The 68,670-nt window shown below is 51.5% G+C and overlaps 2 protein-coding genes across 11 annotated transcripts; one reads left to right on the plus strand and one right to left on the minus strand.

Moving 5' to 3' along the window:
- Positions 1-2,383: 2,383 nt before the first annotated feature.
- On the minus strand, positions 2,384-29,785 carry RHPN1 (rhophilin Rho GTPase binding protein 1). 8 transcript variants are annotated; one of them, XM_040081965.2, is made up of 16 exons: positions 29,748-29,781; positions 28,797-28,910; positions 21,154-21,269; positions 16,879-17,007; positions 14,718-14,793; positions 14,362-14,439; positions 13,298-13,422; positions 12,118-12,284; positions 11,479-11,666; positions 11,196-11,352; positions 8,749-8,868; positions 6,758-6,952; positions 6,465-6,541; positions 5,601-5,747; positions 4,521-4,679; positions 2,384-4,435 (listed from the first exon to the last, which is right to left on the minus strand). In XM_040081965.2, the coding sequence occupies exons 2-16, from the start codon at positions 28,884-28,886 to the stop codon at positions 4,238-4,240; spliced, it is 2,022 nt and encodes a 673-aa protein (XP_039937899.1). In that variant the 5' UTR covers positions 28,887-28,910; positions 29,748-29,781; the 3' UTR covers positions 2,384-4,237. The 8 variants fall into 8 exon arrangements, with proteins under 8 accessions (XP_039937899.1, XP_039937926.1, XP_039937934.1 ...); XM_040081992.2 differs by lacking the exon at positions 28,797-28,910 and having other exon boundaries at positions 29,748-29,785; XM_040082000.2 differs by lacking the exon at positions 28,797-28,910 and having other exon boundaries at positions 21,154-21,272; positions 29,748-29,783.
- Positions 29,786-31,901: 2,116 nt separating this feature from the next.
- On the plus strand, positions 31,902-52,721 carry TOP1MT (DNA topoisomerase I mitochondrial). 3 transcript variants are annotated; one of them, XM_058420899.1, is made up of 22 exons: positions 31,902-32,049; positions 32,327-32,413; positions 32,968-33,065; positions 33,281-33,365; positions 33,480-33,556; positions 33,997-34,087; positions 36,046-36,104; positions 37,826-37,898; positions 38,023-39,734; positions 42,325-42,440; positions 43,636-43,757; positions 44,267-44,389; positions 44,704-44,891; positions 45,666-45,810; positions 46,533-46,676; positions 47,162-47,347; positions 47,838-47,906; positions 49,100-49,214; positions 49,650-49,777; positions 50,457-50,551; positions 51,021-51,170; positions 51,373-52,721. In XM_058420899.1, exons 3-22 carry the CDS (start codon positions 33,025-33,027, stop codon positions 51,473-51,475), a joined length of 3,822 nt encoding a protein of 1,273 aa, XP_058276882.1. In that variant the 5' UTR covers positions 31,902-32,049; positions 32,327-32,413; positions 32,968-33,024; the 3' UTR covers positions 51,476-52,721. The 3 variants fall into 3 exon arrangements, with proteins under 3 accessions (XP_058276882.1, XP_058276885.1, XP_039921303.2); XM_058420902.1 differs by lacking the exon at positions 32,327-32,413; XM_040065369.2 differs by lacking the exon at positions 31,902-32,049 and having other exon boundaries at positions 32,276-32,413.
- Positions 52,722-68,670: the final 15,949 nt, after the last annotated feature.

Below are 68,670 nucleotides of genomic sequence, written 5' to 3' on the forward strand. Positions count from 1 at the left end.
GGGTGTCCCGATGAACTTCTCGGTGTTTGCTGTCACCTGAGGTGACACAGAAAGGATTTTGTACCTCCAAGGCGCTGGGGTTATGGGGCCAGGAGAGGACCTCGGGCCAGGAGGGGACCTCGGAACCAAGAGGGGACCTTGGGCCAAGAGCTGACCTTGGAAATCCCAGGGAGCACCTTGGAAAAGCTTTTAGGATCAGCCCAGGGGAGCAATTCCCTCTCTGCAGCCCCACAGGGGGATGAGGGACGAACGCTCCGGCTTTTAGGGGCAGGGGGTTGCTCTGCGGCTTCCAGGAAAATTCCAGCCCTGTGTGGGATGGGGTTTCCTACGAGCTCAGGGCGTAGAGCCGCACTGCAATGCTTGGCTTCACTCCAGCAGGATTTTTCAGGATATCGGGATTAAACCCGCTATTTTTGCCCTTTTTCTGGATTGCAAAGCTCCCCGGGGACGCCCGTGCCCACCCTTGGGTGCCAGCGCGGGCGGGGGGTGCCCGGCTGGGCGGATTTGGGGGGGCTGTGGGCAGCGGCTGCCTTGCACAGGGTGCTGCTGCCCTCCAGTGGGCTCGGGCTGGAGGGGAGGCTGGAATTCCATATGGATGCTTGGGAAGGCAGCGGTGGGGCTGAGGATGTCTGAGGATGGCTGAGGATCCCATGGGAAGCCATGGGATGGAGCAGGCGCCGGACAAGGGATCCCACAGAGAAATCCCAGGGCGGGAGAAATCCTGCTCTGCCCCATCCCACTGCTCCTGGACCAGGAGTGGTTGGAGGCAGCTCCAGCCCCTGATCCCTCTGAAAAAATTCCGGATTTATCAGATTTATTAGCAGTGAAAGCACCTGGCCCGGTGTCCCACCATCAATCCACATCAACCCCGCAGCTCTTTTCCCTCTGTTATCCCCAGGGAAAGGCAGGAGCATGGATTTGGAGCCAGTGACAGACAAGGACACCACAGGGACCTTCTCCTCTTGTCTTGTGTCACTAATGAAGGAGGGAACTAAATCCCCCTCATGCTGGAATGGCTGCTCCATGGGCTGGGAGATTTTTGTTATGAAGATCCAAGAGGAGGAAAATCAGGAAATTTGGCTGAATCCCCAGTGGTTTTTCCAGGCTCTTCAGAATGGAATTTCCAGGACGGAGTTTCCAGGCTGTTTTCTGCCTCAAAGGCCCTGGAAATCATCAGTGATTTTTAAAATCCCAAAAATCCTCTTTCCATCTCCTCTCTGGCCATAGGAGCTGCATGAACTGGTCCCAGTCCAGGATATCCAAAATTCCTTGTTTGCTGATTCCCCTGGAGCTCCTCTCTGCATGCACAGAGAGACCTCAGTTTCTCTGTAAATGTAAATTTATTTTTTGCCCTATTTTTTTGTGTTTTTGACCATGTTTTACCCTCCAGGACCTCTCTGCCTCCTGGTCAAGCTGGAGAAGCATGGAAAGACCCAGCTCCATGGATTTCAGGGAAGAGGGAAGGAGCACCGGGCTCTTGCTGATGGAGCACGGATCCCATCTGAGCACACGTCACCAGAGGGGGAGGCGATTCCTGGCTCCGGAGTCACGAGTTTTCCACATCCACTGAACGTGGGTGGGAGAAGGATCTTCTGCAGCAGAATGACTTTCGCTGTGGGTGGCTTCCAAAACCTGGCACAGGAGGGCTGATGGAAGGGGAAACTCCTTAAATTCCAAAATATTGTGCCCAAAAAGAAGCTGGGTGCCGTTTTAACCCCGGCTCGGTAGACGAGATGAAAACGCTCCCACCGCCTTCCATAAATAAATCCAGTTTTGAAAATCCGGGCCTTGCTTTTTTTTTCCCCATTTACGGGGGTTTAAACCTACATTTCTCCTGTGGGGAGCGTGTTCCCATAATCCAGCCCCAAATCCATGGGTTTGGTCATATTCCCAGGATGGGGAGGAGGTGGTGTCCAGGTCCCAAGGGAAAGCAGGGGATCGCGTGCCAAGGATTTGCTGCTTTCCAGCCTAAATTCCCATTGATTAACTCTTCCAAAAAAACCCAAAAGGGATCAGAAACCCTTTATGGAACAAAAAAAGCAGTTTAAAACCTGCTGTGTGCAGCAAAAATTACTTTCTTGACCAATTTCCCTTTTTTTTTTCCCAGGGGAAAAGCCCCCAAGGGATCCGGCCTGAGCCCCACCCTTCACTTCCCTCGTGATTTCCATGAATTCATCCCCCTGGAGATGAAGACCACCAAATTTAATTTGGATGCTTGGGACCTTGGTTCTCCTTGGAGCAGCCCATCCTGGATCCAAAGGATCTTTCCCAACCTCAGCAGCTCCAGATATGCGTAGAAATGACCCCAAATTGACCCTTTTGGAAGATCGGTCTGGGCTTGTTTGTGCACCCGTAATTCCCAACAAAAGCGCGACAAACTGGATTTGAATCAGTGCTTTTTAATCCATAAAAGGTGAGTATCCATGTACAAATTAAAAAAAAAAAAAAAAAAAAGAAAAACAAATGAACACAACAACGAAACAAGCCCAACACAAAACCCTGGAGTTAGGGAAATTATCCCGATCCCACAAAACACAACCCCTTCGCCGATGCCGGGGTTGGGTGACGCGGGATTATCGCATTTCTCCGAAATGAATCCCTCTCCAGCTCGCAGACGTCCGTGGTGGCGATCCCACATTTTTAGGATGGTGGGAAGAACGCTGCCGGGATGTTTTAAGGGCAAGGTGGCCTTTTCCGTGACCGCACCCCCTCCTTTCCTTCCCGCTCCCACGCCAAACAGCCGGGAAGATGACGTGGGAAGCCCGGCTGCTACAGATGGCCCCGCGCTGGAAGGCGGATCCGGGATCCGGCGTGGTGATGCCTCAGGATGTGGAGAGGCCTCTGGGCCAAGAGCAGAGCTAAAAACCTCTCCTCGAGCTCATGAAATCCCAGGAGGGGTTGGCCTGGATGGGATCTTGAAGCCCATCCTGTTTCGCTCCCTGCCGTGGGACAGCTTTCACTATCCCAGTTCGCTCCAACCCAGTCCGACCTGGCTTTTTTTTTTGCTGGAAGTTTTCCTTACGTAATATCAGGGTTAAGAGCTTGGAAAAGGGACGAGGAGCCACTGGAAGTAGTCACAATCCCAGGGGACACTGTGGCCACGAGATCCCATGGCTCCTTTAAACCACCCCTACAAATTCCCTAAAAAAAGTACAAAAATACGACCCCATCTCTCCCAAGGGAATTTTCTACCTCCCAAGATCATCCGAGCACTGAAGAACAGAGACAGCTCCTCAGCCCCCAGAAAAAAATAACGCACTGGGCAGAAACAGGATGGAGGAAATTTTGCCAATCTGTTTTGTGGATCCGGAGTCTCCCAGCATTTCCAGGACAATTACCAAGATGCCCGAATCCATCAGGCCAGCCCAGGAATGCTGACAGCAGCGTTAGGGAATTAGCAACATGTGCAAGATCCAACAGTAGCACAAATTTAGGAGTTTAATAATCTGGAGGAGATATCTTCCTGGAATTTTAATCTCCTCCCAGGAAAAATAAACCCTCCCCCCCAAAGGCTCTTAGCTATTAATCTTCTCACAGAATATTTAGGGCAATCCACGTCTCCTGATTAAAAAAGCCAGACAACAACTGCACGTTAAATCCTTCCCTTTTCTTCCAAAGAATCCGGCTGGGCTGGATTTTCTGAGCCAATCTGGGTGCTCACTCCCTCCAAAAAACCCACCCCAAAAAGCACTAAAAATGGTCAAACCATCCTATTTTTGTTGGGATAGCCCCGTCTGGGAGATGCTGCCTGGGCTGGACCCTGTGATGGGATCACCACAGGTCATCGATGCCCGCCGGCGCTGTCCCCTCTCCCAAAAAAGGGGAGCCTGGAAGGATTCAGCTGAAGGATTCAGCCCCTCCAGCAGCTCTTGGAGAGCAGCTCCCCCTCGTACCTCGCAGAGAAAGCCCAGGAGATGCTGCAGAAGGTGACACTTTTGCTTTAATGGCTGGGGCTGGCTTTGGCCAGGCAGAAGACACAAGCCAGGCCCTGCTTTAGCACCGCTCCCCCCGACCCCCTTGAGAGCCAAAAAAAATAAAACAATCCCAAAATTAACAAATAACCCCGAATCTTCCCCCGCGCTGAAGGGATCCTTGGACAAGGCAGCTGGGGAGGTGGGAGGCGCCCTCGCTCACCTCTCGGCGCGGATCCGACCAGTGGCGTGTTCCCGGGTGTGGGAATCCTCAGAGCCCAGCCGGGATTGGGAATCTTCCCGGGCAGCCAGTCCTGGAGCTGAGGTCAGTACATGGGCTCGTTGTCGCCCACGGCGGTGAAGGGGACACCGCTGTAGGTGCTCTTCTTGCTCCTCTTGCTCTTCTTGCCCCACACCAGCAGCGTGCTGGCGCTCTTGCTGTTCATCAGGCTCTTCCTGCTGTTCTCCTTGTTGCTCTTCAGCATCCCGGCTCCCGACGACATCGCCGCCGCCTTCCTGTCCACCTGGTTGGGGAAGGCGGAGGGGGCTTGGTGAAGCCAGGGCGCGCGGCACCCGGGGCTCCAGGGAATTCTGTGGTTTCCCACTTACGGCTTTGGGACACTCCGAGCCCTGCAGGGTGATGACTCCGATGTCCACGCCCTCCTTCCCGGTGCTCTTCAGCAGCTGGACAACCTCGGCGTGCTTGGACCACTTGCAGTCCTTGCCATTCACGGAGATGATGTAGTCCCCCTCCTTCAGCCCGGCTTCCTGCAGGGAATGAGGGAAAACATGCACGGATCGTCAAGAGAGTCGTGGAATGGTTTGGAAGGCACCTTCAAGATCATCCAGTCCCCACCAGGGACACTTTCCACTATCCCAGGTTGCTCCTTGGACACTTCCAGGGATCCAGGGGCAGTCTCAGCTTCTCTAGGTAACTCCTGCCAGGGCCTCACCACACTCACATCCAAGAATTTCTTCCCAATATCCCATCCAACTCTGTCCTCTGGCAGTGGGAAGTCATTCCCCCTCATCCTGGCACTCCAACCTTTGTCCCAGGTCCCTCTCCAGCTCTCCTGGACCCCTTCAGGCACTGGAAGGGGCTCCAAGCTCTCCCTGGAGCCTTTTCCTTTCCAGGCTGAGGAGAAGACACAGCTCTGCTCCAGATATGGATCCTATCTGGTCCACATCCCAACCTTTGGGGAGATTTAAGTCTTCCAAAGAGGGATGTGATCCTGCAGCTAAGGAGAGTGCTGGGATCTGGATGGATGGGTTGGTACTGAGGGAGAACCTCAGGGCAGCATCCCACTGGGACTCTCCAGCCATCTCCTGACGGAAAACAAAGCTGCCCCTGTTTCCGGGACGTGCCATCTTGTTCCAGCCACTGTCACGCCCCAACACCAGGGACGTGCGAGCTGGATGGGCTTCCAGCAGTTAAAAGCCGAGCAGAATTCCGTGTTTTCTCCTTAGCTATCTCCTAAAAATTAATCTTAATCATTTCACGACGCCCACCTGCAAACCCCAGCCTGTGGTGCTCCAGCAGGGATGAGTTTTCCTGAATCATTTTAAAGACCTAAAAAAACCATTCTCAGGTTTTCCTGAACCGTTTTAAGACCTCAAAACAGCTGGAATCCCTCCAGGCAGCTCCCTTCCGGCATTCCCATGGGAATAGCCAGGAACTGGGATACTCACAGCAGCGCAGCCCCCCGGGATGACCCCGGCAATGAGGACGGGGGAGTCTCCTCGCAGGGTGAAGCCAAAGCCGTTCTCTCCTCTCATCAGGTGGACTCTCCGAGCTGGATACCACTTGTTCTTGGCTGAGAACACCGAGAGGGGGCCCTGGGATGAGGCAGAAACAAGGGAAGTACCTTTTCAACTCCGTGGAATTGTGCAGCCTTGTGGAAAAAACCAATTCCAGGGATGGGGAGGGGGCAGAGGAAGAAATCCTGTCTTTGGCAGGGAGAACAGTCCCATCATCCATGAAGAGATGATGGGGTTGAGGCTGTCTGGATCTGGGGGATGCCACCAGGGTTGGTCCAGGAGCAGGGTGGTGGGACGGGTCACCGCTTTGGGGTTGTTTTCCCCAATTCTTTCCGATTTTTCCCTGCTTTTCTATTCCTGCAAGAGCAGGATATTCCTGCCTGCCCTGGGGCTGAAATGCACAAGCTCTCCCTGGGGTACTCACCCCACCACTGATCCCACCACTGTCCTGAATCCCAGTCCGGCTCCCCAGGACCCCCAAAAACCTAAAGAGGGCGGGAATAAAGCTCCAGTGGGATTCTCCTGGTGTCTCCTGCCACCAAACCCTTCTTCCCAAGGGTCCCTTGGGAAAAGCCCACCCAAAATTCCTGTGCCTGCTCCCCTGTCACCGGAGGAGCTTTGTGACCCATTTAGGTGCCACAGAGACAGATCCCAGCCCTCCTCCTTGGAAAACCACCGGAGAGAGGGAGAAGAGGCTGCGGGAGGGAGGAATCCAGGCAAGCAGAGCATGCAGGCAAGGAGGAGGAGGAGACGGCTGCTCCCTCGGGATATTCCCGTTCCCGGAGCTGTACGTACCAGCCTGTGGAAGAGGTCGGTCACCTTCACCTGGGAGAAGTTGGGGGATTTGATTTCGGGTTTCTGGTGCGTTTTGGCTGAGGGGAGGGAGAGAAAAGCGCAGACAGAGAGTGAGTGACCTCAGGCAGCTGGGGGCAGCTGCTGCCGTCCCAAAATGCGACCCCGTAAGAGCCAGGACATAAAATCCTGGAACAGTTTGGATTGGAACTCAGACATCATCCAACACCCCCTCCACTGCAGAACTCCCCGTGGAGTCTTCCCCACCCACAATCCCAAAAAAAAACCCCACTCACGATGGATGTCCGGAGCCTCTCCCGTCTCAAAGAAATCCTCCTCGTGGTCGATCTCGGAATATTTGCCCAGGGAGCGTTTGTGGGCGAAGGACAGGACCTCCTGCAGGATGTCCATCTTCCTTAGGATCTTGCACAGTCCATGGATCCTCATGGCTTCCTCGTGCTTCATGATGGCTTTTTTGAGGTGAGCTTTGCCTGCGGAGGGAGCAGAGGGAGCTGAGCCCGACGGAGCTGAGCGGCTCCGGCGCCGTTCCCGCTCGGCTGCCCACGGATTTCAGGAGCGGTGCCACCACCCCGCTGTGACTCAGGGACAGCCCAGTCACGTTCCCAGCCCTAAACGGGGTCGGTCCCAGCCGATGGAGGGCTGGGAAGGGACCTTGAAGGGTGACCTACTTCGCTCCCCTGACGGCGGAGCTGGCAGATGTTCCTGAAAAACCACCCCCGACGTCCCTCCTCAGGCTTTAACCTCAATCTCCCGAGCAAATTAACTTCTCTCCATCGCCTCGGATCCCTCGGGAACGGGAACACGGAGAACAAGCCAGCCCCGTCCTCCTCAGAAAGGTGCAACACATCCCCGTTTTCTAGGCTAAGCTTTTCCTTGTCCTGCAGGTCCCGCTCTCCATCCCCTGCTCCTGGCTCCTCTCCGCTTGCCTTCAGCGTGTTCCCACCCTCGGGAAAGAGGAGCTGAAAATTCCAGTGACCCACGGATATCAACAGCAGAGCGTCTCCTCCGTGGGAAACTGCAACCAAGGCAGCCGTTTCCAAGGCTAAACTCCCAGAAAAAGCTCTCTCGGCGTGTCTCTTGGAAACACGTGTGCCCGTGGCATTTCACGCTCAGGACACACGGTGGCAACAGATTCCAGGGAGATGAGGTCTGCTCCAGACTCCCGGAATCCACAGCCAGAGGAACTTCACAACCCAGGGAACAGGTTTTGGGGTTGGATGGAACAGAGAGAGGAGACTCACCATCCCCACTCCCGAGAATTTTTATCAAATCTATTAAATGTGAAATTGTGGGAAATAATAATAATTCTATTATTATTATGGAATGGTTTGGATTGGAAAAGACCTTAAAGCTCATCTCATTCCGGCCAGTTTCCATAGGGAAGGACACTTTCCACTATCTCAGGCTGCTCCAAGCCCTGTCTGACCAGATCTTGGAAACCTCCAGGGATGGAGATCCACAACCTCTCCTGAGTTTTTCCCTTCCTGTAAACCAAATCCAAGCTGAGCTTGGTGTCTGCACATCCATTTTTTCACCAGGAATGTTGAACAGAGCCCGTTTTCCCCAGGAATATCAGGCAGAGCTGGAAAAGCTGATGCACACCACATCTGATGGTGTTGGGGTGGTGTCACCAAAAACCACTTGGATTTTTGGGGTTTATTTGGAGGTTCCTGGCTGAGCATCCTGAAGGATTTTGCCAAACTCGTTCCTGGTGGAATCTGCCTCCTTCCACACGTGTGCAAGGAGGGAAAAGAGCTCCTGGGGGAGGCAACACCCCAAATTCCGAGTGCTGAGCTTGCTCCTGACGCAGCCCCGCGGAGGAGGGGCTGCCAAAACATGACTTCAGCTGAATAAGCAGCGTCTGTTCTTTCCCTGGAGCTGAAATTCCGCATGGGAAGAAGTTCTTGTCTCCCAAGAATTCGCTGCAGCTGAAAAAGCCACCCCCTGAGCATCTGCTGTGTCTTGCTTTCCAGCCAAGTCAGCCCAAACCAAGGAGCTTCCAGGATCCCCGTGTCCCTATGGATTTCTCCGCAGCGCTGGGTGATGTTACCTGGCTCAGAACGCCTGGAATTTTCCCTGTCAGAGCTGGACAGGTTGGGAAAAGCACCACGAGTTTGGTCCTCACACCCTCAAGGGGACCGTGATGCTTTCCTGCCTCCCAGGACGAGAAATTTCCTGAGAAATTCCTCATTCCATGGAGAGATCACCCCCCTAAAAACCTCATCATTGGTGGGAATCGTGACGGGATCCGGCAATCTGTGCTCACCCAGCTTCCTCCTCTCCTCGGGATCCTGCAGCAGGACACGAAGCGACGGCCCCTCTGGCATGGTGACATGGAATTGCAGGAAAGCCTTCTCCTGCTCCAGCAGCTCGGCATCTGAGGGAGCTGCGGGAAGGAAATGGATGGGGACGGGATTAGGGAGAGGTCAGGGCCACCCAGCCCCCCGTGGCAGTGGGGACAGGGGGACCGGGAAGCCACTTCCACATTCCACATTCCGGTGGTCCTGGCAGCACCTCCCTGTCATCCACACCCGGCAAGGAATCACGGATGGGCACAGGGATGATCCCAGGGATCTGATGTTAAGGGCAGGATTTGTCCTGAACACAGTTGTTTTGTTTTTTTTTTCTTTTTTTCCCCTCTTTCCTGCCTTCCTCTGCTCCAATCTGGAAACGGGATTGGGAATAGAGCCCTGGTATTTCCCCACCTGGAGGTCACTGACACGGAGACAAACTAGACAATAAAATCAGGGAATCTTGGAATGGTTTGGGTTGGACGGGACCTTCAAGATCATCCAATTCCAGACCCCTTTCCATGGGCAGGGCCATTCCCAGTCGGCTGCAAGCCCCATCCATCCTGGCCATGGACATTTCCAGGGATGGGAGAGCCACAGCTTCTCTGGGAATTCCATTCCAGGGCCTCCCCACTCTACCAGGGAAGAATTCCTTCCCAATATCCCATCTATCCCTGCCCTCTGGCAGCAGGAAGCCATTCCCTGTGTCCTGTCCCTCCATCCCTTGTCCAAAATCCCTCTCCTGGAGCTCCTTCAACCACTGCAAGGGTCTCTAAGCCTGGAGCCTCTTCTCCAGCCCACAGCGCAACCAAGGGGGTCATTCCATGGAAAAACAGAGATGGATGCAGCTCCCCCAGGATCTCCAAACCCCACTCTAGGCTCTTTAAACCCTTTTTCCTAGCCCAAATCATTCCTAATCCTCTTAGGCTCACTCAGGGTTGCATGGTAACCTCTCTCCCTGGACACAGAGTGGGATAAGAAACAACCTGGAATTTTCCAGGGAGTTCTGTTGCTCCAAACAGAGGATTCCAAAGCCTGGTGAGCATGGGGATCCAGAGGGCTGGGAACTGGCAGTTCCAGGGCTGGCTCTCCCCGTGCCAGCTCCTGCCATGTCAGCATCCCCAAGGGATTAAACTGCAGCGTAAGGAATTTATTCCCAGCTGGTTTTGGAAGAAAAGGAATTGTTATTCCGACAAGGGAGAGGTGGGAGCAGGGACATGAGATTCCCAACAGCAGGCAAAAAAATTCCCAATTTAGGCATCTCCTGCAGATTTCTGCTTCCCAGAGTGCCTGAGGACACCAAAATATTTTAGGGGGAAGGTTTGCCCTGCCCCTTGGAGCCCCATGGAATCCCATCTCCACCCTCATCCTCTCCTGTTCGGATCTTTAAACCCTTCCAGCTCCACGTTATCCCCCTCTCTCCCATCTCTGTGCTTAAGCCAACTTCTGCAGCGCCCACACGGCACAAGGAAGATTCTGGGCAGGCTGTGGAGCGGGGGAGGGTGTGAGGACAGTCTGGCAGCCACGGGTGTCACTGTCACAGCACCGGTTTTGGCAGCCAGCCCTCGAAAAGCTGCTGAGCCACCCACCAGGTGACACCAAAGGTCACCAGGTGGCACCAAACATCACCAGGTGACATCAGAATGTCACCAGGTGACACCAAAGATCACCAGGTGACACCAAAAAGTCACCAGGTGGCAACAAAACGTCACCAGGTTACACCAAAAAGTCACCAGGTGACACCAAAACGTCATCAGGTGACAACAAAAAGTCACCAGGTGGCAACAAAACATCACCAGGTTACACCAAAAAGTCACCAGCTGACATCAAAATGTCACCAGGTGGCACTAAAAAGTCACCAGGGGCATCTGCTGCCCACCCTTGGATCCTCTGTTCCGTCCCAAAATTGCTCCCAGGGTGTGGGTGGTGGCACAGATGGAGATCAAGGGTCACATCCTGAAGTCACTCTCCAGGGGACTCCCTGGAAGCGTGCGCACCTCGCTGCCGCCACCCTGAGATTCCCAGGACACCCATCCACGAGGCTGGAAGCTGAATCAAATTTTTGGATTTAGTTTCGATGTTGGAAGCCCTCAGCTGGCCCAACACGAGGTGACCCGAAGAATGCTGGGCTGAGGTCGGCAGACAGGTGACCCTCATTTCCCCGCCCAGCCCCGAAGGGGACAGCAGGTGACATTCCCTGAGCAGCTTCTCCCACTCCTTACTAGGATTTTTCCCTGTGGAAACCAGAAATGTGGGAAAATCTGCCTGGGGATGAATTGCTGAGTCCATAAAGAAGATCCACAGCTCAGAGCATTCCAAAAACTTCGGGTGTTGATTCCTCCATGACCTCTTTTTTTTGGGAATCCCTGCCCAAATCCCGGGGATAAGGTGGAATTAGTACTTGGATGAGCAGGACACTCACCGGGGCAGTCGCAGAGGGCAATGGCAGCGAAATAATGGGAGAGGGCTTTGAAATGCTCCGACTTGACGTGGACCATGGTGTTCCAGGAGAAGGGAACGTAATCCTTGACGTGGGGCTGGCTCATGGTCTGGTGCACCAGGGAATAAACATCTTCCACCTGGGAAGAGGGAAGCGATGGGATGTGGGATGTCCCTCAGGAGAGGGTGACGGCAGGTTGTGCCCTGCTGGAAGGTCCCACAAACGACAAAATCCCAGCGAATCCTCTCCTTCCCAAAATCCTCACCCTTGCTGCCTCCTGAGCCAGCTGCAGGCGGGCCAGGAAGTCATTCTGGGCACGCAGCAGGGTCATCTTCTCGAAGACGCACTCCTGGACCTGCGCCACCATCAGCCTCACCAGCATGGTCAGGGAGGCCGCACTCATGTCCAGGCTGGGAGCGTTGGAGAAGTTTTCCTTCAAGTAGTTAAAGGCACCTGGAGGAGAGGAAAAACCTCCCGGAAGTTACGGGGCTTGTGAGGAGGAGAATCGAACTTTTGGTTGAGGTAGGTTTCCCTCCAAGAACATCAGACATCTGAGTGGTGGTTAAGAAGATTTGAAGTCCAACCCTTGGCATTTGAACCATCCTTGTGCCCGATTTCTCCTCCAAAGCCCTGGGTGATCCCAGTTCCAGGCTCCGTTTATTCCATGGGGAGATGGATCAGCATTTTTCATCTCCATGGCTGGGACATCCTTTTGGGATGCTGAATCATCCAATTCCTCTTCCCAACCCACACAACCAACGCGGAGCCACCTCGTGCTCCGTTGGTCATCCCTTGGAGACGCCTCTTCCTACGGCTGCTCCCACCCCTTCCCGCACTTTTTTTGATTATTCCCACCTCTGGGAAAAGCTTCCTGGGAAGAGGAGGAAGAGCGGAAGCCACTCACCAGCCGCCTTCTGGAAGGCATCGATGGCCTGGTTGAGGCCGGGCAGGGAGGCGCGGTCCTGCCGCGCTCCGATCTGCGTGTGCAGCGCTCCGAGGTTGAAGAGGACGCTTCCCTTCTCGAAGGCCAGAGCCCTCTGGTGGGACGGGACCCCCGTCAGGGAGTCGTACCTGGAGAAGGGAAGAGCCAACAGCTGCCCATGCCCCTGGTCACGGTCCCCAGAGCGTCCCTGTCACGGTCCACAAAAGGTGGATCTTGAAGGTCCTTTCCAGCCTGTCCTGGGGTGACTTTATGGTGCTCGTAGCCCCAATCGTCTGCTCTGTTTGTGCTGTATATTGAGTTCTGTGCCTTTAGGACTGGTTCTAAGAGCAAGGAGAAGCTCAGAGTTTGTTTTGAGAAAACTGCCTGACTCCTCCACATTCCTCTCCAGACAGGGTGTTCGGCTGAGGCTTGGAGAGACTGCAGGACAGAGATTTTTTTTTTTTTTTTTGCTTTTAGTTAGTTTCAGCTAGCGAGGGCAGAGAAGTTCCCTGGACTGTTTTTCTTCTTTTTCTTGGAACTGTTAAAACTTTCTCTGGACTGAAAACCCAGGGGAGCACTGGGGGCTGCACCTGCGACCCACCGGGGCCTGGACCTCGGCATTTTCCAGCAGCGCCGGAGGGACTGGGACTGAGGAGAGTCCAAGAGAGAGCCGAGCTACACCCACGGCAAGGACTTTCTCAATTTGCCATCTCACTCCGGAACGAGAGGTTTTATTGTTTCATATTGTTCATTCTTTGTACTTGTGGGCACTTTGTTAGGTTAAATAGTTTTTTCCACTTTTCCCCAAAGAAGTTCTTTCCTGGACCATTTGGGGGAAGGAGCCGTTTGGGTTTGCTCCCCAGAGTGACCCCATTCAGGGGTTTTCTCCCAAATTTACCCTAAACCAAGACACAACCTAAACCACTCCGTGATCCCCATGGATGCAGGAGGAGCCCGAAGGGTTTTCAGTGCTCAGGTGGCCTTGCAGAGACCATTCCCATCACGGTACATCCCGTGGGATTTGCGTTTCCCTCTCCCGCCCCAAATTAACCCACCCAAATCCAGATCCCGGTGTCCCACCAGCCCCGGCAGAGATTCCGTCATGGAAATTTGGATCCTGACTCCCTCCCCGCACAGTTGGGAGAGGGAAAGCTGCACCCACCAGTGGAAGAAGACGCCCAAGGTTTTGGTGGGAGGGAAGAACCGGCTGTCCAGGAAGTAGAGCTGGTTGTAATATTCCATCAGGAGCTCCAGTCCCGCCTCGTTGCGGCTCGGGGTGCGCATGGCCTGCCGGAATGGGAGAGGAGACGTGGATGGGAAAAGAGGAGGAAGCTCCCTGGGACAGGCTGAGAGCCCTTGAAGGACTGAGAGCTGGGGGTGTCCAGCCTGAAGAAGAAAAAGCTCCAGGGAGAGCTCAGAGCCCCTTCCAGTGCCTAAAGAGGCTCCAGGAGAGCTGGAGAAGGACTTGGGAAAAGGGATGGAGTGACAGGACACAGGGAGTGGCTTCCCACTGCCAGAGGATATCCAACGGATTGGCTATCGGGAAGGAATTCTTCCCTCTGAAGGTGGTGAGGCCCTGGAATGGAATTCCCAGAGAAGCTGTGGCTGGCCCATCCCTGGAAGTGTCCAAGGCCTGGAAGGTTCTCCTGCTCATGGAAGAGGATGGAATTGGATGATCTTTAGGAGCTTTTCCAAACCCATTCCACGATTCTGAGGTTCATCCTCAGGGAAAGGTGGGGTGCTGCGACACCCAAATGCGGAAGCCTGGGAGTTGTGCTGGAAAAACTCATGGAAATTCTGATTTTATAAATCCTAGGGAATAAACGGGATTTTTTTTTTTTTTTCCCCCCTCCTGTCCCAGACTGCTTTAAATTTCCTCTTCTCCAAGGTCTGCCTGGAGACAGGGAAGTTGTTCAGCCTTGCTGGGGGTGAATTAATATTCATAATATTCATAAATAATAACTGTACTACAAATTTAATTGCTGCTCATTTGTAGGCCAGCAGGGCATTGAGGACAAGGAAAACGAACAATTTCTGAATAATCTGTGACATTTGGGAACCCTTAAACCAAGTCCAAGGTGCTCCAGCTTGGGAATGCTGCACCCTGAAATACAAGGATAAACATGGAATTTGGAGGAAGGAAGAGGGGATCCCCCCAAAGGAAATGTGGCATCTCCAGGGAGTGATCCCAGACAAGCCAGACTTTGGAAGCCGAGGGACACCAACCTGCCGCAGCTCCATGAATTCCTTGATTTCCTTTTCAAACAGGACGCCCTCCTCCCCATAGTGCTCACTGATGAAATCCTGGATTGGGAAATGGGAAAAAATCCTGATTTTCTGATTTGAAGGGAGATTAATGGCAATTCTGTGTAAGAATTTTCCACTCCTGCCCACAAGGAAATCCATACTAAGTAACCACCTCCTCCCTTTCCTGCTCTCCTGCATCTCCAGACTTTCATCTCCCCCTTTGCCATGTTTTAAGCCCAGGTCCTCTCCATGAATTTATTCTTTTGGCAGCTTTTCCAAACTGGAAAAAGAACTTCAGTTGCTTGAGCATGGATCAGCAAAACCCCAAAGCTCACCTTGAGCGGTGCCAGCAAATCCAGCTCCTTGGTCTCCTTGAGTCCCAGAGGGATCATGGGAACGCTGATGGATTCACTGGAAGAAGACAAGAACCTGTTTGGCGGTTGGATTAAAAATCCTGGATGGATCCTGCGGGTTGGAGACTAAAAGGAAGCAGCTCCTTGCCCTGGGCTTGTGCTGCTCCTATTAGGAGACTCCACGTGGAAAAACGCTCTTCCCAAGAAAGATTTGGGAATGGCAGCATAAGAGGAGAGGTGCAAAAAAAACCCCAAAACCCCAAATCTTTTTATTTTTTCAGCTCCTGCTTTTCAGAGGAATCCTGTGTGTTGGGCGGGCAAGGCAGGATCAAGTCATTATCCCCCCAAATTTCTGATAGCTCATTAATTAATCATTAACTGGGGAGGAAGAGAGGCAAAGGAAGTTATGAAAACCCGCAGAGCAAGGCAGGGAACTTGCACCCACGTTCTCCTCGGAACAAACAGCTCCAGGAGCTATAATTAGTGCAGAAAGCCATTATGGCTCATTCCCTAACGAGAATTCCACTGGAATCCAATGCCTGGAATAAACAAAGGGGGTTTTGTTTGGCCTGGGCAGGGTTTGGGGTTGCTGTTGCTGCTCCTGATCTCTTTTCAAACCAGGGCAAGCAAGTGGCAAATTGGGAAAACTGAGCATCCCTGACAGGGAACGTGCTGGAAAAGCACGTGGACGGAAAAAGAAATGTGGAATCGTGGAAGGCTTTGGGATGGAAGGGGCTTTAAAGGTCATCCATTTTCACCCACTGCCGTGGGCAGGGACACCTTCCACAGGACCAGGCTGCTCCAAACCCCATCCAACCTGGCCTTGGGATCCAGGGGTAGCCACAGCTTCTCTGGGAATTCCATTCCAGGGTCTCACCACCTTCACAGCCAAGATTTTCTTCCCAAAATCTCATCTATCCCTGCCCTCTGGCAGTGGGAAACCATTCCCTGTGCCTCCATCCCTTATCCCAAGTCCCTCTCCAGCTCTCCTGGAGCCCCTTTAGGCACTGGAAGGGGCTCTGAGCTCTCCCTGGAGCCTTCTCCAGGCTGGACATTCCCAGCTCTCCCAGCCTGGCTCCAGCCCTTGGAGCATCTCCAGGGTCTCCTCTGGATCTGCTCTGGCAGCTCCAAATCCTCCTGCTGTTGGACCCCAGAGCTGGATGCAGAATTCCAGATGGGATCTCACCTGAGCATGGCAGAGGGGCACAGTCCCTGTTTTCCTGCTGCCCACACCGTGCAATGAGCCTGGGACAGGAGGGATTTCTGGGATGTGAGCACACAGGGATGAGGCATTTCCAGCTTTTCACCCACCAACACTCCCAAATCCTTCTCCTCAGGGCCGCTCTCCATCCCTTCAGCCCCCCAAGCCTGGATTTGGGTTGGGAATTGCCCCATCCCAGGTGCAGGATGATGCGCTTGGCTTGGTTGAACCTAATGAGGTTCACCTGGAGCTTATCCAGGTCTCTCTGGATCGGATCCCATCCCATCCCATCCCTCAGCCACGTCACCTACACACCACCTCATGCTGCTATCCAACACCAGGAAGGGAAAAGGAGGAAAAAAAATCCCAGAATAATTTAGGCTGGAAAAGACCTCCAAGATCATTGAATCCAACCTGTGACTGATCCCACCCAGCCCAGAGCCACATCCGGTCACTCCGTGCATGCTTCCAGGCACGGTGATTCCCATCACCAAAATATCCTGCTGGGAAGAGCTCTGGTGGGATTGTCAGGAAAGGGGGACAGTGTAAGGGAGCATGGTTCTTTCTTCCCTATTCCTCATGCTTTGGGACATCAGTGTCCACAGGATGCTCCATCTATCTCAAAATGTCCCAGTATCCTCCAGGAAAAACTGGTTTTTCTCTCCTTGCAGCTCTAGAAGGGAACCACTGACGTTCCCAGGATGAAAATTTTCCAGGAATTCTGGCCTGTGCCTGAATCCTCCCCTATCCTCCAGCCACCACCTCGTGGTCCCTGGCCATGGAAAGGTTTGGCTTGGAAGGAAACGTCTAAAGATCATCCCAACCCTCAGCCACGGGACAGAGCAGGGTGCACAAGGAGAGAGCGGCCTTGCTCCCAGAAAAATTCCCTAACAGCGGGAAGAATGAAATCCCAAGGGAACAGGCCGCTCTTCCCAGACCCACCTGTCGTTCTGGTACACATCCACGCTGCTGTTGAGCTCCTCCAGCTCCTCCTTCAGGAGCTGCAGGTTGGAGTTGACGTAGCTCAGCTCCAGAGCCACCGTTTCCTTCACCTTGTGGTTGCTGGTGGCCCTGCAAGAAACCAAGGGATGGAATTTCCCTCTTTTTATCCATGAATTTGCTCTTTCCACCCCAGACTGCGTTATCCAGCGGCGCAACCCACGGGCATCGAGCCCAACCTTCCCACAGGATTGTGCCTCTGGCTCTCCAGGTGATGATGGAAAGGTTTGGGATGGGATCTCTGAGTGTCATCCCATTCCAACTCCCGCCATGGGACACCTCCCACTATCCCAAGGCGCTCCAAGCCTCATCCAACATGGACCCGGACACTTGCAGGGATGGGGCAGCCACAGCTTCTCTGGGAATACTATTCCAGGGCCTCACCACCCTCCCAGGGAAGAATTCCCTCCCAATACCTCATCTGTCCCTGCCCTCCGGCAGTGGGAAGCCATTCCCTGTCTCCTGGCACTCCATCCCTTGTCCAAAGTCCCTCTCCAGCTTTCCTGGAGCCCTTTCAGGCACTGGAAGGAGCTCTGAGGTGTCCCTGGATCCTTCTCTTCTCCAGGCTGGACATTCCCAGCTCTCCCAGCCTTTCAGGATTAGGGAAGTCCAAACATCCAGGCAGAGTCTGAGCCTAGGCAAAACTCACTGCAGTGCTGCATCCAGGAATTCCTGCTCCAGAGCCACCTTCCCCCTGCCCATTCCTGCTCCACCTCCAGTGCAGCTTCACCTTGGGCTGTGACCAGTCCAGGTGCTCCCTCATCCCAAATAAATGGTGGGATTTGAGGAGGAAAAACTCATTTTTGGGTGCAAAGAATCCTTGTGGAAAGGATTTGTGAGCTCCTGCCCTCCCTTCCCTGTTCCCGGCAGGAGCTGTAAACACCAGGGATTGATTCCAGCTGTTTCCGGCAGGACAAGCTCCCAGGCTGATTATTCCCTGCTTATCTCCTCCAAAAGGAAAGCAGGGAGAGATAACTCAGAGCTGAAAGGGGCTCTGGCTGCTGAACCATGCTGGGATCCAGGGAAAACAACACATGGACGAGCTCTGCTCCACCAGGAAACCGCTTCCCTCCAGCTTTTCCAGAGTATTGCCTTTGACATGGATTTTTTATGGATTGAATCCTCCTGGGTCCTGCCCTGGTTCAGGGCAGCAGAAGGAGCTCCAGGGTTTTTCTTTGGAAGTCTGGTGGTTCAGAGTCTCCTCCTGCCTCCCCTTTGCCAGGATTTTCCAAGAGCGAGGAATTTTTTGATTCGAAACAAACCACAAGCCAAACCACAGCACATCCAAAGATCCCCATGGCTGCTTCCATGGAAAAACCCTTCAGCATTCCTGCAACTCCCCAGGCAGCATCACCCTGTGTTTCCATATAAACCAGTGTTTAACCCCTATAAACCAGGATTTAATTCCTATTTATCCCCCACACATCCCAACAACCTCCAGGACACCGTCAGTCCAGTTTTTATCCCAAATGGATTAAGGAGAGTTTTCCCTCCTTGTTCCCAGTTGCCAAGAATTCCTTTGGGTCTCAGCAGGCCTCTGATTATTTTCCAGGAGGATCTGCTCCATGACTTTGCCAGGAATCTGTTACCAGGTAAACATTTTCCTGGGGCACTTGCCAGTGCCACATGCAGCAGATAATCCTGGAATGGTTGGAAAGGACCTTCAAAATCATGGAATTCCACCCCTCTACCACGGGTAGGGACAGCTTCCATTATCCCAGGTGGCTCCAAGCCCTGTCCAACCTGGCCTTGGAGACTTCCAGGGATGAGGCAGCCACAGCTTCTTGGGGAATTCCATTCCAGGGCCTCATAGCCAAGAATTCCTTTCCAATATCCCACCTAACCTTACCCTATTCCACTTTAAAGCCATTCCCTCTTGTCCTGCTTCTTCACCCCTCATCCCAAGTCCTTCTCCAGCTCTCCTGGAGTCCCCTCAGGCACTAGAAGGGGCTCTGAGAACTCCCTGGAGCCTTCCCTTCTCCAGGCTGGACATTCCCAGCTCTCCCAGCCTGGCTCCATCCCTCAAAGCATCTCCGTGGCCTCCTCTGGATCTGCTCCAGCAGCTCTGGATCCTCCTGATGTTGGATCCCAGAGCTGGATGCAGAATTCCAGGTGGGGTCTCACCTGAGCAGGGCAGAGGGGCAGAATTCCCCTCTTCCTGCTGCCCATGCTGTGGGATGAGCCCAGGGCACGGGGAATTTCTGGGATTTATTTTGTGATTTGTTTTCCGTTTTTTCCAAAAGCCTGGGTATTTTAATCTCCCCCATTCCTCCACTCAACCCCAGTGTCTGAACAAGGAAGGAAAAGTTTTCCTATAGCTCTTCCCATTTATTTACCCATGAAACAAATCCATTGAGCAAACACCACATGGATTTTTTTTTTTTTTTTTTCTGGACACCCCATTCCTGCCAACTTTTTCAGAAAAAGACATGGAAAGGCTGAACAGGATATTTTTTCCCAAGCATTGGGGTAGTTTGTTTTTAAATGTAAAGGCGAAATCCCAGGAAATTCAGCTCCAAACTGCCCCAGGCTGGACAATCCACAGCTTTTTTCCATCAGCACCAGGCTAAAGATCCAAAGGAATTTTATCCACGCACCACAAATCTTTAATTTTGAAGCAATAACCTTGAGACTTTCAACATAATCCCTTCCTCCTCCTCATACTTTCATTTCAAGCTTGATTATTCCTTTTTCTAACCCCCCCACCCCCAGATTTCCCAAGTTTCATAAGCTTGGAGCACCGGAATGCCGAGAAATCACCTTTATTACTCAGCTGGATTTGTGGGAGGGAGGGAAGGAGGGAAGGAGGGAAAGTGGCCGCTCCAAAGGACACCCAGAGTGCTGAGCCAGCAAAAAATAAAAAAAGAACCCCCTCGGTGCATTTCCCTGATAATTAAGACGTGTTTTGCATCCCTGTTTTTCCTCACTCCCCCTTCCCACAGCTCCAATTCCAACCAAAACCGGGCTGGTTTCTGCTGAGCCAGCACATTTCCCTCTGTTTTTTTTTTTTTTTTTTTTTAATATAACGCAGGAGAGGCAGAAGTTGGGATTCTGTGGGGTTTTTTTTCCTTAATTAAATGAGGCCCAGCAGCGTGGATGGAGCAGCAGGATCTCGTTCCCCAGGAAAACGCCGTTTTTTTAATGGATCGAACATTATCCCCTTCTTCCAGGTGCAGCAGGAACACTCCACTGGTGCTAAATCATTCCAGCTCCAAAGTGGAAAGTTCATTTATTTTGTTTGCGATTAAAAATGTTCAGCAAGTAGGTCAAATATTCCCCCCCCAAAAAATTGTATTTAAATACTTTATGGAATTCATGGATTTTTTAAATATTAAAAAAAAAAAAAAAAAATTACGGAATTTTGCCTGCCCAGCCTGGAATGTACTCCAAAATATTAACGAAAAATGAAATAAACACAAAAGATGCTAAAAAAAAGTTGTCCTTGGGATAAAATCCCTGTGGATGTGACACCTGGGGACAAGTGGCGGCCTTGGCAGCACTGAAGGAATGGTTGGACTCAGTCCTGAAGGGATTTTCTGACCTATTTATGATTCCAAAGCTGGATTTCATGGAATGGTTTGGGGTGGATCTTCACAAACCTCCAGTTCCACCCCCTGCCTTGGGCAGGGACTTTTCCCTATCCCAGGTTGCTCCAAGCCCCATCCCAGCCGGGCCTTGGAAACTTCCAGGGATCCAGGGGCAGCCACAGCTTTTCTGAGAATTCCATTCCAGAGCCTCACCACCCTGACAGCCAAGAATTCCTTCCCAATATCCCATCTAACCTCACCCTATTCCACTTTAAAGCCATTCCCTCTGTCCTGTCACTCCGTTTCTTATCCCAAGTCCCTCTCCAGCTCTCCGGGATCCCCTTTAGGCTCTGGAAGGGGCTCCAAGGTCTCCCTGGATCCTTCCCGTCTCCAGGCTGGGCATTCCCAGCTCCCATCCTGGCTCCAGAGCAGAGGGAGCTTGGATGCTCCAACCCTTGGAACATCTGGACTCCAACAACTCCACATCCACCGGCTCCACTTGCTGGGTTTTCAGGCCGGAGCTCTGCATTCCAAGCCCAACCTCAGCCACAAATTCATTCCCATTATCCCACCTGCTCCCGTCCTGCTTTTTCTAACCATCTTCCACCAGCTGAATCTCGGATATCAGGACTCTGTTCCTGCCTCCAGCCAAATTCCAGAGGCAGGGGATGCTCAGGGGATCGGGACTCACCGGAAGAGGTTTTCGGCTCCCGCTCTCATCCTCATTTCCTTGTTGATCTGCTGGTTGATCCGGGCCCGGCGGTGCTGGAGTTTGCTGCGCTGGGTCTGGGCAAAGGGGTCACAGCCCTGCTGAGAGACAAGGGCGGGGTCTCATCCCAGATCCACGTTTTGGGATTCAAAAGATCCATCAATCCCATAAACTGTGTGCTTTCAGAGCCCAGGGTCGCAGAATGCTTTGGGTTGGAAGGGAGTTTAAAGATCATGGAATTCCATCCCTTGCCATGGGCAGGGACACCTTCCTCTGTTCCCAGGTCACTCCAGCCTAGCCTTGGACACTTCCAGAGATCCAGGGGCAGCCACAGCTTCTCTGGGAATTCCATTCCAGGGCCTCACCACCCTCACAGCCAAGAATTCCTTCCCAATATCCCATCTAACCTTACCCTATTCCAGTTTAAAGCCATTCCCTGTGTCCTGGCACTCCATCCCTTATCCAGAGACCCTCTCCAGCTCTCCTGGAGCCCCTTTGGGCTCTGGAAGGGGCTCTGAGATCTCCCTGGAGTCTTCTCCAATCTGCACATTCCCCGCTCTTCCAGCCTGGCTCCAGAGCAGAGGGAGGCTCCAGCCCTTGGAGCAGCTCTGTGCTCCCCTCTGGAATTGCTCCAGCAGCTCCACATCCTTCTAGAGCTGGAACCCAGAGCTGGATGCAGAATTCCAGGTGGGATCTCACCTGAGCAGGGAAGAGAGGCAGTACTCCCCTTTTCCTGCTTCCCACGCTGTGGGATGAGCCCAGGATGATTCCAGGACCAGGAATTTCTGGGATGTGAGCACATGTGGCTCATGTTTCTAACCCCCCGAGACCTTCCCCTGCCTTTGGAAAAACCATTTCATTCCCCAATCCCATGTGTTGCCAACAGGGATTTCTTTCCCTAGCTCTTCCCACACTCAGCCCTGAACAAGAATTCCACAACCCCTTCCCAGGCTCTGGGCATGAGCCAAGATCCAGGGGGGCTGGACACAAGCTCAGTATGAGCCCAAAGCTCGGGAAGAGATGTGATCCCAAGGGATAGGGAGCATAGGGAGTCAGGAGTTCACGGGAATTCAAGAATGAAGGGCACACGGCACTAAATTGATTCCATCCTTTCTTGCGGCTCCGGCTCGGAATTTCCGCAGACAGGGAAAACATGGTGAATTCCCAGCTTCAGGAAATCAGCAGCCACCCCATTTCCCTCTGGCTTGCAGGGTTATTATGGGATGCCTCAGGGAATGGGGCTGCCGTGAGGAGCATCCCTGAATCCAGGGCCATGAAAGCTCTGCCCGAGTGGGGATGATTCCCGTTGTGCGACGGATGATTTTGAGGCATTGAATGAGCCTCTGGAAGATCCCTGGACAAAAAAACATCCCTGGTTGGGAAGGAACAAAGCTGTTTAAGAGCATGGGAAGATCCCAAAATCATGGAATGGTTCGGGTCGGAAGAGACCTTAAGGATCATCTCATTCCAACCCCTGCCCTGGCACAGAGAAGTTGTGGATGACCCTGGAATTGCTCCAGGCCAGGCTGGATGGGGCTTGGAGCAACCTGGGATAGTGGGAGGTGTCCCTGCCCATGGAATGAGAAGATCTTTAACGCCCCCTCCAACACGAACCATTCCATAATTCCACGGAATGCTCCACACATCTCCAGTGGGACCTGGCAAGGAGGAAATGGAAAATTTTGCATTTCCATGGACTTCAGCCACCTTACAATTAATTCCTCATATCTGAAGTCCACCAAGCGCTGCTTCCTTTGGAAAAGGGTCCAGGATAAGCATTGGGATTTTAATTTAAGGGAAAGACTGGAGCTCCTGATTGGTCCCTTGGAGACTGAGGAATCAGAACGACACCAGCTGGTCCATAAATCTGTGGGATTAATGCTTTACAGGGATCCATGAATTTGATGAGAGGAACAAGCTGGAAGGATAAGATCCCAGTTATTCTGGAAAAGCAGTGGGATTTGAGGAAAACATCCCAATATCTGCACAAATCTTAGGTCTGAAGCACTCAGGAGCAAGTAGAGGAAAGTTTGATCCAGAATTGTCACTTCTGGATTTGTCCTGGGGGGAATCCACCCACCTTGTTGGCTGCCTAGGGGAAAAAAATAATAAAAAATTCTAGGAATTAGAGGAAAAAGGGGGAATCATGAGGAAACCAAGCCAAGATGTAAAGATAAAGCACTCATTAAAATTTCAAGGTTTAATTTCAAATTTCAGGGTGAGATCTCTGAGAGCTTGACAGACCCAGAGACAAGTGTATGCAAATATATCCAAATATATGCAAATGAGACAGTTCCAGGCTCCCTCTCCGTGCCTCCAGAGCCACAGAAATCCATGCAAAACTCAACAGGTGGGAAGTTTCTCTTATCCGACTCCAGCTCTTCGTGCAAATTCCAACACTCAGGAGCCCTTTCCACCTCTGGCAAAGGTTTGTTTGGAAGCAGCCAGAGGATTTTAAGGGAATTTTTGTGGGGAAAAGGAGTGAGAACCACCTGGAGACACAGGGGAGGGGCCTGGGAAGTGCAGGTGGGATGATGGAGAAGGAACAAGTAGAAGGATTATCCAAACCCAAAATAAAGATCGTGATCTGGAGGGAAAGCACCAGTAAGGAAGGAAGGAAAAGAGTGGGATGCCGAAGACACTGGGATGGCTCCGCAAGATATTCCAAGAGGGTTAAACCCTCTTCCCTGCAGGAGCCGTGAAAGGATTTAGCAAACCGATTTGGCTTCTCCTGCTGGGAAGCACTAAAGCTGCTCGTGGAGCTGTGAGGGCTTTTTTCCCCTGGCTTCTCCATCAGATTTAATGGGATAAGTTCTCAATCCCTACCCAGGCTCCTAAGGCGGCAGCAAAAAGGTGCTGGAAAAGCAGGAGCCCCTGACATAAACCCAAAGCCTTGTGAGGTGAAGTCAGGAATTCAACATCAAGGATTTCCTGTGATCTCCACACATTTTGTTTTCCTCAGCATTTATGAGGCTGGCAAAGCGCAGGAATATGAGACTGCTGTGCATCTTCCCTCAGGAGGCTCTGCCTTGATCCCAAAAAAAATCATCCCTGGCTTGCATGGATCAATAGAAACATCATTCCAGGAGGAACCACCCAGCCCCACCTGCAGGAGCTCCTGGAGCATCATGGAAATGTTGTAATTCCACAAATCCTGGAGCAAGAAGGAAAACTGGCTTCACAAAGGCCATCTTTAAATCCAAACATAAATGAGGAAAATAAGGAGCCAAGGAAAGAGCATTCCACCTTCCAGTAGTTCAAAGGATCCCAAAGCTTTTCCTGTCAGAGTTCCAACTGAAAAGCAAAAGCCACGGAATGAGTTTCCAGGGATTTAAACATGACTTACATAAAAAAAAATCCCACCAAAATCCCACTGTTAGGTTCCAAAAGGGATTTTCCTCACTGAATTCTTCTTTGCCCAAGCCCTCGAGGTCAACCCTGTAAGGTCAGCAGAAATCCAGGCTTTGGGGTGCACCTGGGGACACCTGGAAAAGGGAATTTGGGGGCTTAAGAAGTGGCTCTGGAGATAATCAGACTTTTCCTTCCAGGTTTAAAGGTTTTAAAGGAAGAACGAGCACAGAGCTCTGGAGGAGCTGTGGGACAGCAGCTTCCGTTTGCACATGGGGAATGATGGATCAGAAATCCATGAAAGTGAGCGAGGTGCGGCCAGCCCTGCCATTTATCACCTGTGACAAAGCAGGATTAGGGTCAGGAATTGGACTCTCTGACCCCGATGAGTCCATTCCAACCCCTATCCCATTATTTTATTGGAAAAAGGCTCTTTAGGCCCAGAAAAATCGGGGGAAATCCCTCTGAGTTCCACCCTCACACGGAAGTGATGATGGAACCAAAAATCCCCATCCAGGCTCTGCACATCAGGGAAGAAAAAGATTCTGTAAGACATTTTTCCAGAAGGAATCAAGACCAGCAGCTCCCCTCTGAGGGACACCGAGGATTCTCCAGCCTTATCTTTGGAATGACTCAAGGGGATTTTTCCCTCCCAGCCACCTCTCCCAGTTCCAGAGGCAGCAATTAAGAGTCCTCAGGGAATGTTTGCTCAGGGTGGATTTTGAACTTCCCACCCCCAGGAGATGAAGCCTTGGGTGACTCCTGGGTGACGGCCACACCCCGAGCGGGATTTGTGACAAGAAACCAGGCGGCCTCCCTGTTTTCCAGGAATCACCTGGAGGGAGAGCTGGAAGCCAGTAAGTCCAAAGGGTAATTCCATGACAAAAGGGATTGTTCCTGCTCCTTTGTGGCTGGAAGCAACTGAGGAAAGGTGAAGCTGAAGGATATTAAGTGAAATGTGGGAAGGGAGAAATGGGATCCTTGGAAACGCTGTTGGGAGTTTCAGGGAACAGAGAAATGGAGAAGCAGATCCGGTTTGTGAGGAGCTGGCACAGATCAGGAATGTGCTGGTAGAATCCAGGCATGGATCTCTCCACAGAAATGAGGAAGGGGTTGGTAACTGGGAGTTACAGCCACAGCAGGAATTGCAGGAAAAGCTCCTGGAGATTCTGAGAGAACCTGGCTGGATCCCAGAAGCTGCTCCACAGCCCAACTTCCAAGCCTGGGCCATATCCAAGACCAGTTTTGGCCACAAAGGAGTCACCAGCAGGATTCCTTCCAATTAGGGAAGCTGAGGAATGCCCAGAGAGAAACTGAGGAAGTTTAATTTTCATGGAGACTCGAGACATCCATGATGTGGGAAGAGGAGTCACCATCTGGTGCTGAGCTCAGCTCCGCCTGCAGGGAGACACCTTCCCATTCCCGAGGACAGGGAGTGAAGGGAAGCACAACTCCAGCCAGTCCGGATCGCTGCCATGGGCAAACACATGGAGACCCTTTAGTGCCAGGAAAAGGGATAGTGAAGGGATGATGGAATCACGGAATGGTTCGGGTCGGAAGAGACCTTCAAAAATCACGGAATTCCACCTCCCTGCCACAGGCAGGGACACCTCCCACTATCCCAGGTTGCGCCAAGCCCCGTCCAACCTGGCCTTGGACACTTCCAGGGATGGGGCAGTCACAGCTTCTCTGGGAACTTCATTCCAGGGCCTCACTGCCCTCACAGGAAGGAATTTCTTCCCAATATCCCAACAAACCTTACCCTATTCCAATTTAAAGCCATTCCCTGTGTCCTGTCCCTCCATCCCTTGTCCAAAGTCCCTCTCCAGCTCTCCTGGAGCCCCTTTAGGCACTGGAACGGGCTCTGAGGTCTCCCTGGATCCTTGGCTTCTCCAGGCTGGACATTCCCAGCTCTTTCAGCCTGGCTCCAGCTTCTGGAACATCTCTGGAATTGCTCCAGCAGCTCTACATCCTTCTGATCTTGCACACCAGGACTGGACCACAATCCATGATCCCAACCCCATCCATCGGGCCCACGGTCTGTGGCTCCAACCTCAATCCCATAAATTTCTCCCACTAAACCCCAACAACATCTCCCACTCCAAAAAAAAAAAAAAAAAAAAAAAACCAGGGATTTATTTCCACAGCCTCTCAGCAGCACCAGCATTTCCTAACACAGAGTTTTCCCTCCAAACAGGAAGCTTCCACGTGCTGCACAGATGATCCAGCAGCTGGAAAGGCTGGAATAGGATAACTCTGAGCACCTGTTTTAATTCCAGAACCACGCCGGTCTCTAAAGCATTTTCACAGAGCCAGAGCTGTCAGATGGAATTTTTATTCCTCTTTGGAATCCACAAGTTTTTGAGTCAGGCCAGCACAGAAGTGGCCAAGTGATCCTGCTTTAGCCACATTATCCCATGGGACAGTGAGGAAAACAAAAGCCAGGGAACCGCTCCACACACAAAAACAAGCTTGGAAATTCTCCCTTTTTTTTTCCCAGGGTTATCCAGAATTTCCTTCCTCTTTTTTCCCAGCCAGAATCGTTTAGGAAATCAATATGAGCTGCTGTAAGACAAGCAGGAAGTGACAACACGCGGCTCACTGCTCCCTGAAAATCTATTTAGATGGGAAATTCCCTATCATGGAATTAATCTCATGGAGCACCCTGGCTCCGAGCTGGGTTTCTGTGGGAGACAGGAGCAGCTAAAACCCCTAAAACCTTTTATTGAGAATATGGTTACGTCACAGAGCCTTTGAACAAATGAGGGGAGGATTAAGGTTTTAAATTTCCCAAGTGGCCTTGCTGGTGGTTCACGCAGTCAGCAAGAGGAAGGAAAAAAAATAAACCCAGGGGGGTGGGAATAAAGAAAAAATCTGGGGGATTGAGGGGTTTTAAACAGCACAAACTGCGGCGAAAAAGTTGAATTTTAAGAGAGTGAAAGTGCTCTGAGGAGGTGGGGGAGGCACAGAGTCAGGGCAAGGTGCCAGCAGGAAACAGGTGGATTAAGTCCTCGCTCGTAGGACAGAAAACTTGGCAAAAAAAAGTATTGAAAATCACTTTTTAATCAGCATTCAGGATCCCCTGCACGGGAGAAAATATGGGTCCACGCTCCTGATGTTGTCAGGGTGATAAAAACAGCAGGAAAAAGATTGTATTGATAATTTCTTTTAAATAATAATAACAAAAAATAAAGTAATAAAGCTGATCACGTGTCCTGCTGCTTTAATTAAAAAAAAAAAAAATCATATTATGACAGAGGCTGCTGATGCCCTGCCCAGTTCTCCCTCCAAAGCTCAGCAATGTTTTCCATGTTTTTCTCTGTGCTCCAAAGACCCAAAGAGAATAATAAACTGGGGGGGAGGGGGGGAAAAAAGTCCCAAATCCCTCCTGTTAATCTTCCCTCACGAGCAGCACCTGCTCTTGAGACAGGGCCCCGAGTTAAACCCCGACCTGGTTTAAGGTTGCAACCTCTTGAGCTGCAGCCCAGGCTCGAGGGACTCCAGATCAGATTGATCCAGGAAAAGAAAAAGAAAAATCCCTTCCAGAGCTTGGCTAAATTTGGATATCTTGGTTATTTGGGATTTTTTTTTTTTTTTTTTAAGGGTGTTTTAGGACTTTTTTGCAAGAAGAGCTCGAGTTGTGGAGTGAACTCACTGCTGGTTTATCCCATTGGAACTTGGGGGTCAAAGCTAATGGGAAAAACGCTTATGTAGTCCGAAATAGGAACGTTTTCCACGTTTTCTTGCTCCCCAAAACCTTTCCAACCCCAAGGAATCAGGGGCTGGTGGCAGCCTGAGGATTCCCACTGATTTTATCCCAGTTGTTCCTAATTAAACAATGATGCTGGCAGAGCAATCAGCACCATCTGTCCCACACATCCCGGCTTTCCTTGGGAGCAGCTCCCGAGGGAAAAGAAATAACCTCCTCAGGAAGCACCACCTTGCCCAGCACCTGTGGGGAGCGAGGGGATGGACAGGGAGCACCTGGCTGGATCAGCATCCCGCGGGCAAGAAGGAGGGGAAAAAAAAGCCAAAATATCGGGGAATTGGGTGAAAAGCAGGCACTGGGAAGCTCGGGGATGGAGCCAGCAGAAAAGATGGGATTCAGGAGCGGAGCTTTAAGGGACGAGGAGCTGGGGGAGGGAGTCATTTAGGGCTGTTTATGGGGCGGCAGCAACATTCCCACCCCCAGCGGGGTTGGCTGTCCCTGTGGCCCCATCCATGGGGACAGCCATCCCTATGGATGGGACAGGGATATGGGGCCAGCCCATCCTCACCTTGCGTGCGCTGCCGCTCTTCGGGCCGTGCAGCAGGACAAGGCCACCGTCCCTGTCCCCATCCGGGCTCTCCTCCTCGGGGGGCATCATCTCCAGGGATGCAACATCCACAGGCTGGGAATGGGGGGCTGGAGCTGGGGGGGGCTCCCGCTTGAGCTTGCAGTGGGGTTTGGGGGGGGCTCGGCGACCTCTCCTTTAATCCCAAAGGGGTCCAAATCCCAAACCTAACCTAAGCGGGGTTTAAACCCCTCCTAGACCCTGCTCCGTTCTGTGGCAAAGCCCCCCCTGCGCTCAACATCTGGGCAGATGTGAGCTGAAATGTTTTAGGGAAAAGAGGGGCGCAAACCCCACAGACCCCCTTGGTAAAGCCACCCCAGGTAGGGGGATGTTAAATCGCACCAGACCCTAAACGGGGGTTGTTTAAATCCCCCCAAAAAACCCGCTCGGAAGAGCTACTCTAGGTGAGGGGAAGAGGGAGTGTAAACCCCACAAAACTGCCCTGGCAGAGCTACTCTAAATAGCGGGGTGCTTAAACCCCTACAAACTCCCCTCACAGAAGTTACTCAAAGTGGGATTGGGGGGTTTAAACAGAGAGACGCGGGGTGGGGAGGGAATCAAACCCTCTGAAAAACCCTTTATAAATGGGGGGAACTCCCCCCAAACTTCCTTTGTAGAGCTATCCTAAATGGAGGGAGGAGTTTAAACCCTTCCAAAACCCCTTTTCACAACTAAACACAGGGAGTTAAAACCCACCTTGCACAGCGAGCCCACATGGGGTGGGGAGCTAAACCCTCCCCCCCCTTCCCCTCACAGCCTAAACGCCCACAAAATCCCCCTCCGAGAGATGCTCCAGCCAAGGGGACCCCCCCAAAACTTCCTTCCGGAGCCAAAGCCCGCCGATCTACAACTGCTCACCCCACCCCGGGACCCTCCGGCCGTGCCCCCGCTCACCCCCGGTGTCCCCTCAGGCCCCGCCAGCCCCGGAGCGACCGCGGCGGCTCCGCCGAGCGCGGGGCATAAGCAGGGCGGAGGGGCGGGGCTTCACCGCCATGCAACCAATGAAAGAGCGGTGCGACGTTGACGGACAGCAGCTCTACCCAATAGAAGATCGGAATTGGAGGAAGGGGGTGAGGGGAGGAGCGGAGGGGCCGTTGCCCGTGGCAACGGTGGGCATTAGCACGCGGGTGACGTCACGGGGGCGGGGCCTTAAGCCACGCCCACATGCACGGCCGGACTCGAGGCCCCCCGTCCCGGCTCCACATCTGGGTGGGCTCCGATCCCAGCCCGGGCACATCTGGATGATCCCAGGTAAAACAAGGGGCACCTCGCCCACTGCGGCCGCATATGGACGGCCCCCGACTCCAGCCAGGTGGCCTCCCCCATTCCGGCCACATCTGGGCCTGTCCCCACTCCCTGCCGCACATCTGGGTGCTCGTCCGTTCCCACGCCGGCCACATCTGGATGACCCCCGCCTACCACAAGGAGCCCCCGTCCCCATCTCCCAGCCACAGCTGGGCTACAAGGAGACACAAGGAGATCCCCGAGTCTTTACGTGGGCCACAGTGAAATGAATGAGTGGTAAATCCCATTCGTATCAATGGGACACAGGGAATTCCATGTGGATTCAGCTGTTAATTGGCTGGAAAATGCTAGCCCAGGACACACTAAATATTTTACAGGATGTGGATTTAATTTATAACTGCATTTTATTAAACCCATTCCACCTTTCCCAGTTATTTTTTTCCTCATCAGGGCTTCAGGGACTGTGTGATCCCAGGGAAGGGCTTCTCTCCCCCCAGGATTTTCCAACCCAAAAGGAACGGCTGTACTAGAAAAGTGGAATTGCTGAATAATCTGAGATATTTCATGGATGCATCCCCCAACAGCCGCTGTGGTGTCACCAAACAGTGCAGGGATCCCATTCCAGTCTGGTTTTCCCTCGGGATGAGCCAAACCCTCTTTGTGCTCCATTTTTCCCGTCCCATTCCAATTCCCCCCATTGCAAAGAGCGTCTGCGAAGTGAAAATCCACAAAAATACAGAAAACTCAGCTTAGCTTTTAAGGGGTTTATCCCAGATTGTGCTTGGCCGGGATTGAGGAGCAAACCGGAGCTGCTCCAGGCTAGGACAGGTTTCTCCCAACTCACATCCCTGAAAAACCCATCTTTTCCCACCGTGGACATGGAAACCTCCGCCAAGTTGAGTAAATCTTAGGGAATCCGGGGAAAATGGGAGAAATTCAAATCCAAGCTGTCCTTGGAAGGAGGCGGACAAGGGCGAACAAGCCCCGGCTTGAAGTTGTCCTTCCCTGCTCCCTTCCCCAGGGCTTGCTCCCATCCCTGGACACCCTCTACTCATCCAGCCAGAAAGGTGGCTTGGATGTGTTTTTCCCGGGATGTTGCAACAGGGATCAAAGAGGCTTTCCCAGATTCCAGCCCTTCCTCCGGGGGTTTCCGCTCCCACCCCCGGCCGCCAACCGGGCGGGACCTTCCCAGGGGAAGATCTGCTCATCCCGGCTGGGGATTCCACATGGAGCAGTGCCCTTTCTTCACCCAAATCCCAGAGTTTTCCTGGAGTTGTGGGGTGGGTCGGGTTGGAATGGGCTTGAAAGGTAATCCGGTGCGGAGGGCAGGGAGACCTTCCACTAGAGCAGGTTGATCTGAAGCCTTGGACATTTCCAGGGATGGGGCAGCCACAGTTTCTCTGGGAATTCCAGAAAAGGAATTCCCCTCCCAGCCAAGAATTCCTTCCAGTATCCCATTTAATCTGACCCTCTTCCAGTTTAAAGCTATTCCCCTTGTCCTGACACTCCATCCCTTACCCCAAGTCCCTCTCCAGCTCTCCTGGAGCTCCTTCAGGAGCTGGAAGAGGCTCTGAAGTCTCCCTGGATCCTTCTTCTCTCCCCTGATTTGGGGAGAGCTTTTTCCCATTATCCCCTTTCCCCATCCCCAGGTGTGCTGCTTACACCTGTTTTGGGATGGACGAGGACGTTGGGAGGCTCAGCTGGGATGAGGATCTTGACGACACCGGGGCAGGTGGAAGCAGTGGACTCATCCCATGAAAAGGGCTGGAGAGGAGTGGGATGGGTTTCAGGATGAGGGTTATGGGCAGTAGGATTCTGTGGGATCTGGCTTTTGTGCCCAGCCCCTTCCACATCCAACTGTGGAGCTCTGATGGATGAGAGGCAGCTGAGAAAAGATGGATTTGGAGGATTGATTTAATGATGTAATTGACTAGGAAGCATCTCCTGCCAAGTAGGTTTTCCCAGATTCTTTTTAAATCCATATTTTTTGGCCACGTTATCCACCTGAGTGGTCCAAAGTGTTTCCCTGCTTCCCAGGTCTCCTTGCTGAGGAGTTGCAGGTTGAGGGATGTTCCCCAAATCCAGCTTTTGGGCTAAAACTTCATTTCCTGGGGTGTATCCTGGGCTGGGAGCCTCCAATCAGGCTGAGGGAGACTTTAAAGGAGTTTCCTGGGAGAGGGGGCTTTCCCTTAGGGAAGCAGCAGGGTGAGGAGGGAGTTCTTCTCCAGGCTGGCTGGGACTGGGAATGTTCTCCTGAACCAACTGAGCTTCATCCCAACTGCAGCTTGCAAATGCTCCTGGCACAGCAAAGCCTGGTAAATATGGTGTTTTTCCAGGTGTTTTCTACTCCCGGAAAAAAATGTCAGGATGTCTTGTACTGGTTTTTACTCACCTTTCACTCCTTGAGAATTCCTGGTTTTATTTTCCTCAGTGTGGAGGTTTTTCATGGATGGGGAATGGGAATGTGACCTTTATTCCTTATATCTTCTTGAGTTTCTAGGGAAAACAGGGATTTGGGAGAGCTTGGCTGCTTTTGAGAAGAGGAGGGGAGAGGTGATGGTGAGGGACTCAGTTTACCCTGTTTCCCTGCTGTGCTTAATTATTATTAATTGTGGTGGTGGTAGCTGTGGATTCCTGAAGTTTTAGGGAATTTCCTCCTTTTTCCTTTTATTGTCTTTTATTTTGCTGCCTCCAGCAGAAGTCCAGGGGCTGAGCTAGAGGATTTTCCTTCTTTTTTTCCCAACATGGGTCCTCATTTGAGCTGAGTTTGACCCTGTGGGCTCCAAACTTTGGGACTGAGCTGTTGGGGTTTCCCTGGAGAGCAAAACTGGGGTGGGACAAAACCTGTGCTGTTTCCATCTCATTCCAGTGACCGTCCTTGGATTCTCCGCCTTAGTGCTCCCGAGAAATTGTGGATGACGGAGTCATGGGGATGTCAAAAGCCATTGGGATGAAGAGCAGCAGCAGGTGGGTACCATGGGGCATGGCAGGGAATTCTGGTGGGCTCCAGTTTTGTTATCCCACTGGTTCTCCTGGGGATTTTAGCGCTCAAGCAGAGAAATTCCTCCAGAATTCCTTTTTTTGGGAAGCATTTTTTGGTGCTGCCGGGCATAAGCGTTAGGAAGCGTTATTGTCACCACCGAGGGGTTGGTTTCAGTGGGATCAATTCTCCCTCATCCCAGGAAGCGAAAGAATGAGTTGGAAAAGGGGCAGGACAAGCCAAAGGCTCTCCCAGCGAAGAAGAAGAAGCTGGAACGCGCAGTGAAGGTACCAACCCCCGCTCTGTGCCTTGGGGTGACCCTCATAATTATCCTAAAAATTCCGTGGGAATCAAACCCACGATCTTCCTTTTCCTTTATCCTGCTCTGTCCTGGTGCAAAGCCTTCCATGGTAAAAGGGAAGAAGAAGAAGCCACCAAAAGTCAAGGAAAAGCCCCTGCAGGAGAACATCATCAGCAGGTCAGTCCTTGGATTGGGATAGGGGTGGGATCTGCAGGTTGGGCTTTTCCATCTGGGTTATCCCCACTTATTCCCATGGGAATGCACATCCAGCTCTGCTTTTCTTGCATTGCTTTGATTATCAAAAGGAGTTTCTAATAGGGAAAAAAAATAAAGGGCATGGAGCAATGGGAAAAGAGGAATCACCTTAAGCTGAGGGATAGGAGGTTTAGATTGGGAATCGGGAAGGAATTCTTCCCTGGGAGGGATTTCCCATAAAAGCTGTGGCATCCCTGGAAGTCTCCAAGGCCAGGCTGGATGGAGCATGGAAAAACCTGGAATAGTGGAAAGCGTCCTTGCCCATGGAAACAACTTGGAACAACAGGATCCCTTCCAACCCAAACCGTTCCGTGATCCTAAAACACGCGTGTCCCTTCTCTGTCCCCTCTCTGGCCGAGAAGCTCCCTGAAGCAGGAGGCAGCAGATGGGAAAGGCCTTGGCTCGAGCCTCTGGAATGGGATCCAAGCGGAGGAGGGAGCTGCAGCCGGGTTGGTACGTGGTGGTCCCTGTGCTGCAGGACTGGGGAGCGTTCCCGTGGTTTGTCCCAGAGGGATCTTGGGAGGGTGCTGACCCATGGAAGGAGATTTTGAGCACCTGGAATTAAATTAAGGAATAAATTTCCTGGTTTTTGGGGGTTGAATGCGTCACATTTTGGTCTTGGCCCGTACTGGGGAGCACTAGGGTATGGGTGACTCTCACTTCCCTAAGCAGGAGATTGGGATTGGGAATTCCTTCCTCAGGAATTTGGTTTTTGCTGCTCTCCTTGTTCATTCTCCCCTCTGGAAGTGTCCAAGGCCAGGTTGGATGGGGCTTGGAGCAACATGGGATATTGGAAGGTGGTGGGGAAATGAGATGATCCTTAAGATCCTTTCCAACCCAAGCCATTCCATGACCCTTGGCTGGCGCTGGAGAGCACAAATCCCACCAGATTCCCGCTATATTTTCCTTTTCCTGTGCTAATTTGTCCTCCTGGCGTGTAAACCCAGCATAGATGCTTTTCCTTTTCCCGTACTTCCGTCCCTCTCACAAAACAGGATCCCAAATGTCCCCAAGCTCTCCTGGATGGATAAAAATTCAAGGAGCAGCCTTGAAACCCCCTGAGGGTGCCTGTGGTCCTGGCATTCCTGGTACAACCATCAGGCATTGGCAGGCAGGAGTGACTTTGGAAGGTCATGGCTCTCCCTGAGTTTCCCAACAGGGTTTCTGAAGGATTGTGAATCCAAGAGCAGGCGTGTTCCCAGGGAATGAAAGTTTATGTGGACAAAACCAACCCGTAATTAACTTGGGGTTTTATTTTCCCCTTAATGAGTTCGCCCAGCAGCTTTCAGGGGGAAAAAAAAAAAGTAAAAAAAAAATTCCCTGTGTGGTTTTGGCTTCCCTTGAAAGCCTTGGGAAGAGAAACTTGGGCAAGTCAGGATTTAGAGTGAGAACCTCGGTGCTTGGCAAGCCCTGGAGGAGGCTGGGATGAGCTTTGGGATGCCTTGTGCGGTCAGGAGCAGGAGAAGATGGTTCCAGCTTGGAAAACAAGTGTGAAAACAGTGGGATGGGATTTTGGTGGCCTCCAAGGGACAGAATTTAAGGCTCTGTGTCCCCTCTGAGCTCAGTTTCTTTTAGGTTCCCATTTTCCCTATATTTTGATGTTATTTTCCCTGTATTTTGATTTTTTTTTTTTTTTTTCCCCTTTCTCCAGGATTTCTGGTGGCCTCTCTGGGTCACATTTTGGGGCTCTATGTCCCCTCTGAGCTCAGTTTCTTTTAGGTTCCCATTTTCCCTATGTTTTGATGGTTTTTTTCCCTGAAGGGAAAAATCCCTCCAGGATTTCTGGTGGCCTCTCTGGGTCACATTTTAGGGATCCCTTTGCATCTCCTTTGAGCTCATTTTCTTTTAGCTCCTATCCCCCTTTTCCATATATTTTGATGGGTTTTTTTTTTCCCTTTTTCCAGGATTTTTAGTGGCCTCCAAGAGTCAGATTTTAAGGATCTGTTTGTGCCCCTCTGAGCTCATTTTCCTTTAGTTCCTATCCCCATTTTCTGTATTTTCCCCCCTTTTCCTTGCTTTCTGCTCATCCTCATTTTATTTCCCACCTCTCTTTCCCTCTTGCCATCTGCTGCAAGGGTGATTTCGTCTTCCCAGCACCTGTAATTTTATCCATCTTTGTTTTGGAGCCCTCCCATCCCTTCTGTTCCCTGGATTGCTCTCCCAGCAGTGCTTCCAATGAGCAGGTGGTTGAGGAGGGCCAGGAGATTTCCTATATTTATCCATAAAATTCCTTTGTTGTGCAGGGATTTCCTAACCCCGTAAAACCTCCAAACTTGGAAAAACCTGGGATTTTGGGGTTCCTGGATTCCAGCCAAGGGGGCTGAGGGAGGGAAAAGTGCTGTTTTTGGGGGTGATGCTGCTTTGGGGTACCTGTGCCAGGAAACCTTTCCCAAATCCTTGGTATTTTCCAGGAGGAGACCAAAGCAAACTCCCCTCAAGTGCCACTAGTGGGGCTGGAAGGCTCTTCCAGGTGAGTTGGGTCATTTTTTGGGATTGTTTTTCTTCCAGGGAACTGGAATTTCGTCCTTTCCCTTCTCCCTGCGGAGCTGTATAATCCTGGTTTTCCCTCCTGGATCTCTGGTGCCTTCCCAGAGCAGCTTCTCCACATCCTGGTGTTTTCAACCGCTTTGAAGCTCTCCAAAGACATTCCAAGTGGCATCTGAGGCTCAGTCCTGGGATTTTGAGGGTGGAGAGGGAAGTTCCAGCCCCATCCACCCTCCCCAGTCAGCAGGGTGTGATTGCTCAGGTGCACATTCCTACATAAATTTGGCGGAAGTCCTGGTGGGAACAACTACCCTCCCAAATCCTGGGAAAAGGCTGTTCTTTCCCTCCAGATCCTGGCAGAGATAGGAAGCGGAATTCCTACAGCTGGTTAATCCTCTTGGCCTCTTAAAAATTCCCAGCGAGAAGCCTCTAATAAAACCTTGGGAGGAAGGAGCCGATCCCAAAAAGGTGCTGGGATTTTGCCTTCTGAGTCATGGGAATCCCTGCCAATGGGATCAGAGGGGCTGAGCGTGTTTTGCAGGATGATTTTTCCCTAAGGAGTTTAGTGGGGATTGTGTAACGTGTTCTGGTGTGGAAAAAGCATCCGGCTCCTGGTGGTTTTGGGGTTGGTTTTTTTTTTGGGAATTTGTTTCCATCCCAAGCCAGCTCGGAGGCTTTCCTTGCTTTGATGTCCCACAGCCCGGTAATCAATTATCTGCCGAGATTTGTTTATAGAAAGGGGCCAAAATTCACATTTCTGTTGCAGAAATTTCAGTGTGTTTTGGCTAAAAGCGGGAATTCCAGGAAAAGCAATCACCATCCTGCTTGGGGGGAGGAAATTGGATTTCTGACTCTTTTTTTTTTTTTTTTTGGGAAGGAGCAGGGCAGCTGGCTGTGCTTCCAAAGGGATCCTGCTGGAGGATCCAGGAGCTGGGAAAAGCAGGGAATGGATCTGATCCATGGCTTGAGCTTGGCTCCAGGCTTAGCTAGGATGGACCAGAGGATTTGGGTGGGAGGTGACAGTGACCCAGAAGGAAAATCTCCAAGTTTCCCTGTGGGAAAGGGACGCCATCACCTCAACATGAAACTCATGGAATTCTTAAGGCTGGAAAAGATATCCAAGGTCACCACCAAACCACGTCCCAAAGCACCACATCCGCTGGTCCTCGGAGCACTTCCAGGGATGGTGATCCCACCGGGACAGCCTCTTCCAGCGCTTGGCCACCCTTTCAGTGGGGAGTTTTTTCCTAAGACCCCACCTAAATCCATTAAGTTACCCTAGGACAATGGATGGTGGAGATCATGGATCTGGACACTCCTTGTCCTGTTGTATCCGTGAGGCTCCTTCCCTCCCCATTCCCCACTGGAATCATCCCCGCAGTCCCAGGAGCTGTGTCCCATCTGTCTCCTTTTCCAGGGTGTCCATGATTGACCCCATCCCTTCCTTTGTGCCATTGGTGCTGCCGAACCTTTTCTCCTGAGGTTCCTCTGGGAACATTTCCTTAGGACCTCCCCTGTTTTGTCTGGAGGTTCTGCTCCTTTGAGCTCCCTCATCCCATAAAATCCAGCTTGGGGTCATTCCCTGCTCCTCGGGATGTCTCCACCTGTGGTGCTGCCACGGTTGGAGGGAAAAGAGGGAGCAATTCCCTAATTTGGGATGGAAGAGGGGAATGCTGGTGGTGAGAATTGGCTGTGATGTCGCCGTAGGTCCCAGGACGAATCCCGGAATACGGGACCTGCAGTGGGAGAGCAGCTCCTGGAGACCCAGAACGGAATTGGGGTAGGAAAACTGAGGGGGGGAAGTCACCCCCTGGACCTAATCCTGCATCTCCTCCAGTCACTCGGGATTTGGGATAACCTCTCTCCTTTCCCAACATCTCTTCCCTTATTCCTGCTTCCCTCAGGTCCCAAGTGAAGGTGTGGCTGGTGGGGTTGCATCCCCCTCTGGAGATCCTTTGGAGAGGGATGTGGGGCTCACAGCTGTGGGGGAGAGTGAGGAGAAGGAGCTGGATCCCCCTATCCCACAGCAGGAAGAGCATTCCCAAGCCCTGAAAAGAAAAAGAGGGAAGAAACAAGAGGAATGTAATCAGGGAAAGGGAAGGAAGAAACAAGAGGAGAGTAAGCAGGGAAAGGGAAGGAAGGAAAAGGAGGAAAATGAGCAGGGACAGGGATTGAGGAGAAATAGAGGGAAGGAAAAGGAGGAAAATGATCAGGGACAGGGATTGAGGGGAAATAGAGGGAAGGAAAAGGAGGAAAATGAGCAGGGACAGGGATTGAGGGGAAATAGAGGGAAGGAAAAGGAGGAAAATGAGCAGGGACAGGGATTGAGGGGAAATAGAGGGAAGGAAAAGGAGGAAAATGAGCAGGGACAGGGATTAAAGAGAAAAAGAGGGAAGAAAAAGGAGGAAAATGATCAGGGACAGGGATTGAGGAGAAATAGAGGGAAGGAGAAGGAGGAAAATGATCAGGGACAGGGATTGAGGAGAAACAGAGGGAAGGAAAAGGAGGAAAATGAGCAGGGACAGGGATTGAGGGGAAATAGAGGGAAGGAAAAGGAGGAAAATGAGCAGGGACAGGGATTAAAGAGAAAAAGAGGGAAGAAAAAGGAGGAAAATGAGCAGGGACAGGGATTGAGGAGAAAAAGAGGGAAGGAAAAGGAGGAAAATGAGCAGGGACAGGGATTAAAGAGTAAAAGAGGGAAGGAAAAGGAGGAAAATGAGCAGGGACAGGGATTGAGGAGAAACAGAGGGAAGGAAAAGGAGGAAAATGAGCAGGGACAGGGATTGAGGAGAAACAGAGGGCAGGAAAAGGAGGAAAATGAGCAGGGACAGGGATTAAAGAGAAAAAGAGGGAAGAAAAAGGAGGAAAATGATCAGGGACAGGGATTGAGGGGAAATAGAGGGAAGGAAAAGGAGGAAAATGAGCAGGGACAGGGATTGAGGAGAAAAAGAGGGAGGAAAGATAAATTCGAGGATTTGATGGATGGCATTGAGAAAGAGGGGGATGAGGGCAGGAATTGGGAAGGGGAACAGGGAAGAGCCAAAAGACCGAGAAGCAACAGCAGGCAGGGATGGGATGATGGGGGAAAAAAGCAGGAGAAGGGGAAAGCAAAGAAGCCCAGGAAGAGGAAAGTGAAGGGTTTGGAAAAGGTGGGGAAGAGGAAAATAAAGAAGGAAAAATTGCTGGGAGAGGAGCTGGAGATGGGGAAAGATGAGGAGGGAGAGAAAGGAGTGGGAAGTGAAGAGGAGAGGGTGGGAAAGGGAAGTGGATATGGAAAAGGGATAAAGGAGGAGGAAGGATTGGGAGAGACTGGGAGTGCAGGGGAGGGGCAGGAGGTGAAGAAGGAGGGGGATGAAAGGAAGGAAGATGTTCCAGGGAAAGAGAAGCGGAAAAACAAGGAAAAGCCAGAGGTGGAAAAAAAAGAGACAGAGAAGAATAATGAAGAAGAAGAAACCCCAGGGAAAAGTGGGGAAGCAAAATCTAAAGAAGGAGAGGAGAAGAAAAAGGAAGAAAAGTGTAATAAAAAGACTAAAAAACCGAAGAAGGAAGAAAAGCACAATAAAAAGACTGAGAAACAGAAGGAGGAAGAAAAAGAGGCAGAAAACAAATGGAAATGGTGAATTTCTGCATGCCTTTGGCAGGTCTAATCCTGGGGCTGTGATTTTTAATTGTATTTGGTGGGGCAAAATGGTGAAAATTCCTATTTTTTTTTGTCTATTTCCCTGAACCTTGAACTTGCCCCTCTTGGAAATGGGTGAGAGGTAAGGGAGGGTCCTGAACACACAGCAGGATTTGTGTCACAGTTACTTTTATTTTTAAGTTTGTTTGTAAAGTTTTTTTCTCCTTCAGTGATTTTTTTGTTTTTTTTTTTTTTCCCTGGTGCTCGTCCTGGGAAGGGAGAAGCTCATTATTACTGGAAGGAAACAATAGTAATAGTAATAATAAGTAATAATAATAATAAATAGTAATAAGTCCAAGACAACAGCGCCTCTATCAGGGAGCCGTAGAGGGGCTGAATTCCTTCCCCACTTCCTTCCCCAGCGGATTTGGGATGATCCAGGCAGGTGTTTTGCAGGAAAGGATGTGGAATGTGGCTGCTGGATGCCGAGTTATTTTTTTTGGAAGTGCGACTTAAACCACTTGGTGTCACTCTCTCCCAGATCTCCCCGAGATCTGGGACAGAGCGGGAGGATTTTTCGGGATGCTTTTTTGGGAGCCTGAGGCAAAACCCCTGATCTGGGAGGAGCCCTTTTCCCAGACAGGGATATCCAAGGATACCTGGAGCTTTGAGGTGGCCCTTGGAGGATCCAGGGTAACGTGAAAAGTGGGATTTTATATTTTTTTTTCCCGATCAATGCCTTGTTTGGAATGGCTGGATCCCGCTACGGAGGGATGAGGCCGGTATGTTGGAATTCAATCCCAGTAAAACCATCCACAACTACACTTCCCATGAGGAAATTCCCATGTGTCACCCTCCTTGGCCTCTGGATGGGCTCGGGGGGCTGTGGAAGGTGAGCGTGGGGGATGCTTCGCAGGGATTTGGGATCCCAGAAAATTGGGAAGTGAGATGATCACAAAAAGATCCTGACGCTGCCTTTCTCCCATGCTTTCAGCCCAAATTCCTGGAGCCTGTTGGTTTTCCTTGACTGCTTCATTTCCTCTGTTGGTGTTTTTTTTTTTTTTTTTTTTTTTTTTTTTTTTTATGGCAAAAAACACATTTGGATACCGTGGATTTATTCCACTGTATTTTCCATGGGGAGAGGGAAAAAACCCCCACAAATAATTTCCGGGGCAGTGCTGAGTGAGAAACAGGAGTTTTGCTTTCTCTGTGTGGAATCTTGCTGTGTTTTCCCAGGAATCCTTGGAAATTTTTCCTTTTTTTTATTTTCCCCTCCTTTTTTTTTTCCTTTTTTTTCATTTTTTTTTTTTCCTCCTCTCCCCCCCTTTTTTTTCCTCCTCTCCCCCCCTTTTTTTTCCTCCTCTCCCCCCCTTTTTTTTCCTCCTCTCCCCCCCTTTTTTTCCTCCTCTCCCCCCCTTTTTTTTCCTCCTCTCCCCCCCCTTTTTTTTCCTCCTCTCCCCCCCTTTTTTTCCTCCTCTCCCCCCCTTTTTTTCCTCCTCTCCCCCCCTTTTTTTTCCTCCTCTCCCCCCCTTTTTTTTCCTCCTCTCCCCCCCTTTTTTTTCCTCCTCTCCCCCCCTTTTTTTTTCCTCCTCTCCCCCCCTTTTTTTTCCTCCTCTCCCCCCCTTTTTTTCTCCTCTCCCCCCTTTTTTCCTCCTCTCCCCCCTTTTTTTTCCTCCTCTCCCCCCCTTTTTTTTCCTCCTCTCCCCCCCTTTATTTTCCTCCTCTCCCCCCCTTTATTTTCCTCCTCTCCCCCCTTTATTTTCCTCCTCTCCCCCCCTTTATTTTCCTCCTCTCCCCCCCTTTATTTCCTCCTCTCCCCCCCTTTTTTCCTCCTCTCCCCCCGTTTTTTTCCTCCTTCTCCCCCCCTTTTTTTCCTCCTCTCCCCCCCTTTTTTTTCCTCCTCTCCCCCCCTTTTTTTTCCTCCTCTCCCCCCCTTTTTTTTCCTCCTCTCCCCCCCTTTTTTTTCCTCCTCTCCCCCCCTTTTTTTTCCTCCTCTCCCCCCCTTTTTTTTCCTCCTCTCCCCCCTTTTTTTTTAAAAAAAATATTTTTACTGGATTTTTTTTTTTTAATTTTTTTTTAATCCTCACAGTTAAAACTCGTAGTGGCTTAAAATTCCCATTTGCACCGGAGGGGGTGGGGGCGAGGAGGAAGATTCCTTAAGATCTTATTTGCATTAAAATCAGGGTTATCAATATTTACGAGGCACGGGTTTCCCAGAGAAGCCCTGGCTGTTCCCCATCCCTGGAAGCGTTCCTTGGATTTGGTGGGGTTTGGAGCAACCTGGATTAGTGGAAAATGTCCCTGCCTCTGGAAAGGGGTTGGAACAAGGTGGCTTTTAGGATCTCTTCACTCTCCCCCCTGAGCTCCTCCACGTCACCACACCTCAATTTCACGGATTCCATTCCAGTTTTCCTGGTTTTAAAGAACAGGGAAACTGAGGCAGCAGCAGAGGGGGGGGGGGGGAAATAAAAAATAAAACAGATTTCACCTGGAGTTTGTGCCAGCTGTCGCTGCTCTGGTCCTTGGGAGGAGGTGCCAGGTGCCAGATTTTGGGATCCTCTCATGGATTCCCGTGTGTCTGTTCCAGGTGGGAGGAGGAGAAGAAGGAGGATGGAGTCAAATGGATGCAGCTGGAGCACCGGGGGCCCTACTTTGCGCCCCTCTACGAGCCCCTGCCCGAGGACGTGCGGTTTTATTACGATGGTACCGCTGTGGTGGGGCCTGGGGTGGCGTCCTCTCCTTAGGGAAGATGAATATCCCATTGGAAAAGCCACGGGTTACGGCTGCAGGATCTCACACGTGGCTGGAATTACGGGGTCTTTTTTGGGGAGCTGATCCTAATGGCTGGTCCTTTATCTCCCCATTAAGATGGGTGTTGGATCTGAGCTTTGTCAGCTCATCCATGTTTTCCCACCAGCTGGAAAAACGGGATTTTACTGATCCATGGCGCATCCGAGGATTTTGGCTGGGCGGCTCCGAGCTCCGGATGTCCCCAGGGTCACCTCACGTGACCTTAGAGCAGCTCAGGGTGTCACTGGCAGGGCAAATCCAACAGCCAAACCTGACTCCGTGTTTTCCTCCCATTCCCTGCTCCCAGCTCATCCCTGAACTCGTTTCTGATGGATCAAAGGGAGGTGGAAATAAGGACATTGGGGGTCAGCCAAGGGATGCTGGGGAGATGGAAAGGGATCACATTCCCTTGGTGCTCCTCAGATCCCTGGGGCTTCCTGAACTTTTTTCTGCAGTAGGAAAAAGGCCACTTTGGGAAAACGGGTGCCTGGCAGCACCGGAGGGCACTGCTGGGGCATCCATGGAGTTGTCAGGGATTTTGGCTCCGTGAGGAGGAGCCTTGACAGGGTTTGGATCTTCTCTGTGATCTTTGGGGTGCTGTGGATCTGGGCTGGTGGCTTTGGATTTTTTTCCTAAAAAAAATGTCACCATTCTTGGATGGAAAAGGGTTTGTGGACAGGCGACAACCCCGAGCAGGAGGGGCCCATGGATGAGCTGGTGTGTGGGGTTGGCACGGGGCTGCTCCCAGGCTCCACTTCCAGTCCAGAAATCCCAAAAAACGGTGGTTCAGGTAGGAATCAACCATTCCCTGGACATCTGCAGAGGACTTTTTCCTTAAAAAAAAATAAAAAAAAATTCCAAGTAATTTCTAGGATTTCAGAACCAAGGTATTCCTTTGGTTTTGTTGTATTTCTCCAGCCAAAGAACTCAGGAGGGGATGGTGGCTTTGCCTCTAAGAAATTATTCAAGATCCTCAGAAAATCTAAGAAATAATCCAAGATTCTGTCCAGAGAAGCTGTGGCTGCCCCATCCCTGGAAGTGTTCCAGGCTGGACAGGCCTTGGAGCAGCCTGGTCTAGTGGGAGATGTCCCTGCCTCTCTTTTCCCAGGAAAACCCTTGAAGCTGAGCCTGGCCACGGAGGAAATTGCCACGTTTTATGCCAAAATGTTGGATCATGAGTACACCACCAAGGAGCTCTTCCAGAACAATTTTTTCCACGACTGGAGGAAGGTACCTTCCCTGGGAGGGCTCCTTGAAATCCATCAAACCCTTCAGCCCCCGGCTGTGCTGTGGGATTGAGGGAATGGGAGGATTTGTTCCTTATTTATAATTATGAGCTTCTAAATTCTGAATTATTTCCCCGTTTTTTGTGGGTTTGGGCTGGGATTTGCTTCCTGCGCTCCCTCTGAGTTTTAGTGACGGGTGCAGGATCTTGCAAACAGCGCCAAAACCAGTTTGGGTTTGAATGAATGAATGAAGGAATGACATCTGATCCCAAAACAACCCAAAACTCTTTCTAGGGAACGTTTACAGCTCCCAGATATTTTTGGTGCTGTCCCTGCTGTGTTTGAGGACTTTTTTCCATATTGGGTTCTTCCACCCCAGAACCGGCTCTCTTTTCTCAAAGAACTGGAATGTGGGTCTCTATTCCCTTTTCCAAGGACAGGCACAAGCAGCAGCTCCATGTGGAATTACTTTTGCCTCCTGGCTTTTCCCAGCCCTTCTCGTCTCTTTCCCAGGAAATGAGCTCAGAGGAGCAAGAGATAATCAAGGACCTGGACAAATGTGACTTCAGGGAGATCCACAAATATTTTGTGGACAAAAACGAGGCCCGGAAAGCGCTTTCCAAGGAGGAGAAGCAGGTGAGGAATGGTTCCCATGACACGTTTTGGGAATTTTGGCTCTTTGTTGTGGTCTTTCCTGAGCTTGGACTTCTTTAATGCAGCTCTGTCTCCATGGCCATCGCCTCCTTCTTCCTGAATTTTATCATCGGATCCTGCACATTCCGTGGCTTTGCAGGGTGCCAGTCATCCTTGGATCGTGGTTTGGAGTCCAGAGGATTGTGGACTTTGCCAAGGGAATGACGGCACTTAGGCTTCTTGGTTGGAACATTAAAGATCCTTTCCAACCCAAACCGTTCTGATTTCTGTTTTCTTTTGTGGTGTCCTGGTTTCAGAAGCTGAAGGAGGAGGCGGATAAGATCCAGGAGGAATATGGATACTGCATCCTGGACGGGCACCGGGAGAAGATTGGCAACTTCAAAACTGAACCTCCGGGGCTCTTCCGTGGCCGTGGGGAGCACCCCAAAATGGGGATGCTGAAGAGGAGGATCATGCCAGAAGATGTCACCATCAACTGCAGCAGGTGGGTTTTCCTGGGAAGTGCTGAGCTCCCGGGGCTTCCCTTGGGATTGGGGGAAACAGGGCACTCCCTCTGCCCAGAGCTGAGGTTTTCCCATCTTCTGGAATTCCTGTTTTCCATATCCTGGGAGTATTTTTTCCCTCTGAGTTATGTGAGGTGGGCTGGTCTTAAGCCACCCGTTTGAGGACCTTGATTCAAAACATTCCCCACCCAGTCCAGCAAGTTTTCCTGCTGTTCCCAGCATCCAAATTGATAAACACCTGATGGTGGGAAGGGTCTGGAGCAGCTGAGGGAGCTGGAGGGGCTCAGCCTGGAGAAAAGGAGGCTCGGGGGGGACCTTCTACACCCCCCTGACAGGAGGGTGGAGCCACAGAGGGCTTGGTTTATTCTCCCAGGAGAAAAAGAAAAAAAAAAAAAAAAAAAAGATAGGAGAAGAGGAAATGGCCTCGAGTTGTGCCAGAGGAGGTTTAGGTTGGATGTTAGGGAAAACTCCACGGGAAAGGTTGTCAAGCACTGGAAGAGGCTGCCCGGGGCAGTGGTGGAGTCACCAGCCCTGCGGGGATGTGAAAGCTGTGTGGGTGTGGCACCTGGGGACACATTTTGGTGGCCCTGGCAGTGCCGGTGCCTGACCGGGCTCGACCTCTCCAACTTTAACGATTCCCCATTGCGGAGTGATTATAGGTGGATTCCATGTTTTCTCAGTGTGGTGACCATCCTTGGCTCACTGAAAACTCCGTTTTCCGTGGTCTGAGGGATCTAACCCTGCTCTTCCCCCAGGGATTCCAAGATTCCCGAGCCCCCAGAAGGTCACAAGTGGAAGGAGGTGCGCTGTGACAACACGGTCACCTGGCTGGCCTCATGGACAGAGAACATCCAGAACACCTTGAAGTACATCATGCTGAATCCCAGCTCCAAGCTGAAGGTGGGAATGGTGCCCTTGGTCAGGTGGAAAAAATCTGGGAAAGACAGGATGTGGAATATCAACAAAAAAAATTATTTTTTTTCTGGCCCTTCTCTTAAAAGTGGATTAAAAAAATGAAGGGGTGAGGGGGAAAGGAGAGATGATTGTGAAGCATCAAAATTGTTCCAAGGAATGGGCTGCTCCTGGCGGAGTTATCCTGGTGCCACGTTGCTCGTGTGTGTCCAGGGAAGGCTGTTGGAAGCCAGACGGGGGCTGAAAGGATCCACAGGCACCAGAGCTGGGTTAATTTATACCGGGTAGAGAAGGGATTGAACTCTGTGGGAAGAGGAAAAGGGGATTTAAGGCTCTTTCCAAAGGCTCAAGGAAAGTGGGAATGCAGCCCAGGTGGACACTACTGAGCGCGTGCTCTGTCAGTCCACACTGGAGTCCAAGGAGCCACCTTTGGCCGTGGTTTGACCACTTTGCCAAGCTCAGGCTGGTGGAGAACACCCTGAACTTGGCCAGGATCCAGATCCAGCACAGCCAGCAGAGGGCACAGAAACCCTGCATGAGCTGTTTCTTTTCCAGTTTATTCCCTTCATGGATTTTCCCCAGGAAAACTGTGGGGCTTTGAGCAGGATTTAGATGCTGGAGGCGTTTCTAGAGCAGGACTTTACTGGTGGGGGGGGGGGTGGAATGAAGATGGGGCACGGGATGGGAAATATCCTGGTTTCCCATTCCAGGGGGAGAAGGACTGGCAGAAATACGAGGTGGCTCGGCGCCTAAAGGGTGTTGTCCACACGATCCGGGCTCAGTACAGAAAAGACTGGAAATCCAAGGAGATGAAGAAGCGGCAAAGAGCGGTGGCCCTCTACTTCATTGATAAGGTACCCACAGCCTCACCCCGGGTCCCCCATCCACGTGGAAGTTGGGAATTCCCTTCCTTGATCCACAGCACTGCGTAGTTTTTGGTGTTTGCTGGGCCTGCCGCCCGGGGTGGCTCCATATGGGGGATCCTGGGGGTGGTTATGGAATCCTGGAATGGTTTGGTTGGATGGGACCTTCAAGATCATCCCATTCCCAACCCCCTGCTGTGGGCAGGGACAACTTCTACTTGACCAGGTGGCTCCAAGCCTGATCCAGCCTGGATTTGAGTATTTCCAGAGGTGTGGAAGATGAAAATTGTCCCTTGTGGAAGGTGTCCCTGCCCATTGCAGGTCGTTTGGAACCAAGCGATCTTTAAGATCCCTTCCAAACCATTCTGTGAATCCATGGACGGAGATGATCCTGTTTCCTCTAGTCCTGATCCGCTTTAAACAACATGGGAAAGGGGAATTGAGATGGGATGGCACAGCTCCTCATTTCCTTCCAGCTGGCCCTGCGAGCTGGGAACGAGAAGGAGGAAGGGGAGACTGCGGACACGGTCGGCTGCTGCTCCCTGCGCGTGGAGCACATCCAGCTGCACCCCCAGCTGGACGGGCAGGAGCACGTGGTGGAGTTCGACTTCCTCGGGAAAGACTCCATCCGTTACTACAACAAAGTGTCCGTGGAGAAGCCGGTGGGTGGGGCAGGAACGGAGGAAGTGCTTGGTTGTCTGGATTCCCACAATGTTTTATTAGTCCCGAATTTCCGTCCAAAACCTGTTACCGAGATGTGCTTTAACCCTGGGGAACGGGAGGAATTTTGGGATAGAACTTCCAAGGTTGTTCCACTCCCTGAACCGTGAGGGTGAAGTCCCACCTCTTGCTGGAGCACCCTCAGTTGGCCCGTGGGTGCCAGGACTTGAAGCGTCCCCATTTGTATTGAGTATTTTTCCTTCACCCACGGGAAGGAAGATTTTAGTGGCGTTTGTGGAGGAACTGGAATGTCTGAGATGGGAAAGATGCGGGGGGGAACACCCAACGGCGCCTTGAAGCTGAGAAGGTTGGTGGGATGTGCCAACATGAGGGTGAATCAGAGTCCGTCTGGAGGAGGGGAGAGATGAGGGAGATGTCTGGGAGCAATTCATCCCTTGGCCCTGAGCGGGGCTGTCCTTTCCCCCTGCCCAGGTGTTCAAGAACCTGAAGCTGTTCATGAAGAACAAGGACCCCAGCGATGACCTCTTTGACCAGCTCACGGTGAGTCGTCACCTCGAAGCTTTTCAAACAGCACTGGTGGCCCTGAAGGAGGAGAAGCCAAACCATGACACCCCTGGCCACCTTTGGTGTTTATCCCTTCACCTGGTTTTAACTCTCTGCTCCCCAGAGGCACCGCTCTCACTGCTGGGACACCCCGTGAGGTTTTCCAGCCTCCTTCTGTGCTAGAACGTCTCTGCTTCCCTGTGTCTGTGCCGAGGAGCTGGATTCCTGCTCCTTCCCTCCTCTCAACTCACCCACTTGGGCTTTTTTTTTTTTTAGCCAGGGAAGGTCTTCCCACATTTTGGGGAAATACTGGAGGTGCCAGACCTCAGGTTTTTGATGCTTTTGCACCTCATTCGGGCTCCACAGAAGTGGGAAGAGGTTGCTGGAGGGATATGCTGCCTTCCCTCCTGGAAAAAATTCCTCCCTCGTCTTCCTCAGGATGGGGGTATGGGATCCGTGAGCGGCTCAGTGTTCTCTGTAGAACAGGGATGTGATATTGGGTGCAAGATCAGGAATGATTGTTTGGAAAGGACCTCCAAGATCATCAAATCCAAGCGTTAAGCCAGCACTGCCAGGTCCGCTACTAAACCATGTCCCCAAGTGCCGATGTGTGTCCTCTTGGACATAGATGGGCACAAATTGTTGACTTCCAGAGAGTGGTGGGCGCTTTTTTTTTTTTTTTTTTTTTTTTTTTTTTTTTTTTTTCGTGGATTTAAGTGGAATTTTAGGCCAGTTTTGGGTAGATGGTGACCTGACCCCACAAGCAGCTCTACAAAGCTGCAGGACTTCATTTTTTGTAATTGCCAGATTTTGGCTGCTTAGGCAGATGTCGGTCTGCAAAGAGATTTGTCCCGGCTTCTGCTTGTTCAGTTCCTTCATGGAATCATGGAATGGTTTGGGTAGGAAGGGTCCCTAAAGACTGTCAAGTTCTAAATCCCTGCTGTGGGCAGGGACACCTTCCACTATCCCAAGTTGCTCCAAGCTCTGTCCAACCTGAACAATTCCAGGGATGGAGCAGCCACAGCTTCTGTTGGAATTCCATGCCAGGGCCTCACCAGCCTCAGAGGGGAGAATTCCTTCCCAAAATCCCATCAAACCCTTTGTCAGTTTGAAGCCATGCCTCCTTCTCCTGTCAGTAGAGCTCCTGCTGGGAGTTTCCGCACCCTCTTCCCTGTTTTCCCCTCCTCCAGACAACCTTCCTGAACAAACACCTCCAGCACCTCATGGATGGTTTGACGGCCAAAGTCTTCAGGACCTACAACGCTTCCATCACCCTGCAGGAGCAGCTCAAGGCCCTCACCAACCGTGAGTTCCAGGGGTTGTGGTGGGACCAAAGGGCTCAGGAATGTCCTTGGGATCCCTAAAAACTGCCCGTGACCCACCTGGGCAGGTGGCGCTCCTCACAGTGGGGTGAGCAGTGAGTCGGGGATGTTGGCGAGTGAGGAATGCTGAGCTCAGGGGTACTCTGACTAACCGATGGCCAGGACGTGGGAGTATTTTTCCTTCTTTTCCTCGTGTTGCCGGTTGGTTGGACAATTTCTGCCTCCTCGAGTACGTGAGGGATGAGTCACGGCATCAGATTGTGATGCTCCATTATCCTTCCCCAATTCCCACAGCCATTACTGCTCTCCCTGGAGAGAGAGAATGCGACAGCAACTTGTTTGCCTTTCCCTCTGCTGCATTTCCTGCTTTTCCCAACTCCGGGAACGGAGTCAGAGTCGTGCTTTTGTTTCTTTCCAGCTGAAGACAACGTTGCGGGAAAGCTCCTGTCCTACAACCGAGCCAACCGAGCCGTGGCCATCCTGTGCAATCACCAGAGGTCTGTTCCAAAGACCTTTGCCAGGTCCATGGAAGTCCTCCAGGAAAAGGTGAGGCAGGCCCAGCTGAGAGATCCCTGACCTAATCTGGCCTCTGAATTTCACTTTTGGGCTGGGGTGATGTCCGAGGGAACCGCCTCAGTCAGGGAATGTCCTGGGAACAGTGGATTGCAGCCCAGGGGTGGAGAGGGATGTGGTGGCCTCAAATGCTGGGGGAAGCTCACTTGGCACAGAGTTTGGGTGAGTTTTGATGAGTTTGGGGCATTTTTCATCACTCTCTATCTTCAAACCAAGCTGGGGGGCCTTTTGTGATGGCAGCTCTGGCCCAGCTGGATCAAAATCAGAGAAATTGGTTTTCCTGCCCCTTTTTTCAGGAGGAGCATGCAAAAAAACCCCTTAAATTACCACTTTCAATTGTCCTCAGGCTTTGCTCACACCCTGCTGATGGACTGGGACTTTTCTGAGAGCTCTGGTGCTGTCACAAGTCCCTCAGTCTCTGGCAGGTGAAGAAGATGAACAGATTTAGGAGCTCCGAGTGTTTGTGGCATCCTGGCTGGGATGGTATTTCAGAAGATGCCAAAAAAAATGCTTGAGCCCAGAAAATGCTGCAGGGACAAATTGGGAAGCAGGGCTGGTGAGAAACTGAGGAATGGTGTGTGAAGGAAAAGAGGGAGGAAGCTGAAACCTTCAGGGAGTTGGGGAGTGTTGTCCGACCTTTTCACCTTCACAGATCGACGCCAAGAAAAAACAAGTGGAGGAAGCCCAGGAAGAAGTGAAAAAAGCTGAAGATGAGTTTAAAGAAACAAAAGATGCCAAAGCAGAAGCGTGAGTGGCTTTTCCTTGGAATCCTCTCTTGGAGAGAGGAATCCAGAGGGTCTGTGGATGGGGGCTGATGCGTCCCAACACCGCATCAGAACAGAAACGCCCACTTTTGGGATTGGTTCGTCCTTGTCCCGTGAATGTTTGGAAGGTGGTTAAGATGTTGTGGATGGTTCCCTTCAGGGACACCTCCCACTCGCCCAGGTTGCTCCAAGCTCTGTCCCTGGACGCTTCCAGGGCTGGGGCAGCCACAGCTTCTTTGGGCAACCCCTTCCAGGATGCTGGATTTTGTTCGCCACCTTTGGTGGTGGTGGAAATTAAATTTTATTATTGTTAATTTTTAATGTTAAAACAGCATCTCGCCAGATCCAAACACTTGAGAAATAGGTCAGTGCTGAATGGCACCTTTGACTCTGCCGTTCCAGAGAATTTCTGGGATTTGGGACATTCTGTGTCGTTCCTTCTCTGCCCTCAGCAATGTGGGGAAGAAGAAGCAGCTGTTGAAGAGGCTGGAGGAGCAGCTGGCCAAGCTGAACGTCCAGGCCACGGACAAGGAGGAGAACAAGCAAATAGCTCTGGGCACATCCAAGCTGAATTACCTGGATCCCAGGATTAGCGTGGCTTGGTGAGTCTTGGGCGTGGGATCACGGAATGGTTTGGGTTGGAAAGGACCTTAAAGTTTGTGGTGTCCAATGGGCAGGGACGCCTTCCGCCGCTCCAGGTTGCTCCAAGCACCATCCAGCCTGGCCTTGGAGACTTCCAGGGATTCAGTGGAGAGGATGCTGCTGGAATAACTGGTCCCCACTGGTGTCTTGTGGTCTGCACAGGTGCAAGAAATTCGGGATTCCCATCGAGAAGATCTACAACAAGACCCAGAGGGAGAAGTTTGCCTGGGCCATCGACATGGCTGGCGAGGACTTTGAATTCTGAGCCGGTGCCTTCCACGTTAAACCCCAAATCCTGCTCATTTGGTGCTGTTGGGAAAAGCTTTTTTTCTCTTTAATTTGCTGCTGCTGCGGGCTGTGTGAGTTCAGTGCCTTTTTTTTTTTTGTGTGGGAAAGCAAACACCTGGATTTCCAGTTGAAACAGGTATTGCTGTTTGGGATTTGGGACTTTAGGAACTCTTAATTCCTCTTCTGAGTCCCCAGGTACTTGGGATTTTTTTTTTTTTTTTTTTTTTTTCTTCCTTCTTCTGGAGTCTTGGAAGGAGATTAAATAAGAGCCTTAATTGTGCTGATCAACACGATCAGGTCTAATCCTGTCTCCTTGGGGTAGAGGAGCTGTGCTGCCCTTTGCAGACTGAACGGGATGGATGGGGAAACACAAGGTGATGACAGCAGGAAAACAAGGAACTGTGATAGGAAATTGGGTTAGGGGTGCCCTGGGGGGACAGGAAAAATCTCAGGATTTTACATTTCAGGGGACTTCGTGCACTTTCACCTCCAGGAGAGGAGAAAGTTGTGCAATTGCAGGGATATTAAATGGAAAAAAAAAAAAAGTGGGAAGGAACTTGTCATGCCAGGAGAAGGCAGAAGGGAAGATGTTGGACTCAAAATCAGTTTCACATTGTGGGGGGTTAAAATTAACATTGCCCTCTCCCAGACAAAAATGTAACCACATGGGGATGCTTAAAATACACTTTTTTCATGGCCATCTCACTTGAGGCCATGTTTATTTCTTTATTTTCTTCACTTGGCTCCGGCTCAGCTCCTGTATCCAAGCAGGAGCTGAACTGTCCAGAGGTTTAGGAAATGGGGAATTTCCTAGGAGCTAGGATAATGCTGGCCCAGGCTCTGTGGGATTTGTGATGGGGAGTGAGACCAACATTCCTGGAGCTGCTCCTGTGTTGGGACGACACCTTTGGCATCATCCTTCCCACTCCAGCTGGGAATGGAGCAGGCAGGGTTCAACATCATGAACTGGTTGCATTTGCTGCTCAACTGGCTGCTTCCCACATCCCCAAAAAAGGCAGCATCAACACATTCCTGACAGAATTCCCACATCCCAGTGAGTCCCAGGTGTGAGCAAACTGTTGCACTGGCAGCAAAACCTTCTGGCACCTCAGGGCTGATGTCCAGGGCTCTGTATTCCAAAGCTCCTGGTGCTTCCCGTGTGTTTATTTCCACTCATTCTTGTGTTGAAATTGTTGCTGTTTTGGTTGGAAATGGAGGTCTTGGAATGCATTTCATTAAAACTGGGAGTGTTTTTTGTTTTGTTTTTTTTTTTTTCCTGCGTATCCGTGGCTGGAGGTTTTTTTGCAACTCATTCCGTGTGTGGTTCTGGATGTTCCCTCCCTGGAAGTGTCCAAAGCCAGGTTGGATGGGGTGTGGAGCAGCCTGGGAATGTGGCAGGTGGCATTCCTTTCAATCCAAACCATTCTGGAATTCTGTAAAGCAAAGGAGTAATTCCAGAGACTGGGTTGCTGCTGTCCCAAATGGTCCTGTCCATCCTCACTGTTTTTCCTGGAGTTCTCCAGGTGTTTCTGGCAATATTCCATCGACCTTTCCTGTGGCCTAATGCCCAGGAGCTTTTCCTGTGGAGCGGGATCATGCTCCTATCCCAGAGAGGAGGATCCCTGTCCCATGCCAATATTTTGGGGTCATTTGGTGGCACCAAGCAATGCTGGTGTGCCCAGGTGACCCCTCCTCGCTTTGGCCCTCCCAGGCACGGTTTCAGCTCTGTTTTTCCAATGTTTTTTTCTGAAAGCCTCCATCCCTGGAAGTGCTCAAAGAGGAAATGGCACTTGAGGGTACAGTTTAGTGGTGAGCATGGTGGCTGGACTTGATGATCCTAAAGGTCTTTTCCAACTTTCTGTGATGTTGTTGGCAGAGGAAAACCTGTTTGATGCTTTTTGCCCAAGATCGCGACAGCATGTGGTGAAATTCAAACTTTTAGCGTTTTTCCATTGTGATGAATTCCTCTTTTTTTCTTAAAAAAAAAAGAAAAAAGGGGAAGCTGTGGTTTGTGACAAAACCAGAAATGGCACCTTCCCCTGTGACTTCTTGGTTGCCCAATTTGCTTTTCATAAAACTCTTCTCTTTCACTGTGGGTGGGAGGAGACCTCACCCAAAATCCACCAGGGACAAAGTCGATTGCTCAGGCTGGTGCTGGAACTTAGGGCTGTTCTAGGTATATAATGGAGCTTTATTAAACCAAAAAAAACCCCAAAACCAATCCCCCCCAAAACCCATGTGAGGTTTGGGAAGTTTGTGCCCTTCCTGCAGCCTGGGGATGTCCTATGAGGATGGCCCTGGGCAGTGTTGATAGAGGAGCCGTTGGGGAAGACAAATTTAGGGGTGGGAGGAGGTGGTGAAGAAGTTCCTCTTGTCTTGCTTTGGTTATCTGCTGCCCTTGCCCGGACTCTTCCTGTAAATCCAGGATTAGGAGGATCTCTGGAGGGCTCGAGTTCAATCCCCTCCTCAGAGGATGGTCAGCTCTGGCTGGGCTGTTCAGGCTTTTCTCAAACTTAATTTCAGCGTTTCCATGGAGGGAGATTCCTCCACCATCTCTCGGGGTCGCTGTTTTGGAAATGAATCACTGCCCTGGTGAAGCTTTTCCTTCCATGTGTCTGGTTGGAGATTCCCTTGATGCATCATGGAGGCAGCTGCTTGTCCTTTGTGCAGAGCCAGAGCCGGGTTATCCTTGGACACCAGCTCCAAGGTTGTCCCTGTTAGAGGCAGCAGCTCCATCTCCCCTCAGCCTGTCCTGTTCCGTGGGATCACTGAGCCCCCGATTCTGGGACTTAGAACTTAAAATCAAAGAATCATGGAATGGTTTGGGTTGGAAGAGACCTTCAAGATCTTGGAATTTAACCGCCCTGTTAAGTTAGGCAGGGACATCTTCCACTATCCCAGGCTGCTCCAAGCCCCATCCAGCCTGGCTTTGGACACTTCCAGGGATGGGGCAGCCATAGCTTCTCTGGACAACAGACGATTGGGGATACACAGTCACCCCAGGACACTATGCCAGGGCCTCCCCACCCTCACAGGGAAGAATTCCTTCCCAATATCCCATCTAACCTTGTACTCTGGCAGTGGGAAGCCATTCCCTGTGTCCTGTTCCTCCATCCCTTGTCCAAATTCCCTCTCTAGCTCCCCTGGAGCCCCTCAGGCACTGGAAGGGGCTCTGAGAGCTCCCTGGAGCCTTCCCTTCTCCAGGTTGGACATTCCCAGCTCTCCCAGCCTGGCTCCAGAGCAGAGGGGCTCCATCCCTTGGAGCATCTCCGTGGCCTCCTCTGGATTTGCTCTGCAGCTCCTTATCCTTGTACTGACGATCCCAGAGCTGGATTCAGTGCTTCAGCTCCAAGGATGGCTGGGGGCTCTATAAGCAATTCCTCTTCCTGCTGAGGCTGTTTTAAGCAGCTGGAAGCTCCAGTGGGATCCATCCCCGCTTGTTGCCTCTGCATCAGCATCCTGGAGCTTCGGGAACATAAATCCATTGGCCAGAGCTGTGCACATCACGAACCTTCCCATGCCTCCCTCAGAGGGATGAGTCAGAATCTTGCTCCGTGTCCAGCGGATTCTTGGTCCTCGTGGATGAAAAAACCTCACCTGCCCCCTGTTTTCCAGATCCACATTCCATGGTTTCAGGTTGGCAGGGCTCCACTCCTCCCCTGGCCCGTCAGATGATCTAAATCATGGAATCGTTTAGGCTGGAAAAGCCCTGTGAGTTCATCCAGTGCAGCTGCTAATTGCTGCGTTCACCACAAGACAACGTCCCCAAGTGCCACATTTCCATGTCTTTTACATCCCTCCAGGAATGGTGACTCAGCCACTTCGGGAGCTCGTCAACTCCGCTTGGCTGCTCTCTCACCTTCGAACTTAAGGAGAGGTGGAATTTTGGCTGATTTATCTTGGTTGGTGCCGAGAGGGAAGGGGAGGTGATGGAGCATTTGCTGCTCTGCCCCTGCTTCTCCCTTGCATCCAGTCCCTGGAGTGATGGGATGAAGGGAAAACCACCCACCTGCAGCCTGGTGAAAGGCAGGAAACACCCGTGGGGTTTTGAGGAAGAAAAAGGTGAAGGATTTCCAGGGGGTTTTTCCTCCTTTTCCTTCTCCCCGTGGGGTCTGATGTTGCAAAAATGAGGAGGAAAAAAAAAAAAAAAAGGAAATAGAGAACAGAAACTTCTAAGGGAATGTTTTGTCAGAAAGGGGAAGGACGTTTGAGGCTGCTGGGATTCAGACACTGTCTCTGGCCTCAGTGAATGGAAGTATTTCCTTTTCCAACCTTTTTCAGTGGGAGACAAGAGCGTGGCTGTGGTTTGGCATAAATAATGCACGCGCTGAAAGAGCTCCCTGGATTTCTGTCCCTTTGCCCTCAGCCAGGCTCAGATGGACGGAAAATCAGCCCAAACTGCAGAGCCATTATCCCAGGCCGTGCATTTGGAAGTGCTGGTGCCGAGGAAAGCAACCTGGAGGGAAATGGGATCTCTGGGATAAAGTGAAGGACTGGTTAGTGAGGGGCAGAGGAAAGCCTTCCGAGGAAGGATGAAATTCCAGGATCTCAGGCTTGTACCCATTGAAGGAGAGCTGACACTGGCTGTGGCTGCACATCCTTGGCCTCCCACTAGGAATAGTTGGATAATGTCCAGCCTGGCTCTTCTTATCCCTATTTTTGGCTGGTGGACGCCTCTGTTACTCAAAATAAAATAATCAGGAAAAGCTCAGCTGGGTTGTCCCAAGGTCTGAGTTTGGCTCCTCCAGACGTTATTCCCGAGCCATTGCAGGCTGGGGCAGGAGAAATCCCAATAAATTACTTTGTTAATGTTCTTAATCCAATTTGGGATTAAGCTGCAATTATGATTTGATTGGCTTGGCTCAGGAAGAAGCCTTGGGATAAAGGCTCTCCCAGCTGCAGGGAGGCTCCAAAGTTCCTTCTGCTGCCGTGAGCCTGGAAGGAAGAGGAATCATGGAATCATGGATTGGTTTGTGTTGGAAAGGACCTTCAAGGACGTGGAATTCCATCCCTCTGCCATGAAGACCAACCTGGACTTCAGCACTTCCAGGGATGGGGCAGCCACAGCTTCTTTGGGAATTCCATTCCAGGCCCTCACCACCTTCACAGGGAAGAATTCTTTCCCAATATCCCATCTAACCCTGCCCTGTGGGAGTGGGAAGCCATTCCCCCCATCCTAGCATACAAAAGTCCCTCTTCCAAGTGCTGGGATGTCTCTCCAGGCTGTAGGAACTTCCAGAGGTTCCCTGGGATTGCCCTGTGTTGCAGGAGGCAGACAGCTGCTTGTTTCCCAAAAAAATGCCGTGTTTCCAGGTGGGTGGGTGGCATTTGGGCTCTTGGAAACAGGGCAGACAATTCTCCTGGCAGGATTGGATAACAAGGAAGTCTCCAATCCCTCCCCTGGGTCACTTGGAGTTGAATGAGCTCATTCCGTGGAATCTCTTCCATCTCTTTGTCAAGGTTATGTTGGGATTTTCTGCTTCTGAAGGCTGGATTTGCCAAAGTGGAGGAGAACGGGGTGGCAATTAACTCAACCTGCTTTAATTGGGGCTCCTGTTCCAATCTGGGCCGGCCCCCAGGCAGAAACAGATTCCGGCTTTCCCACAGTTCATTCCTGGTGCAGGAAGCAGCTCTTCCACTGGAGAGAACGCTTGGAGGGCTTAAATCTCCACCTCCACCCCTCTGCTGTGCATCCCTGGATCCAATAATGGATTTCTGATGAGAATGGGCATGGAATGAACTCAAATGCCCTCAAACCCAAATTCTGCTGCTGGGGCTGGGAGTTGGAGTTGGTGAGGGGGGGATAAGCTGGACCCAGAAGGTCTGGCATCTCCTTCAAGCCCAGGAACTCGGCACAATCCCTATTTTTTTTAATTTGGCTTCTCTTCCTTTGCCTGTGGGACCCTCCACTGGGTGGCTACAGCCATAATCTCATTCCTTTTTTTTTTCTCCAGCCACTTGGCTTTGGAGCGTGGCCCTTTCAGGAAAAACCTGGCTGGACTGAGGCTGTATAACCCCTGACTCCCTTTTGTGATGGAAAAAAAAAAGGGTTATATATATTTTTTTTTATTTATTTTATTTGTTTGATTTCCCTGTGTGTTCTCACATTTGACAGAGCTCCTCCAAGGGGCTGTGCTGGGTCGTCCTCACACGGCCCTGCGGTGTGCTGGGGAGAATAAAATAACGCCGCAAAAATGACAAAAGCAGGAGATAAAATTCCAGAAACAGAACAGGGAATTGCTCAGTCCAGGTCTTCCTCTTGGAGCCCAAGACGAGGTTGTTCGTTATCCCTTTAATTTGGTCTTTCCTATGGATGAGTCTGCCCTGCTCAGGGGAGACCCACCTGGAGCACTGTGTCCATATCTGGGATCAGAAGGATGTGGAGCTGCTGGAGAAATCCAGAGGAAGCCAGAGAGGTGCTCCAAGGGATGGAGCCAGGATGGGAGAGATGGGAATGTCCAGCCTGGAGAAGAGGAGGCTCCAGGGAGAGCTCAGAGCCCCTTCCAGAGACTAAAGGGTCTTCAGGAGAGCTGGAGAGGGACTTGGGACAAGGCATGGAGGGACAGGACACAGGGAATGGCTTCCCACTGCCAGAGGGCAGGGATAGATAGGATATTGGGAAGGAATCCTTTCCTGTGAGGGTGGTGAGGCCCTGGAACGGAATTCCCAGAGAAGCTGTGGCTGCCCCATGATCCCTGGCAGTATCCAAGGCCAGGCTGGATGGGGCTTGGAGCAAGCTGGGATAGTGGAAGGTGTCCCTGTCCCAGGGAATTAGAGGGATTAATCTCCAGATGGAACAGCTCACGCACTGCTGGAATTCAGGCTTCACATTTTCAGGAGCACAGGAGCAGCAGCAAAAAGGCTTTTTTGGGCTGGGGCATAAGCCCCTTCCAACACAAACCATTCCATGATTTTGCTACAGGGCCATCAGCTTTGAGTTTGTAAAACCTCTGGATTGAGGCTTCTTAGATTTGCTCGGACTGAGTTTGTCTTGACCTGCCTGTGGCTTTTTTTTTTTTTTTTTAATCTTGGCTGAGTGGGAAGAGCAATTTTCCTAATTGACCAAGTGGTTCTGGCTAATTAGCTCTGCTCTTGTTTAGCTTTGCATGGAGCAGCTGTAGATTTGTATAAATGGCAGCACCAAGCCGTAATTCAGCGCTGGATGAAGGATTTGTGCCTCTTTTCCAAGGACACAGAACTGGGAAATTCTGGTTTGGAGGTCTTGAGGAGGGGAAGCGAGGGATGGGAGAGAGGGGCAGGTACGGAGTGGCTGGATGGGGTAAGGATCTGGCACAGAGAAGCTGTGGCTGCCCCATCCCTGGAAGTGTTCAGGCTGGATGATGATCTGAGTAACCTGGGATTGTGGAAGGGGGTTGGATTGAGATGATCTTCAGAGTCCCTCACAACATAAACCATTCCATGATTCCAAGAGCTGTCTTCAAAACAGGAGTTAACATTCATGGAAAAGCCTCCATCCAGGCTTTCCCCTGTTGTTCTGCACAGGATTACTCTTGATTTTCCTGGAGCAGACGGGACTTGGGTGATCCTTGAGATGCATTTCCACCTTAGGAAGTTCTATGGAGTCACAGGAGAGAAATCCACATGGGCACAGTGGGGACAAGCCCTTCCCAAGGCTCCAGGGTCGACCCCAACTGGACACTCAAAACGGCTCCTGCTCCTCACGGAGTGGTTTCTCCTGGCTGGACACAGCACCGTGGAAATCCAGGAATCCCCTTCCTGGGGTATTTAGGAAGCCAGTAGAGAGGCTGGAGGTTGGTTTTCCTTCTTGCTGTCACAGCTCCCAGAAAAACCTGGCCTGCAGACTTGAAGTGCCCCTGGAAGCTTCTTGCCCCATCCTGATTCCTCAGAATCATGGAATGGTTTGGGTTGGAAAAGACCTTAAAGCTCATCTTGTCCCACCCTCTGTGGGTGGGAACAGCTTCCGCTATCCAGAGCTGCTCCAAGCCCCATCCAACCTGGCCTTGGACACTTCCAGGGATTCCAATGTGTGTGGACAACCTGCGGTAGGGCCTCACCATCCTCACAGGGAAGAATTTTTTTTTCCCCCCAGTATTTCATATAAACATTCCCTCTATATCTATCACTAAAAAAAAAAAAAAAAAAGCCACAAAAAACCTAAACAAAAACAAACAAACAAAAACCCAAAAAACCCCCAGAAAACCCAAAAACATGCACCAAACGGATCAAACAATTCCAAGATGTTTATTGTTTATTCTCTTTTTATGGAGAGCTGACTCACAGCAAGGCTGCTGGTTGGGAACAGGTTGCTCCTGGAATTACACGGGGAATAAAACAAATGGGAGTGAGTAGGAGGACGATCCAGATCAGCACAGCCCCGGCTCTCTGCGTGTCTCAGCCAGATGGAAACTTCAGACCGTTTGTGGGGAAAAAAAGTCTCGAAGGTAGCGGATTTACAGCTCCAGTGGTATTGTTACAGTGTCCTCTCTGGAGGTCCGGGGTTTTGGATATGAGATGTTCAGGGATGATCCTACTTGCTCAGGTTAAAGCCACGCTGAGGAGCACATTGACAATTAAAAAGTGTGGACAGCTGTTTGATGGCCCTTGGAATTGTGCATGGATTTTCCAGGTATTGCTGGTATTGATTCTGCGACAGCTCTTCTGCGGTGATTCCAGCCCCAGGGAAGCTCAAAGGGCTGTTGGATCTCCCCATTAATGCCCCCAGTTACAGGTGTAATCCTTTTTGTGACTTAATCCAGATCCAGCTGGGATTTGGGCAATACAGGAGGCCCCATAAAATCAAGTAATATCCATAACCAGGGTTTTGGGATAGCCCCGGGACACCATTTCCCTGCCCTGCTTGGAAGGGAGGAAGCCAAAGGGCAAACTGTCAGGATTTCAACACCTTGGTGTATCCCAGCCCTGGGCTGCCCACGCTTGGTTCCTCATCCTGAGTGTGTCTTCCCATGGAAATAGACATGGAGCGCACCCAGGAATGGGGAAAAGTGTGGGAGATTGGCAGGAGCAGCCACAAGGATCAAGCCCTTCCATGATCTGACACGCAAAGGATTTAAACCTGTGTGGGATGGACTCCAAGCTCCTCTTGGTTCCCCTGGAATCTGAGCAGCTGTGAGGGTCCGAGGTGAGGCCAGGTCTGTGTCAGGGGCACGGTGGTGACAGCTCAGGACCAGGACCTTGGGGCACGGTGGTGACAGATCAGGACCTTGGTGTCCTGATCTTCACGAGGTCACCACCAGGCAGCAGGCAAAGAATGAGCCTCGCGGGATCAGCACAGGGAAATAAATCCCAGTGGAGAAGGGTCGGAAAAAAAGGAAGGGAAAATCAGCATTCACTGTCACTGGGTCGAGGAAGGGAAAAGCTCTCGGTCATCCAGGGAGTGCTTGACTCACACAGTTCCTCTTCTCCCAGGCAGGGCCATGTGTCCTTCAAAGTGCTGTCATTCCTGGCAAAAAATGGTGCCATATTTGGCCTCTTCTCCCTCAAAAACTCCACAAAACATGAAAGATGGGGAGCAAGACTCTGCAACTGCTTCAGTGGGTTTTATTTAGGGCTGGAATGTCCCTGGAGCTGAGAACCAATTCCATCCTGCGACCTCTGATGCGCTAGGACTGGGTGGGGAATGGCCGAACAGAGGGACAGATGGAATTATCTGGGAATCTTCTGAGATGCCACCTGGGAAGGGATGAGGCAGGTGTGTCACCCTCTGACCACAGGGAAGCCGAGTGGGTAAAAACTTCAGGACATATAACAGGAAAAGGTCCCATGAGGCCCATCCATGGTGTTCCTGTCCTTCCTCATCACTGGGTTTCCCATGTGGATACTTTTCCAAGGTTATTTTTGAGAAGAACCCAATATAAAGCTCCCCCAAAAACGAGCAGATCCCAGTTCCTTGACTTCCAGTCTCTGTTCTACATCCAGGAAGATTCGACACCCAGAGCATTCCAGAGGTTGGGCAAACAAAGCCACATTTCCATGGCTCCAGCACAGGTGTGTGGTGCGGTGTTCCAGAGCCAAGAGTAAAACCCAGGATTAAGTTCTCATCCTGAAGGATGTGATTCAAATGCCTGCAAGGGCCTGATCTCCATGGATGAACATAAGCTGGGGAAATAAACAGTTGCTAGGAGCATCCCTGGTCTGGAACATCATCCACAACGTTTAATTAATTGGTTTAATTGTTGGCACATTCCCCGGAAAGGTTCTAGGACGGATCAGCCATCGTTACTCCACGGAATATCTGGAATAAAACAGAGGAGGTGGCACAAAGGAAGGACCATTCCCAAGAGACTGATATCCGCCTCTTGGCCCCTGCGCTGGAGATGATCCTGGAAAAGTTGAATTTACTGCCACAGCTGTAGCCTATGGATACTGGGATACCTTTTTTCCAGATCCTTGCCCCGACCCAGCCAAGCCTTCCATGCTCCAGTCATGCTTCTCCCATGTGTTGGCCATCCAGGGTGACACCACCATCCCGCGGCTCCGAGGAAATGCCAGCCGTGGCAGTGCCACACCTCGCACCTGCATCACACATCCCCAAGGCCCGGACGGTAACTTCCCAAAAATCCGGTTCAGTGGGCCACCGGCAACCCCCAAAATGGCAACCGAGCCATCGTGGGCTCCTGTCCATCATCCCACTTGTCCCTCAAACCGCTCCTGCCAGTGGAGCTGTGGTGAGACCACTTCCCATGGCCTTGGAGATCTTCTGCTGGCTGTCAGCGAGGAGATCTGAATCCCTGGACTTGGTGATTTCTCTCTGGATCTGTGTCAGGCAGGAGATACTTGTGTCACGAATCCTTGGAACGCAGGGAATAAATGTTGTTAATCATGGAATGGTTTGGGTTAAAAGGCACCTCAAAGACCATCTTGTTTCACCCCCTGCCATGGGCAGGGACACTTCCCACTATCCCAGGTTGCTCCAATCCCCATCCAACCTGGCTTAACCCTTCTAGGAGTGGGGAGCCCAAAATCGCAATCACACTGAAGAGTAACCCAATTATTTTTCCATTTTTTTTCCCCTCAAAAATCCAGTCAAAACTGGTGAAAACGAGAGGACAGAGCTTCTCCAGGGTGCTCCCACTGCTGCGGGGCGCTGAGCCTTGGCTTCCCCGGCTGACTTCCAGACTCCCCCAAAGAGCCACCCCTTGATGCCACGATGAATCAGGCCAGCCAATCCTTATTCCCTGGAACAGGTCCTGCCCTTTGGTCACCGCCTCGTGACACCTGGCAGCACTGACACACCTCCTCCGGCATTCCCGGGACGCGCACTCCCTGAGCCCGGCACGGTTTCATCTCTTGGGCAAGAGATGTGGTTTATCCTCTCCACACCCAGGCGCAGATCCATGGGAGAGGAATGGCTGGTGCCCCTGGGGTTATCAGGGCTGACTTCCCCATCCTGTTGGTCCAGGTTTACGTCAGCAGAGTCGGTGGCATCAGAAACCTCCAAAATATCTGTGAATCGAGAAAATAAAAGCTCTCTGCACAATTTCCCCCAGATTTTGTTTCCTTGAAAAGGAAGGTGTGGTGGGTTTTGGTGTCTCTTTGAACTTCCTCTGGCCGTGCCTTCACTCTAGTCAGCGACTGATCCCACTGGATGCTCCGAATGTCTTGGATGAGCATCTCCTCCGTTTCAGGGAATTTTGGTCATCTCACTTGACTCCTGCCAAGAAAGTCATGTTACCCTCACCTCATCCATCTTTCTTCCACTTGGTTTTTGTACCCTCTGCCTCTTCCACTTTTCCATCTCCTAAATCCCAGGCTGTGTCAGTTGCTGCTCTCTTTTCCCGCAGGATGGAGAAGGAAGGGATAAGCAGACACCTGATTGGCTTCACTCCAAGGGGCTCCTCCTGCTCCTCTCCTCTGCTCCTCAGTGGCTTGGTGATTCATGGAGATGTCTGCTGATGTCCAGCACTAAACATCCCGATCACTCTTTCCTTGGAAGCGTAAGTGGGACAGGCAGGCAGATGGAAGCCCCAGAAGGGATGAAGTTATCAGCTCCAGCTCCACCCTCTCCATGCAGAGAAATCCTAAAGGCTGAGGACATTTTTGTCTGGCTGGTATTGAGCAGGACTTTGATGCTCCAGGGAAAAGGGGACAAAGATATTTTTGACCCTCGCTGGAAGGGTTCAAGGCCAGGTTGGATGGGGCCTGGAAGCACCTGCAAGGTGTTCCTGTCCCTGGCAGAGGGTTGGAATGAGATGGTCTTCAAGGTCCATTCCAACCCAAGCCATTCAATGATTTTATGATTTAAGACTTCGCAGATAACCAAGTTATGCATTTCCTGTCCTCACAAATATCCAGCTTGGTTTACCTTGACTGTAGATGTTGGGAGTTCTCCAGGTCTAACCTTGCAAATGGACTTGGCACAATCCACCCAGGCAATTCCATTAATCCATGCCACTTGTTCCCGTTTTCCTTGGAGGAAAGGAAATAACTTGGCCACAGATTCGATGATCAGAACAAAACCCCCACCCAGATATCAGCAGCACTGCTGGCCTGACCAGAGATGAATTAAAGGATTAATCCCAATAAACGGTGTGAATTCCCAGAGTGCTTTCACTGCTCCCTGGAATCGCCAGCCCAGCCTGAAGGCAATGCCGAGGTGAGAAAACAACCCACGTGCATTCCTGGCCTCTCATCTAATCCATGATCCCTGCCCACTCTTTCCAAATCGTTGGCTTGCTCATCACTCCGTCCAAAGGCAGGGAAGATTTATATCCTGTCCCCAGGTGAGGGTGTTTTTCCTGGGCTGCGGAGACGACTGGGAGAAGATGAAGTTCTCCCTCCTTGCGGTGCTGGCTTTGGTCCTGTTTGCAGCTCAAGGTGAGGTTTGCTCCTAGATAAAAGAACAGCTGAGTGTTTTAAAGGTAGGAATACCTCATATCCAGGGAAAGCAATCATGGAAGAGAGCTCCTCAGCTCTTGGAATGGTGCCGGTGAAGGACGCGGTGCTCATTTTGGGGGGGTTTATCTAGCATCTCAGTCTGGTTGTGCAAAAAAGTTTATTTTTCTGACTGGAAATTTCCCTGTCCTGTTGGATTTTTATGGAAACAAGACAGAAAAAAAGGAGGCAGTTCCCACTGGTCTGCCTTTGAGAGACTTTCCAAGATGTCTTCCTGTCGGGGTGGTGCAAGGCTGTGGTTATTTCTAAATTTTGATTAAGATAGCAGAACGCTCTGTGTTCCTGGTCCATGAGGGCCACACCTCCAACGTAAGGCCCTGTGCGGTTTTTCTACCCATCTCCAAGACCCCACAGCTTCCTTCTGACTTCAGGGATTTTGGGACAAAGTCAGGGAATTAGGGAGAAGTTGGGATGCGGGCTGAATGGGTTTATGGTGGTGGGTATTTGCATAGTAATTGTGTTATCGATGGTGCATTTTATTTCATGGAGAGATGGTAAATGAAATCAGAGCCTTTTTTTTTTTAAGGAATATAATCCTATGTCATCTATAGACCAGAGAGAATAAACCTTATCCTCATTTTGGAGAGCGGGACAGGCTTTGCCAGCGCTTGGAATCGCGCCTGGTGCAGAAAAAGAATTCCTTGGAACAGTTATTTCTGGCTCATTGTGGCCTAAGAATACCTTTCTGCTATTTAGCTTTGTTCACTCACCAGAACAGTGATCCTGACAGATTTCCAAGTGTTAACAAGGCCCGGGAGACAGGGAAGTTGTCCTGAGTGCCAAAATGAAGCCTGGCCTAATCCACGTTGGATTATCCAGGCAGTAAAAATTAAGCATTCACTGTGTGTGTCCTAGGGCTGAATTCTCACAGCAAAGAGTGAAAAATCCTTCTCCACATCTTCTTTGTCCCTTAAACAAGGTTCTGGATTTCTTTTTTGGAGGCACTGATGTCCCACCCAAAGACAAAGGTGTGGGAGCCTGACTTTTCTAAGCCGTGGAGGTCCCAATTAACCCTCCTTATCTGCCAGTGCTTTCTGCCTAATTAGGCTGCAGTTTAATAGTCCCCAGCAAGTAGGAAAAGTGACCCCAGGCCTTGGGACATCCTTGGAAACTCCTCCAGGAGTCCCTGCCCTTCCCTGCTCCAAGCATCACATCAAACTTGGTGCCCTCGGCCTTTCAAAGGGAAGGAGGGGAAATTTAGGCTGGATATATGGAAGAAAAATTCCTCCCTGTGAGGGTGGTGAGGCCCTGGCACAGGATTCCCAGAGAAGCTGTGGCTGCCCCATCCCTGGAAGTGTCCATGGCCAGGCTGGACGTGGCACTGGAAGGGTAGATTGGGTCTTTCACCTCCATGGCTTTTATCAGACCTTGTCTATTTGAGATTCCATGAAAAGTAGGGGATAACATTTTCCGCTGGCATCTCACAGAATCCCAGAATCATTTAGGTTGGAAAAGACCTCCAGGGTCCTCAAGTCCAACCTTTGATCACCACCAGAGCTCCGAGGGCCATGTCCGGGCATTCCTTGGACACCTTCAGGGATAGGGACTCCACCGCCTCCCTGGGCAGCCCCTTCCAATGCCTGACCATCCTTTCTGTGAAGAAATTCTTCCTGATGTCCAACCTGAGCCTCCCCTGGGGTAGTTTGAGGCCTTTTCCTCTTGTCCTGTCCCTGGGAGCAGAGCCTGACCCACCCCTGGCTTCACCCTCCTGTCAGGGAATTGTGGAGAGCCAGGAGATTCCTCCCGAGCCTCCTCTTCTCCAGGCTGAGCCCCCTCAGCTGCTCCTGGAGCTCCAGACCCTTCCCCAGCTCTGTTTCCTTCTCTGGACATGCTCCAAAGTCTTTCTTGTCATGAGGGGACAAAACTGGACGCAGGATTCGAGGCTGGGCCTCCCCAGCGCAGAGGGACGATCCCTGCGCCGCTCCTCCGGGCCTTGCGATGGCTGCCGCAGGCCGGGACGATTCCATCTCCCTCTTCCCGGTTCCGTGTCTCTTCCTGCAGCAAACGCCCTGTACTGCTACACCTGCAACTGGGAACAAAGCAACTGGAGCTGCCTGAAGGCCGAGAAGTGCTCGGACAAGGACGAGTACTGTGTCACCAACGTGGCCTCCGTGGGAATCGGTAGGTGCCGCCTCTGGATCCCCTGGTGAGGACTCGGGAATGGGATGTGAGGCCTGGGTTTGTGGTGGGCTGAGGAATCGTCGGGAAGCACGAGTGGGAGGTGGAGCCCTTCCTAACCCCGGCCTGGCATTCCTGGAGGTTTGAAATCCTCCTCCCCGTCACGCACTGAGGTTTTCCGCTTCAGCTGTTGTTTCATTCCTGTGCAGAAAATCAGGGGGACATTGAGGAAGGATCCCTCAGAGGAAGAATAAATAAATTCGAACCTTGATTCCTCATTCCCCGGGAGCAGAGCCTGGCCCCGACCTTGCTGCACCCTTAGGGAGTTGTGGAGAGTGAAAAGTTTCCCCCAATCCTTCTTTTCTCCAGGCTGAGCCCCCCCAGGTCCATCAGCACCTCCTGGTGCTCCAGACCCTTCCCCACCTCCATTCCCTCCTCTGGACACGCTCCACCTCCTAATTTGTTGCAGTGAGGGGCCAAAAACTGACCCCAGGATTTGAGGTGTGGCCTCAGCAGTGCCCAGAGAGGGGAGCAATCACTGACCAGCTCCTCCTGGTCACGCTTTTTCTGATCCAAACCAGATATAGAGGGAAACGGAATCATTTCCCTCAAACGGAGAAGCCTGGAAATATGATTTAAATCCAGGAATGAACACTGTCGTTGTACACCTTAAAAGGTCTTGATATGAGGATCCGTGCTGGGAAGTGCTGGATGCCTAGCATGGGTATGGAATTCCTTGTGTAGGAGGTCACCAACAATTCCTGGGCTGCGGGGGGACAGCGGTACCCACGGACCCAACCCCATCCTGCACGCGGATCCCTCGACAAACCCCGCTGCTAATTCCTCCCTCTCCCTTCCCTGGGCCAGGCTTTTTGTCCATTTGGAAGAGGATCACCAAGAAGTGCTCCAGCACCTGCCCGCACCACAACTTCCTCCTGGGCCTGACCACCTACACCTCCTACTGCTGCCAAAGCTTCCTGTGCAACCTGAGCGCGTGCCCGGGGCCCCGGCTGGCTCGTCCATGAGGGAGTCCCGTTCCGTGTCCTTCTTCAGCCTCAGCCCAGCGGTGCCGGGAGAAGATGGACCCTGGAGGACGGAAGAGCTTGGCCGGGTTCCCCCAGGAAGGTGTGGACATCGAGCATGAGGAATAGATAAAGCATTGTGGTCGTCGTCTTGTCCTGTGGTGTCTCCCAATCTTCTAATTTTCTTCTCAGCCCCGAGCTCTGTTGGCTCCGGCATCCCCGCAGGAGCTCTGAGTGCCACATCCAGGGGTTCCTTGGATGCCTCCAGGGATGGGGACTCCACCACCTCCCTGGGCAGCCCCTTCCAATGCCTGACAACCCTTCGGTGAAGAAATTCTCCCTGATGTCCAGCCTGAGCTGCCCCTGGTGTAGTTTGAGGCCTTCTCCTCTTGTCCTGTCCTTTGTTCTCTGGGAGCAGAGCCCGACCCACCCCTGCCTGGATCCTCATTTCAGGGAGTTTTGGAGATCCAGAGGGTCCCCCTGGAGCCTCCTTTTCTCCAGGCTGAGCCCCTTTCCCAGCTCCCTCAGCCTCTCCTGGTGCTCCAGACCCTTCCCCAGCTCAGTTCCCTTCCCTGGACACGCTCCAGCCCCTCAAAGTCATGCTCTGTCCTGCAGCTTTGGGAAGGAGATGCTCCTTCTGCACTTCCTGAATCTCCAGAGGGGTTTCTCCTGGAATTTTATCCTGTTTTGGGTGCAGATGGAGCCACAGAGCAGAAACTTCTGGGCAAAATTAACAACCCCTCTTATCTGCACATCTGTCCCCACCTCCACTTCCATCATCCTTGGGAATCCCTTCCTTCACGTTGCTTGGCTGTTTTTGGAGCCTCACCCAGGCCCAGCAGCTCCCTGGACTCACAATTCCTACCACTTGGAATTGTGTCTGCCAGCAATCCCATTAATTCACCTTTTCCTCAGACACCCTCCAAAGCAACAGCAGGGTAATCATGGAATATTCCGAGCTGGAAGGGATCCACAAAGATCATCAAAGTCCGAATCCTGGTCCTGCACAGGACAACCCCAGCAATCCCACCCTGCGCCTGAGAGCTTTTTCTTCTGGAACTCTGCCAGGCTTGGTGCTGTGACCACTTCCCTGGGGAGTTCCAGGGCTCAAAGACCCTCTGGATGGAGAATCTTTTCC

This window comes from Hirundo rustica, chromosome 1 (assembly GCF_015227805.2).
Source record: "Hirundo rustica isolate bHirRus1 chromosome 1, bHirRus1.pri.v3, whole genome shotgun sequence".
Taxonomy (NCBI): Eukaryota; Metazoa; Chordata; class Aves; order Passeriformes; family Hirundinidae; genus Hirundo; species Hirundo rustica.

What these genes read in the sequence shown, in the direction of transcription:
- RHPN1 (XM_040081957.2), bottom strand. Translation starts at nt 28,886, where the DNA reads ATGATGCCCCCCGAGGAGGAGAGCCCGGATGGGGACAGGGACGGTGGC. An exon ending in ATTTGCTGGCACCGCTCAAG is followed by an intron (nt 14,440 to 14,717) that starts GTGAGCTTTGGG and finishes TTCCCAATCCAG; the next exon opens with GATTTCATCAGTGAGCACTA. An exon ending in TGGCTCAGGAGGCAGCAAGG is followed by an intron (nt 11,353 to 11,478) that starts GTGAGGATTTTG and finishes CCCTCTTCCCAG; the next exon opens with GTGGAAGATGTTTATTCCCT.
- TOP1MT (XM_058420899.1), top strand. Translation starts at nt 33,025, where the DNA reads ATGGGGATGTCAAAAGCCATTGGGATGAAGAGCAGCAGCAG. An exon ending in CCCTCTACTTCATTGATAAG is followed by an intron (nt 46,677 to 47,161) that starts GTACCCACAGCC and finishes ATTTCCTTCCAG; the next exon opens with CTGGCCCTGCGAGCTGGGAA. An exon ending in AAGTGTCCGTGGAGAAGCCG is followed by an intron (nt 47,348 to 47,837) that starts GTGGGTGGGGCA and finishes CCCCCTGCCCAG; the next exon opens with GTGTTCAAGAACCTGAAGCT.